The sequence below is a fragment of the Schistocerca cancellata genome, chromosome 6 (assembly GCF_023864275.1).
Source record: "Schistocerca cancellata isolate TAMUIC-IGC-003103 chromosome 6, iqSchCanc2.1, whole genome shotgun sequence".
In the NCBI taxonomy this organism is placed as follows: Eukaryota; Metazoa; Arthropoda; class Insecta; order Orthoptera; family Acrididae; genus Schistocerca; species Schistocerca cancellata.
The window spans coordinates 385,065,679-385,137,767 of NC_064631.1; positions in this window are offsets into that span (position 1 = coordinate 385,065,679).

Consider the following 72,089-nt stretch of genomic DNA (forward strand, 5'->3'; position numbering starts at 1 on the left):
CTCTTTTTCTCGGTGAGCACTTGGCTAATGTCGGTGTGAAGAATGATCAGGTCAATACCCTCCCTGAAAGTGTTGAGAAGTATATTTCTTGCTCAAAACGAATGACGCCAAAAATAACACTCCGCTTCCTTGACTCCTTACGCTTTATGCAGACTTCACTCCAGAAACTCGTTAAAACTGTCTCAGAATGATATGTGTATCATTCGATCTGCATTTCCTAATGAGGAAAAGTTCCAACTTGCGACTAGGAAAGGACTTTTCCCATACGAGTATGTTGATAGTATGGCAAAACACAAGGAAATCAAGCTTCCCGTCATATCTACATTTACCAGCACTCGCAGAGGTGATGCCGTAAATACAGCAGATTATGAGCAAGCCGTGAAAGTCTGGCACGAATTCAGCATCCCTAATGTAGGAGAGTATGCAAGACCTTACAAGGACACAGACATGCGTTTGTTTGCAGATAGTTTCGAAAAGTTCCAGAGTGTATGTATGGTCATCTGCTCTCTGGACCCCGCCCTTTATTACACGGAACCTGGGTTGTCCAGGGACACTATACTAAAAAAAAAAAACGGGGTGCAGCATTGATCTTTTGACTGATGCTGCAATGCTTCTATTTTTTGAGCGCGGGATCCGTGGGGGACTTAGTCAATGCGTTCAGAGGCATGCCAAGGCAAATACCCTATGGATGGGTGTTGTGTTTAACGCATCCCTTGATTTGAGTTGCATTATTTACTTCGATGTAAATAACTTATATGGGCACGTCATGATTCAGCCAGCGCCGGTTTGTGGGTTTCGATGGGTGCCTGAAGACGAACTGAAGGTATTAGTTGGAAAAATAATGGGTCTTGTGGCCGATTCTGATGTAGAGTATGTAGTAGAGGAAGACACAACATGTCCTACTAATTTGCATGGAGAGACAAGTGACTTGCCGTTAGGTCCAGAGCAACAAATTCCGCAACGAAGCACCATCCCTAAACTGATGGCTAATGTTGGAGATAAGCAGAGATATGTTATTGATTACTGAAATCTCCAGCAGTGCCTCAGATTAGGGATGAAGTTTGTTAGGATCAATTGGGCTATATCCTTCAAGCAATCCCCCTGCCTGAAGGGGTATATTGAACTAAATACCGAAAAGAGAGCGGGAGTGAGTAATAATTCTGAAAAAAAATTTATAATTTAATGAACAATTCCATTTTCGGGAAAACTGTGCATAATGTAAGAAATGAATGCGATATTTTGATTAGAACCGCATGGGCAGGGCTTTATCGCATCAGAAAGTGTATCGCCAGCCCAAATTTTACGTGTGCCACCATCCATGTACTAATTTTTATTTACATGGCAAACCCTATTTTCAGGGCTATATTTTAATTTGGACTAATGGATCTACGCAGATATTTGTAAAAACGACGATGATACATCATTCCATATCAATGTAATACTGCCGCCTTCTGAAGAAGACAGATTCAAATCTGTCGAAACCTAGGTAAAGATTACTTTATCCATTGCAACTGGTCGGCTGTTTTTAGTCTTATTAAAAGTATCTCTGCATTGAACTGAACTGTATCTCAAGAACAATATATATATATATTGCACATCATGAACTAGACTGTAATCTAGAGAATTGAATTGAAATGAATAAAGGAAGAAAATTCGTTACCCTACATCACTGTTCTTATTTTAAGAAACCTAATCGTTATTTTTTTGTTAAAACATAACTCTGAACATTCTGCAGCCGCATCTGCATTGCACACTCACGCATCTACAAGATGTAGAACAGTTAACACAACATTTTCAGAGCATTTACTGCAGGCGATGGGCAAGGAATGTGAAAGACTATCTATTAATAGCACAGGTAGCGCTATTCCCCAGGTGACCGCTTGCAAGGCTGTGGTAAGTGAGTCACACACAGTTTCTGTGGAATCTAGGTATGGACGGAGGCAGGTACAGCATCATGGATAAACTTACATGCTAAGGATGTAGGATTCAAAAAAAAAAGCATACAAGGACTGTTAGGGAACAAAATTCGTTTATTTCTCATCCAACTTAAAATTAATTTTACATTTTCATAAGCAGATACAGTAGCACTTTTTTGATACATGTTCTTGAGTTGATGGATAGAAGAACACTCGTAGAATTCCCGGTCCTGAATAGAAGCAAATTTAAACATTCTATGCATCCATGAGATCTTCTCCTTCCCCTTCACATAGACGATGGTGTCCATGCGATCAAATAATTTAAGCGCAGTCACCATCTCTTTAAAGGGTATGCCGGGATCATCCAAGTGAATTCCATGGTAGAAATGTTTAACGACTTTGCACTCTTCCATGTGTTAGCACACCTCAGATGCTTGAAAGACCTTGGTGATGAAATGTTTGCTGAAAATGTCCCTATCATTCCAGCATCTTGTGTGTACGCTACAAACGCAACATCTTTAAATACGAACTGACTGCGCTCACCATCATAGAATCCCTGAGCATCAGCAATGATGTTCACACCACGACACGTCATTGTGAAATGCTCTAGGTACGCTGCAGCCCCAATTCATTTATACAGCTCGCTGCACAACACTGGTGAGTGAGCAGTAGTTCATCACACGGTCATGTAGAACTAGAGCACGCGGAGCAGTGTGTTCTGGGAAATTTGTCAGTGATTCAAATTCAATTCGCACATCTATAGGTCCAGACTTAATTATCTCCTTCTGTTTCAAGCAGTCTGTTATGATGATCGGTGAAAGCTCTTTGAACTTATGTGGACTCGGTAGACACCCTCCTCCCTCTCCTTCAGCAATTTCATAGTAAGAAGCACAAAGGGTTGCGTACATGTCATATGCTAGACTGTATACATTTTGATTCCGCTGCAGCTATAGATTGTCATTTGGGTAGAATTCTGAATTGAGGTAGACTTTGGCATTAGTTAACTGGCAGTTGTCGAATATGGTGGAATCATTTGCTGTAGTACCCCTTCTATCAATCTGAAATGCTAGTATGATGAATCTAGGTGTCTCTACGTGGGTCGAGGTTTTAATAGCCCACGTTTGTCTGCTCGCAGTCGGCAATACTGGGTACTAGAAAATCTCCCACGAGCGACATGCCAGTGTCAGAAATGTGCCTGAATTCAGGACTTTAAAAGCTTCAAACGCTCCTCTTATGATAGACTGATGTGAGGCATTTTCCTTATTATCTTGTTGATCGTGATCATATTCTCCTCTTGATCTCCTTGAACGTATAGGTTATTGTCCGTCGCACTCCACAACAGAATGAGTTCCTGTTTAGCGTTCATAATGATCTGTTACATGTCCTCGCATGCAGTAAATCGCTTGTACTCTGCAACTGTTCTATCCTCTGGATCGTCTATGAACGATCCCACATTTTCTAAACTATGCAGATCTGCAGGTGATGCCGAGACATATGTTTTAAGGGTTGATGGTATGCCGACATTGCGTGTACGATCGATCTCAGACCCATTGAGTTCATAGCGTAGCTCTTGGAACAGGAATGCTAAAGCGTTACGTGTCAGCTTGGATCCCACTGTATCGCTGCTGTCGGTTTTATTGAATGAGCCCTCTGGATATATGAAACTCTTGCATGGAAGCGTGAGTGCGTCTTGGTGCTGGATGACAATCCTGATTTCATCATTCTTGTTTAATTTGGTTGAAGCGAAGGTTCATGAGAGAAATATTTATGATGTATAATTCTCTCATCTTACTTTACTGGGCTGGTTATTTTGTGTGAGGACGTCATTGCATGGCTTCAGGTCAACTGATTTAAGAAACTCGTAGTTCACACATGTTATCACTTTGCTGTTCGGTAGCGAAGTGGCATGCTGTGGATTGCGTGCACTTGCTTTATGTTGTACGCCCATCCTGCCTTAGATGTGATAGTACAATGATTATTCTGGTCCACAATACGCAGGTCCACACAGTCCAATGTCTGAACTGTCACTGGAAGATATATTGCATTGGCAGGGGTCTCAACAATCTTATATCCCTTTGCAACTGAGAGAAAGAATCCGTAAATAGTGTGAATCAGACTATCGTTGAGACAGGAGTTCGTTACAATGTTACACACGACTCAGATTTTGCTGACGGGGAGTATGTCCACAGGCTGATCTGACTTATAAAATTTACTTGGATTCTTCTTCAAAACTTGCCCTTTTGTGAAACCCAGCAGGGACCCTATTGAACCTGTCTTGTTAAAGTCAGTCGTTCTATTTACAGTCCTTATTTCAGATTTAATTGTATTGCACATAGTTCAATACCTTTACGAGACTGTTTTAAGACTTCGTTTAGGTCGTCGATATCATATGCACCCAGTTCTATTTTCACAATATCTTTTTCACCATTAATATCCCGATGCAGTTTATTGTTAGTGTCAGTGATATTTGGGATGCTATTGTACGTCTCCAGTCCAATCAATGCAATACTCCATTCACCAACACTCAAATCAATTAGCTGGAAGTAACTTGTACGCAATACGGATGATCGTATGAATGAGTGTTTAAACCTCCTCCTTATATAGCATGCTTCTTCTTCTTTGTGATCGACAAGAGAAATATAATGCATAGATGTCCTCAGAGATGTGTGTTAAAGTCCTGATAGCGTCGATAATTGTACAGCAGATGTCTTCTGTGAGTGAAGCACCGTTGTAATTCTTCTGGTGGTTACAGGTCACCAAATGAGTCGAAATAGTAGACGGTATCCGCATTTTTCATTACATATGATACCCAATGGGTGCTGGGGCCTCCAGCAACATCGAAATTCACAATACCGCATTCACCCGTTTTCCACATAGACTTCGGTAGTGTATCCCACATAAACACACCATGGAATCTTGGTATCTTGAATTTGTCTGTATTTGTGAGTGGTCGATCTGGTACCCCCGCTAATGGGCTTTTTTTATTTATTTAATAGACCAAGCCCTTTCCTGTTCAGGTTCAAGTATAGTACTTTAAATATATGACCTATGGAAATATAGTAACTGAAGGCCGCCTGAAGCCGGCGACTTACCTGCATCAGTAGCGGGAGGACGTGTCACATGGTTGAATTTTGATGCCACGTAGAGGCTCAAGTATTCAACACGTTGTAGTTGATTCGAGTCTCGGAGCAGGTTCTGGCGCACCATCACGCGAATGACCTGTAGTAACGTCAATAGTTTGCTGCAGCTGTTTGAGTACATGTTTCGTGAACGTGATTCTCAAATATCGCAGATGAGAAAATGGTGGGAGAGGAGCGAGGACTTCCGGTCCGAGATCATGTCCAATATCCAACGCCGCTGAATTGTTGACGTTAAGAAGACTGCCTGCGGCCTGCACGTATCGCTCGATCCAGGTTAGTACTATTCGAACTTCATCATCGGAACGAACCAGCAGTAGCACGTCGTCAGCGTATGCCCTACAGTGAAAGGTGACGTCTACATCTACATCCATATTCCGCAAGTCACCTGACGGTGTGTGGCGGAGAGTAGTCTGAGTACCTCTATCGGTTCTCCCTTCTATTCCAGTCTCGTATTGTTAGTGGAAAGAAAGATTGTCGGTATGCCTCTGTGTGGGCTCTAATCTCTCTGATTTTATCCTCATGGTCTCTTCGCGAGATATACGTGGGAGGAAGCAAAATACTGCTTGACTCCTCGGTAAAGGTATGTTCTTGAAACTTCAACAAAAGCCCATACCTAGTGTAAGTAGGCTGTTTAGGTTCTTATATTGGTAACGCCGCCGCCACGTAGCGCTCTGTACGAAAATCCCTGGCTGTGCTGTGTGCAGTCTGTGGCTAGTTTGCATTGTTGTCTGCCACTGTAGTGTTGAGCAGCTGGACGTGAACAGCGCGTAGCGTTGCGCAGTTGGAGGTGAGCCGCCAGCAGTGGTGGATGTGGGGAGAGAAATGGCGGAGTTTTGAAATTTGTAAAAATGGATGTCATGAACTGCTGTATATATTATGACTTTTGATGAATATTAAGGTAAATACATTGTTTGTTCTCTATTAAAATCTTTCATTTGCTAACTATGCCTACTAGTAGTTAGTGCCTTCCGTAGTTTGAATCTGTTATTTAGCTGGCAGTAGTGGCGCTCGCTGTATTGCTGTAGCTTGAGTAACGAAGATTTTTGTGAGGTAAGTGACTTGTGAAAGGTATAGGTTAATGTTAGTCAGGGCCATTCTTTTGTAGGGATTTTTGAAAGTCAGATTGCGTTGCGCAAAAAATATTGTATGTCAGTTTAAGCACAGTCTTGTATAATTTTTCTAAGGGGACATTTCACTAGTTACTGAGCGACTGAGCGTATCTCCGGCAGAGTCTTCCACTGGAGTTTATCTGTCATCTCCGTCACGCTTTCGTGATTACTAAATAATCCTGTAACGAAGCGCGCCGCTGTCCGTTGGATCTTCTCTATCTCTTCTATCAACCCTATCAAGTGCGGATCCCATATTAGTGAGCAATATTCAAGCAATGGGCGAACAAGTGTGCTGTAACATACTTCCTTCGTTTTCGAATTGCATTTCCTTAGGATTCTTCCAATGAGTCTCAGTCTGGCATCTACTTTACCGACGGTCAACTTTATGTGTTCATTCCATTTTAAATCACTCCTAATGCCTACTCCCAGATAATTTATGGAATTAACTGCTTCCAGTTGCTGACTTGCTATATTGTAGCTAAATGATAAGAGATCTTTCTTTATATGTATTCGCAGCACATTAAACTTGTCTACATTGAGATTCAATTGCCATTCCCTGCACAATGTGGCAATACACTGCAGATCCTCCTGCATTTCAGTACAATTTTCCATTTTTAAAACTTCTCGTTGTACCACAGCATCATTCAAAAAAACCTTAATGAACTTCCCATGTTATCCACAAGGTCATTTACGTATATTGTGAATAGCAACGGTCCTTCGACACTCCCCTGAGGCACACCTGAAATCAATCTTACTTCGGAAGACGTCTCTCCACTGAGAATGAGATGCTGCGTTCTGTTATCCAGGAACTCTTCAATCCATTCACACAATTGGTCTGATAGTCCATATGCTCTTACTTTGTTCATTAAACGACTGTGGGCAACTATATCGAACGCCTTGCGGAAGTCAAGAAACACGGCATCTACCGGGAAACCCGTGTCTCTGGCCCTCTGAGTCTAGTGGACGAATAGCGCGAGCTGGGTTTCACACGATCGTCTTTTTCGAAACCCATGCTGATTCCGATAGAGTACATTTCTAGTCTCCAGAAAAGTCATTATACTCGAACATAATACGTGTTCCAAAATTCTACAACTGATCGACGTTAGAGATTAGGCCTATAGTTCTGCACATCTGTTCGACGTCCCTTCTTGAAAACTCGATTGACCTGTGCCCTTTCTTTGGAACGCTACGCTCTTCTCGAGACCAACGGTACACCACTGCAAGAAGGGGGGCAACGTTCTTCGCGTACTCTGTGTAAAATCGAACTGGTGTCCCATCAGGTCCAGCGGCCTTTCCTCTTTTGAGCGATTTTAATTGTTTCTCTATCCTTTGACGTCTATTTCGATATCTACCATTTTGTCATCTGTGCAACAATCTAGAGAAGGAACTACAGTGCAGTCTTCCTCTGTGACATAGATTCGGAAAAAGACATTTAGTATTTCGGCCTTTAGTCTGTCATCCTCTGTTTCAGTACCATTTCGGTCACATAGTGTCTGGACATTTTGTTTTGATCCACCCACTGCTTTGGCATAAGACCAAAATTTCTTAGGATTTTTACTTTCGAATTCATTGAACGCCTCTCGCATAGCCCTTCTCACACTGCATCTCGATTCGCGCAATTTTTGTTTGTCTGCAAGGCTTTCGCTATATTTATGTTTGCTGTGAAGTTCCCTTTGCTTTCGCAGCAGTTTTCTAACTCGGTTATTGTACCACGGTGGCTCTTTTCCATCTCTTACGATCTTGCTTGGCACATACTCATGTGATGCATATTGTACGATGGTTTTGAAATTTGCCCACTGATCCTCAACATTATCTGTACTTGAGACAAAACTTTTGTGTTGAGCCATCAAGTACTCTGAAATCTGCTTTTTGTCACTTTTGCTAAGCAGAAAATTTATTTTCTATTTTCTGCTGAAATCATCGATGCAGTAACCACTTTCTGATCGCTGGTTCCCTGTTCTGCGTTAACTGTTTCAAGTAGTTTGGATCTGTTTGTCACCAGAAGGTCTAATATGTAATCGCCATGAGTCGATTCTCTGTTTAACTGCTCAAGGTAGTTACCAGATAATGCACTTAAAAAATTTTCAGTGAATGCTTTGTCCCTGTCACCCGTTAAGAAAGTTTGAATCTTCCAGTCTATATCCGGAAAATTAAAATCTCCACCCACAACTATAACATACTGGGGAAATCTACTCGAAATATTTTCCAAATTTTCCTAGAGGTGCTCTGCCACAACAGCAGCTGAGCCAGGGGGCCTATAGAGACATCCAATTACCATGTTTGATGCTGCTTTAACCGTGACCTTCGCCCAAATTATTTCACATTTAGGATTTCCGTCAATTTCCTTCGATACTATTGCACTTCTTATCGCTATAAAAACGCCTCCCCCTTTACTGTCCAGCCTGTCTCTGCGGTATACATTCCAACCTGAGTTTAGAATTTCATTACTGTTTACATCTGGTTATAGCTAACTTTCCGTCCCTAGTACTATGTGGGCATTGTGACCGTTTATTAATGACAGCAGTTCTGGGACCTTTCCATAGACTCTCCCGCAGTTTACTATTACCACATTAATATTGTTACTCCCTGCTACGTTTTGCCTACTACTACCTTGTCGCGTCTCAGGAGGCGTCTTGTCGGCCCTAGGGAGGGATTTCTCTAACCTAAAAAACCCACATGTGCACTCCAAACGTACTCCGTCACCCTTGTAGCCGCTTCCTGAGTGTAGTGCACGCCTGAGATATTCAGGGGGACCCTACATTTCTCCGCCCGATAGCGGAGGTCCAGAAATTTGCACCTCAGATCTCCGCAAAATCGTCTGAGTCTCTGGTATGGTATAATACTTCCACTCGGCTCCAAACCAGAGGACCGCTGTCGGTTCTGGGAACGACACTACAGATAGTTAGCTCATATTCCACCTCGCGAGCGACGCTTTCCGCCTTCACCAACTCCGTCAACTGCCTGTATGAACTGAAGGTGACCTCTGAACCCAGACGGCAGGAGTCATTGGTGCCGACATGAGCAACAATTTGCAGCCTGGTGCACTCAGTGCTCTCTATCACCGCTGACAGGGCCTCCTCCACATCTCAAATGAGACCCCCCGGCAAGTATACAGAGTGAACACTGGCCTTCTTCCCGGACCTTTCCGCTATTTTCCTAATGGGCTCCATCACCCGCCTAACGCTGGAGCTCCCAATCACTAATAAACCCCTACCCCCGTGTGCCTGCTCGGACCTTGCTGAAGGAGCGGCCACATGTCCACTCACAGGCAGAGTGGGCGATGCCACACGGCCAGCCTCCACATTGACCTTCCGCCTCGTGCGCCGCGAACGCCACTGAACTCGCCACTCCCCTTGGGGAGATGGTGGCCTAACCGCGCCCGGTACCCGCGAAGATGTCTCTTCAGTAGGGACCGTGGGTGAAGCATGTAACACCTGGGGTGTACCATGCGACGCACCAGACTTCCCACTGCCGCTACACTCCGAGGCAGCAGCCTGAAGACGGCTGACCGTGGTCATAAGCACGTTCAGCTGTCCGCGAACAGTGGCCAGTTCCTCCTACGTCCGTACACAGCAGTCACACATCCTAACCATCCTAAGAAATCAACAATTTGCTGTAGAGAGTTAAGTAATCAACTTTTAACTAGAATACTAATTCACTAAAGGTGGCTGATAGCTGACTTAACTGTGGTTACTAGACACATATTGTTGTAAACAATGAAAATTAGCAATAACTGGGTCTGGACTGTATTCAAAACAAACACGAAATCTATGGAACACTATTAATAGAACTCTAAAATTAAAGCTTCCTAAAAGCAAAAATACACGGAAGAAGGAGTGACAAGTAAGAAAAATGCAGTTAATACTTAAATTAACGTAGCTTGCTGCACAGCAGATGTGACACAGACGGCAGTCCCGCAGCGTGATGTCTCCTAGCGTGTGGTTAAGGCCCCCGGGGAGTGGCTCGAGTTCGACTGCATAAAGGTAGGAAGAAAGTGGACAACCTTGTCGTAGAGACCTCTTAATTAATACTGGTCCTACCGTCCTTCCATTGACCTGGGCGTGTGAGTTGGCTGTGGTCCAAAGACTCCAGAGGGTGCCAATGCGGGTTGGGGAAATCCCATACGGTAGTTATGGTGCACTGTATCAAAGGAACAATTGAAATCGATGGAGACGATCGCCGCTCACATACGGCACGCAGAGGCGAACGCTATTAAGTCCCTGCAGTCACCCGTGGCTATGTGGATGTTGCCTTCCTCCCCCCCCCCTCTCCCCTGCGACGTATGTTCTGGGGCGAGAATCATCAGCAAAGTTGTCTTAATACTGCCCGCCATAAGCCTGGCGAAAATCCTGTAGTCGGCGTTCAGCATTGTGAGAGGCTGATAGTCGTTAGTTGATCGCCCTCCACCTTGCTTGTGTACCGGTATGAGAAGTCCTTCTACTATCGTTGGCGGCACAACACAGTCTGGGGACATACGTTCGCGGAACATTATAACTCAACGAGACATCATGATGGCACGGAAGGTCCTGTAGAATTCGATGGGCAATCCATCAGGCCCAGGAGACTTATTGGCCGCACCTTTGTCCAGGGCGTCTTAGACTTCTTCGAATTAGACTTCCTCCTTTAGTGCATTCACTGTAGCCTCATCGATAGTACGTGTTGCCTGCTGTAACGCCACTTTAGTGGCCTCGTCATCTACTGTTCTTTCCTGGTAAAAATGACGAAAAATAACCACCACCGCCTTTACCGTCTTGTGTCCTGCGTGATTAAGCACTGGCGATGTCGGAGCATATCCACCACAACATGGTGCATAGTGGTTCAAAATGGTTCAAATGGCTCTGAGCACTATGGGACTTAACATTTGTTGTCATCAGTCCCCTAGAACTTAGAACTACTTAAACCTAACTAACCTAAGGACATCACACACATACATGCCCGAGGCAGGATTCGAAACTGCGACCGTAGCAGTCGCGCGGTTCCGGTCTGAGCGCCTAGAACCGCTAGACCACCGCGGCCGGCGGTGCATAGTGGGTTCCTCTCCGGCCGTTCGGTGGCACCTTCTCGTCGGCCAGCCAACTAGTTCGCATATATGCGTCGTAATCTGTGAGCCTTGATTCTGCATTGGTCATGTTGTCTCTCCGGTGAAGGGCGTAAGGTATCGAGGCCCCTGAGAACCACGTAGTAAAAATCTAGGGTCTGCCGATGCCACGCAGCCACATCTTTTCCGAACTGCATAAGTGTCCTGTTGATCGCCGGTTTGGCACAGAGGAGCTACCACTCCATAGTCGAGGTGTATCGGGGCTGACGGAGTTCACAGTCCGACCACGTTGCTTCAACTTGCCGACGGCAGTCCAGGTCCAGTAGGTGAGTTATATTAAGCTTCCAAAAGCCAATGATGCACAAGACTTGTTTGGGGAGGAGATGTATAGGGCAGATAGAGGCACTAAGATCGGAAAAGTCCTGAGGCCATAGTTCGGCGGCCACCAATCCTTGTATGAGGCCTTGCGACGCATATATGCGATCTAGTTGGCTGGCCGAATGATTGGTAAGATGAGTGTGGCCAGAGCTATTACCGTGGACTTTTTCCCAGGTGTCGCGCAAGTGAAGTTCTTGGATCATTGCACCCAGTTCCAGACAGGGCATGTAGTGCGTGATTTGGTCCTTGGAGTGGAATATGCAATTAAAATTGCCGGCGAAGACGCTGTTTCCATAACGTACGAGAAAAAGGGAGGCGACATCCGTGAAGTTGAATCTGGCGCGGTCGTGACGTCTGGTGGTACCCGATGGCGCGTAAACATAAATGAATCGGGTGTTGAGCGCCGTAAGTGCTATTCCTCTAGCAGAGGGACGATGCGTGACGTCGGTAACTTCAATACCATCACGCACTTATATTGCCACTGTGGTGTCTGCAAGGCCACTGGGCGTCACTTATGTTGCGTAATCATAAAAGTTCGGGAGTGCGGTCGTTTTCACTTCTTGCAGGAAAGCAAAATCATCTCCAGTGGCTCGTACTGCTTCTTTCAAAAGTTGGATCTTGACAGGAGAACTTATCATGTTGATATCATTGTCGCCAGGTGGTAAGCCTGGCGACGCATTGGTTGGGCGAGGTTATCCATGTCGATGTTGGAGAGAAGCATAACGCGGTCATCCTAGTGCTGCTTATGCTGCGTGATCCGGCTGCGCCGCAGCTGGCCCCTGATCAGGGTCTTGTGTCTCGACGTCCTCTGCCCACGAAGCGGGCGCGGATGTCTGTTCATGTCCCACAGCCTCGGAATGTTTGATAGGAAGGAACCGGGCGACTTCGCTGCCTGCACTGGTATCTTACTGATGCTCACTGTTTTTCAAGGGGCTGGTAGTCGAACGCTGCGTGTTGCTCCGTCTGTTCTGCAAGATTGTAGTCCGTGGAAACGGCCTCAGCCTCGCGGTTGACTTCTTCAGCGGTCAGTTGTTCTTGCCCGGCCGAATGGGAACTGCCATGTTCCAACACCTGTCCCGACACGGTCCTATGACGGCGCTTTCGGCATTTCCGTGATCGCTGTTTCCGTACGTGGCCTTCATCGTCAGAAGACGGCACTGACACGCGCCTCGTCGGGACAAATGTTTCGGTCTATACGATAAGTGAATTAATTGCCATCTTGCTGTCGTCAGTGTCTGTCGTGTACGTTAGCTCCAGCGTCATCATTTTCAACCACTGACCAGGCCGGTTGATCATCAAGGTTTCTGTCCGTGGAAGGTGATTGCTGTACTGCTAAATCCGTCAGCTGTGCCAGTTTTGTTGAGAACGTCGTGAGCGCCGCCGGGAAGACACGCAGAGAATAGTCTTCGTCGGTGGAGGTGCAACTTGCGTCAGTGGGAGTTGTGCGATCCGACGCTAGATGCACTCGGACAGAAGGTGATCTTCCTTGCCGCACCCGGAACACGATTTCGGCTGGCCGAAAATAAATACACTACTGGCCTTTAAAATTGCTACACCACGAAGATGACGGGCTACAGACAGGAAATTTAACCAACACGAAGAAGATTCTGTGATATGCGATTAGCTTTTCAGAGCATTCAAACAAGATTGGCGCCAGTGGCGACACTTACAACGTGCTGACATGAGAGAAGTTTCTAACCGATTTCTCATAGACAAACAGCAGTTGACCGGCGTTGCCTGGTCAAACGTTGTTGTGATGCCTCATGTAAGGAGGAGATATGGGTACCATCACGTTTCCGACTTTGATAAAGGTCGGATTGTAGCCTATCGCGATTGCGGTTTATCGTATCGCGACATTGCTGCTCGCGTTGGTCGATATCCAATGACTGTTAGCAGAATATGGAATCGGTCGGTTCAGGAGGGTAATACGGAACGCCGTGCTGGATCCCAACGGCCTCGTATCACTAGCAGTCGAGATGACAGGTATCTTATCCGCTTGGCTGTAACGGATCGTGCAGCCACATCTCGATCCATGGTCAACAGATAGGGACGTTTGAAAGATAACAACCATTTGCACGAACAGTTCGACGACGTTTTCAGCAGCATGGACTATCAGCTCGGAGACCATGGCTGCGGTTACCCTTGACGCTGCATCACAGACAGGAGCGCCTGCGGTGGTGTACTCAACGACGAAACTGGGTGCACAAATGGCAAAACTAATTTTTTTCGGATGAATCCACGTTCTGTTTACAGCATTATGATGGTCTCATCCGTGTTTGGCGACACACCGGTGAAAGCACATTGGAAGCGTGTATTCGTCATCGCCATACTGGCGTATGGGAGGAGGAGATTAGTGTTTAACGTCCCGTCGACAACGAGGTCATTAGAGACGGAGCACAAGCTCGGATTACGGAAGGATGGGGAAGGAAATCGGCCGTGCCCTTTGAAAGGAACCATCCCGGCATTTGCCTGAAGTGATCTAGGCCATACTGGCGTATCACCCAGCTTGATGGTATGGGGTGCCACGTCTCGGTCACCTCTTGTTCGCATTGACGGCACTTTGAACAGTGGACGTCACATTTCAGATGTGTTACGACCCGTGACTCTACCTATCATTCGATCCCTGCTAACCCTACATTTCAGCAGGATACTGCACGACCGCATGTTGCAGGTCCTGTACGGGCCTTTCTCTATACAGAGAATGTTCAACTGTCGCGAAGCCAGCACATTCTCCAGATCGCTCACCAATAGAAAACGTCTGGTCTATGATGGCCGAGCAACTGGCTCGTCACAATACGGCAGTCACTACTCTTGATGAACTGTGGTACCGTGTTGATGCTGCATGGGCAGCTGTACCTGAACACGCCATCCAAGCTCTGTTTCCCGCAATGCACAAGCATATCAAGGAGGCCATTATTACGGCCAGAGGTGGCTGCTTTGGGTATTGATTTCTCAGGATGTGAAAACGTAATCACATGTCAGTTCTAATGTAATATATTCGTCCAATGAATACTTGTTTACAATCTGCATTTCTTCTTGGTGTAGCAATAATAATGGCGAGTAGTGTAACTATAGCCCGGCACCCGCTTACCTATAGGTACAACGGTACGTGTCGTTGGAGGTCAATGCGCACCTGGCGTACACCACTGAACACTGGTTACGTCTTAAGCTAGGTCCATTACTCAGCCACATGTTCATGTACCATGCCGCAAGGACGGAGCCCCGCCACAACGAATAGTGTAACTATGGCCCGGCACACTCCTACCTGTAGGTAGGACTGTACATGTTGCTGGAGAACAACGCGCAGTTGGCGTACTCCACTCAGCGCTGGATACATCTTAGCTGGGCACATTTTTCAGCCACATGTTCATGTACCATGCCGCACGGGCGGAGCGAGGCCACAACGAGTAGTGTATGTATGGCCCAGCACCCTCCTACGTGTAGGTAGTATGGTACACGTCGTTGGAGGTCAATGCGCACTTGGCGTACTTCACTGAGCACTGGACACATCTAAAGCTGGGTCCATTTTTCAGCCACATGTTCATGTACCGTGCCGCAATGGCAGAGCGCCGCTACAACGAGTAGTGTAACTATGGCCTGGCACCCTCCTACCTGTAGGTAGGACTGTACGTGTCGCTGGAGAACAATGCGCACTTGGCGTACTCCACTCAGAACACGATATATCTTCAGCTGGATCCATCGTTCAGCCACATGTTCATGTGTCATGCCAAAAGGGCGGAGCGCCGCCACAACAAGTAGTGCAACTACGGCCCAGCAGCCTCCTACCTGTAGGTAGGATGGTACGTGTCGTTGGAGATCAATGCGCACTTGCCGTACTCCACTGAGCACTGGATAGATCATAAGCTGCCGTCAATGACGGCATCTGATATCTTGGCTTCGTCTTTTAAAAATCGTTCGACTTCGAGCGCCTTTGTCCTGGTAAAGTCGTTCCGAATGGAGAATTTCAAGGTTGATCTGCATTGGTTTCCCATGGTCTTGTACCGCTTCTGCGTCATGTAGTGTTGGTTGTAGGAAGTAAACAAGACGCGCGGGCCCGCGCTGCTGGTGGAAAGCACACACTGCACGTCTGCTTCGCTGGGCTGCGAGAGCCTGACTGACCTAGACCACAGGTGCTTACAAACGCCATTTACAAACAGGAACAAATGAAGCTTGGGAAATATATACACAGAAATGAAATAAAACAAAAGAATTAATAAAAAAATACCATAATGATTACTGCGCATTATTCACTGCTAATGTTGAACATGACATTCGCGGCACACAGATTATAGTGCTTAAGCATGTGAATCATATGATTAAAACAGAAAAAGATACTGCAAACATTAATCTAATAACGGAAAAATCAGTGTATACACAATTACAGATATTTATAGTATGACGAAGGTGGTGAAGAAAGTTGTTCTATAAAAATTGTTAAGAAATCTGCAGATCAAGTCGATATAAAAGAATAAAAAGAAGGCTTAAATGCAATAAAAATGGAACCATTACTAGCATAGATGGCGTTAATACTGAGTTAATCAAATATGAAGAAACTTTTGCTTCCTCCATTCTTTAAACATGGTTTTGAGGAACTGTTTTCTACCTGAAGAATGGATCATAGCTAAAGTAATTCCTGTATTTCAAAAAGGCAACAAGAAATACATAGGAAGTTACAGAGGATTAAGTTTAGTAAAAGTAGGATATTAAATTTATTTGGAAAATTGTTAATCAGAGGCTACAAACTACCACTGATGCTGTAACCTCAGAATAAAAATCAGTCTTCAGAAAGGGACGTTTGTGCAATGATAAAATATTTATAATAATACAAATTACTGAAAAAATCTGGAATTTGTCTTAGAAAAACCTTTAGCATTTATTTATTTGGCGAAAGCGCTTCGTGAGGAAAGAGACCCCTTTTATGGAAAACATTACAAATACAATGTTTTTTCTGAACATCATATCAACACGATGAAAAGCCTACGTGTAAATATGAAAAATGGTTATGAGTTAAATTTCAGAACTGTCATATGATATTTTAATAAATCAAGGTGCTCGAGAAGAGTGCCGCCTATCACCTACTCTATTTAATTTTTATATATTGGCAAACTAGCTATGAACTAGAAAGATGAAATACACTTAGGAATTGAAACAGGATCTATCATACGATTAAATGCTCTGGTATCTACCGATAATCATATTGACAATTTACAGACAGCAGTATGTAGTCAAAGCCAAAACGCAATATATTACAGCTTAACTATACCTGCAAATAAGACAAAGATAATGCCTTTGGAAAGAAAGAATCCAGTCACATCGAAAATAATAATAAATGAGAAAATATTACAACAAATATCCCACTTCAATTATCTAGTACGAGATATCAGTTGTTACTATAGTAAAACCATTGAGAAAAAGGTTAGTACATGTCCAGCTATCTGTGGGACAAGTGGAAGAACTTTGCAAAGCAGACTAAGAAAAGAAACTCAAATGAGATTCTATAAATTTGTAGCTGTACCTCCTCTGTATATGGTTCCGAATCCCGGACAGTAACAGAAAAGAAATATAACGAATACTGGCAGCACAGATGAAATTCATGAGATACAGAAGGCTATAATACACTCCTGGAAATTGAAATAAGAACACCGTGAATTCATTGTCCCAGGAAGGGGAAACTTTATTGACACATTCCTGGGGTCAGATACATCACATGATCACACTGACAGAACCACAGCCACATAGACACAGGCAACAGAGCATGCACAATGTCGCCACTAGTACAGTGCATATCCACCTTTCGCAGCAATGCAGGCTGCTATTCTCCCATGGAGACGATCGTAGAGATGCGGGATGTAGTCCTGTGGAACGGCTTGCCATGCCATTTCCACCTGGCGCCTCAGTTGGACCAGCGTTCGTGCTGGACGTGCAGACCGCGTGAGACGACGCTTCATCCAGTCCCAAACATGCTCAATGGGGGACAGATCCGGAGATCTTGCTGGCCAGGGTAGTTGACTTACACCTTCTAGAGCACGTTGGGTGGCACGGGATACATGCGGACGTGCATTGTCCTGTTGGAACAGCAAGTTCCCTTGCCGGTCTAGGAATGGTAGAACGATGGGTTCGATGACGGTTTGGATGTACCGTGCACTATTCAGTGTCCCCTCGACGATCACCAGTGGTGTACGGCCAGTGTAGGAGATCGCTCCCCACACCATGATGCCGGGTGTTGGCCCTGTGTGCCTCGGTCGTATGCAGTCCTGATTGTGGCGCTCACCTGCACGGCGCCAAACACGCATACGACCATCATTGGCACCAAGGCAGAAGCGATTCTCATCGCTGAAGACGACACGTCTCCATTCGTCCCTCCATTCACGCCTGTCGCGACACCACTGGAGGCGGGCTGCACGATGTTGGGGCGTGAGCGGAAGACGGCCTAACGGTGTGCGGGACCGTAGCCCAGCTTCATGGAGACGGTTGCGAATGGTCCTCGCCGATACCCCAGGAGCAACAGTGTCCCTAATTTGCTGGGAAGTGGCGGTGCGGTCCCCTACGGCACTGCGTAGGATCCTACGGTCTTGGCGTGCATCCGTGCGTCGCTGCGGTCCGGTCCCAGGTCGACGGGCACGTGCACCTTCCGCCGACCACTGGCGACAACATCGATGTACTGTGGAGACCTCACGCCCCACGTGTTGAGCAATTCGGCGGTACGTCCACCCGGCCTCCCGCATGCCCACTATACGCCCTCGCTCAAAGTCCGTCAACTGCACATACGGTTCACGTCCACGCTGTCGCGGCATGCTACCAGTGTTAAAGACTGCGATGGAGCTCCGTATGCCACGGCAAACTGGCTGACACTAACGGCGGCGGTGCACAAATGCTGCGCAGCTAGCGCCATTCGCTGTGCCGTGCGTGTGACCATTGCTTGTACAGCCCTCTCGCAGTGTCCGGAGCAAGTATGGTGGGTCTGACACACCGGTGTCAATGTGTTCTTTTTTCCATTTCCAGGAGTGTAAAATACATATAATAAGGAATCAATTAATAAGGTCAGATTTAAAGTCTTTCAGTTAAAGACAAGAGACAAGATAACAGTGTGAAATCGAATGATCAAGTTGATAGAATGACAGAAAACAGATTGCCAAAAGAGATAATGAATTATCGATTAACTGGGTAGAGAGAACCAGGTGGACCTCCCAACGGATTGATGACAGAAACCGGAGCAGGTGATTACAACGCCTGATCCTTGGAAAGAGATGCTGATGATGATGGTGAAAATAATGACAATACTTTTCTGAATTGCTTTGCCCGAAACCACCTCGGTCTCGAATCCAATGCGAATAATATGTTACCAGTTTTAAGCTTTTTTCCACTTGAGTCTGTTTCTCAAAGTTTAAACAACTTCGCTATTTCCAATACGCTATTTATAAGACAAATATTTGGAACTTAAACGAGAAAGTGACGAATGGTAAATACACTCACAAAGCCGCCCTACGGTCACCTGGTCGGACAGTGTTGACGTACAGGGGATAGGCAAAATAGTGTTAACGCCTGTACTTACTTGGGCGTGGTTTATTAATAAGGGGTTGGATTCCCACTTGCCCGTAATACAGCTGCGATTATTCTTTGAATCCTGGCATATAACGATTGCACAGTCTCCAGTGGAACGTCATGCCACTCTTTGATCAGAACCTCTTCTAACTCCTGTAGTCACGCGGGAGGCGGAAATCTGCTTCGGAGTTTGTGCTCCAATACTGCCCACAAGGGTTCGATAATGTTCAAGTCCGGGGCCTTTACTACCCAGGGAAGACGCTGCAGTTCAGTTGCACGCTCCTCATACCACTGTCCTGGGTGTGTGAATTGGTGCATTATTGTCCTGAAATATGGCATCATTGTTGGGGTTCATCATTTTAATCATTGGGTGCACCTGATCACCTACAACGTTCACATAATTGTTGGCTGTAACTCGTCGTTTGAGAGTAGTGATGGGACCAGCAAACTAGCATGATATGGCTGCCCAAACAACCACACTTCCACCTCATTGTTAAACCGTTGGATAATGATGATGTTTGCTTTATGGGGTGCTCTACTGCGCGGTTATCAGCGCCCCTACAAATTCCTAACCTTTGCTCAGACCAAACACGTCACTTTCATGAATGATGATGAAATTAGGAGGACAACACAAACACCCAGTCATCTCGAGGAAGGTGAAAATCTCTGACCCCGCCGGGAATCTAACCCGGGACCTCGTGCTCGGGAAGCGAGAACGCGACCGCGAGACCACGAGCTACGGACTTAACCGTTGCAATGAAACAATCAGGATTGTAGGCTTCTTTCGGAGTTCTGCAGACGTAAAGCCGTTCCGATGTAGGAAATAACAAAACCGTTGACTCATCGGATCGTATGACGTATTTACACTGATCAGCCGTTTGGGATTTATGCTCCTGAAAACATGTTTTATGTTTCTTTGCGTTGGTTGTGGTCACAAATGGTTTCGGTATAGGTCCATGAAAATTGGCCTTATAGAGTTACCGGCGGACATTGCCGATAGATACGAGGTCTCAAAGGTGGCTATTGAGCTTTGCAGTCGCTTTAGCCGCCGTAGTTTTGTGTTGTTTTGACACAATTCCTGTTGGCGTACGACGATCTCTGTCATCTAGTTTTGATTTGCGCCCACTATTACATTTTCATGATCATGTCTTTCCACGTTTTGTGTAGGCTGTCATGACTGTTGAAACAGTTGCTCTTGAAACATACAATAAGTTTACTGCCTTGGTTACTGATGTTCCAGATAATAGGGTCTCTGCTATCTGCGCTGTTTGGGACTTTGTTAGGCCTTTCACTGCACGTCGACCTCGGCCTCTGAAAGCAAATACGAAGTGTGCACTGCTCGTAAACAATGTGCCCTGATGGCTAGTCCGTACTGAACCCACACAGTCCAGTGCGACACGTGCCTTACCTGCGTTGCTGACCGTGAAACACAACCATCCCATTACTACTACTGTTCAAATTATTTTGCCTATCCACTGTATGTTAGAGCGTAATGTGTGGCCAGTAGTCAGTAGCCGGTGGCCGCAGTACGACGAGCAATTCTTGAGCGTATTCTGTTCTGATCTTCACGCAGCCGTTTTGTGAAATTCTTTGTCAAAGTTTCTGCTGTTACTGGTGGATTAGATGCCGCGAATTATCTATGGGATTCCGTCAGACTGATAATTTTGACAAGCAGCCAAAATGTAGTTTAAAGATTAGGTGAATATGTACAATCGACCTCGTACCTTTGCGTCTACATTTCGAGACATTTACCACTAGACCGTGAACTAATACAGCACTGTTACAGCTCGAGAACGACAACACTACCTCAGGACACTTCCGCACCCTTCATTGTCGCCAAACCGTGCACATACTCGTAGACAGAATTAGGAAAGAAAGTTGTTTTCATTAGCGGCCTTAAGTGAACGACACGGACTTACTGAGGCGGCAGGTCGGCATCTATAGTTCATGTATAAGAGTGAACATCGCCAAGAGTTCGTTGTAAGCACCAGGGGTTCGCTCTTTTACTTCACAAAGCACTGTCCTTATTGTAAAATGCAACGCGTCACAGAATATACACTCCTGGAAATGGAAAAAAGAACACATTGACACCGGTGTGTCAGACCCACCATACTTGCTCCGGACACTGCGAGAGGGCTGTACAAGCAATGATCACACGCACGGCACAGCGGACACACCAGGAACCGCGGTGTTGGCCGTCGAATGGCGCTAGCTGCGCAGCATTTGTGCACCGCCGCCGTCAGTGTCAGCCAGTTTGCCGTGGCATACGGAGCTCCATCGCAGTCTTTAACACTGGTAGCATGCCGCGACAGCGTGGACGTGAACCGTATGTGCAGTTGACGGACTTTGAGCGAGGGCGTATAGTGGGCATGCGGGAGGCCGGGTGGACGTACCGCCGAATTGCTCAACACGTGGGGCGTGAGGTCTCCACAGTACATCGATGTTGTCGCCAGTGGACGGCGGAAGGTGCACGTGCCCGTCGACCTGGGACCGGACCGCAGCGACGCACGGATGCACGCCAAGACCGTAGGATCCTACGCAGTGCCGTAGGGGACCGCACCGCCACTTCCCAGCAAATTAGGGACACTGTTGCTCCTGGGGTATCGGCGAGGACCATTCGCAACTGTCTCCATGAAGCTGGGCTACGGTCCCGCACACCGTTAGGCCGTCTTCCGCTCACGCCCCAACATCGTGCAGCCCGCCTCCAGTGGTGTCGCGACAGGCGTGAATGGAGGGACGAATGGAGACGTGTCGTCTTCAGCGATGAGAGTCGCTTCTGCCTTGGTGCCAATGATGGTCGTATGCGTGTTTGGCGCCGTGCAGGTGAGCGCCACAATCAGGACTGCATACGACCGAGGCACACAGGGCCAACACCCGGCATCATGGTGTGGGGAGCGATCTCCTACACTGGCCGTACACCACTGGTGATCGTCGAGGGGACACTGAATAGTGCACGGTACATCCAAACCGTCATCGAACCCATCGTTCTACCATTCCTAGACCGGCAAGGGAACTTGCTGTTCCAACAGGACAATGCACGTCCGCATGTATCCCGTGCCACCCAACGTGCTCTAGAAGGTGTAAGTCAACTACCCTGGCCAGCAAGATCTCCGGATCTGTCCCCCATTGAGCATGTTTGGGATTGGATGAAGCGTCGTCTCACGCGGTCTGCACGTCCAGCACGAACGCTGGTCCAACTGAGGCGCCAGGTGGAAATGGCATGGCAAGCCGTTCCACAGGACTACATCCCGCATCTCTACGATCGTCTCCATGGGAGAATAGCAGCCTGCATTGCTGCGAAAGGTGGATATACACTGTATTAGTGCCGACATTGTGCATGCTCTGTTGCCTGTGTCTATGTGCCTGTAGTTCTGTCAGTGTGATCATGTGATGTATCTGACCCCAGGAATGTGTCAATAAAGTTTCCCCTTCCTGGGACAATGAATTCACGGTGTTCTTATTTCAATTTCCAGGAGTGTATTTTACGTGCTGTGACCAATCTGAGACGTAGCAATATCGTCTGCAGGGTTCTGGATCAAAATGTAACATTCTGATATTGCGTGCATCCATCTAATACTTAAATCAGGTTAAGCAACATTTGCTAAAATTAGCACACTGACATACATGACGCCATCCCATAGATAATGGTTGCTGAGCTAGGTTACAACAATGTGTAGAAGAGGCACTTCTCTCTGGCAAGCAGTCAGAGCTTTACATGTGTCTCACACATTGTTTTAGAAACTTCTACTCGGTTTTTTTCTTTTTGAGGCATGAGTCATTTTACTGGTTTGATGCGGCCCGTAACGACTTCCAATCCTGTGAAAAACTTTTCACATCGGAGAGCAATTAGAACCTATGTCCTCAATTATTTGAAAGAAGTATTCCAGTCTCTGTCTTCCTCCAAAGTTTTCATCCTATACAGCTCCCTCTAGTAACATGGTAGTTATTCCCTAGTGTATTAACGGATATTCTGTCATCCTGTCCCTTCTTTTTGTCAGTGTTTTCTATATATTCCTTTCCTCTTCGATTCTGCGGAGAACTTCCTTATTCCTTACCTTATCAGTCCAGCTAATTTTCAACCATCTCCTGTAGCACCACGCCTCGATGGCTTAGATTCTCTTCTGTTCCGGTTTTCTCACAGTCCATGTCTCACGCCCATACAATACTGTGCTCCAAACGTACTTGTCTTCCTCATATCAACGCCTATGTTTGATACTAGGAGACCTCTTGACCAGGATTGCAATTTTTTCCGGTGATAGTCTGATTTTTATGTCCTCCTTGCTGCGTCCTCAGTGGTTGTGTTGCTGCATAGGTAGCAGAATTCCCTAAATTCTTCTTCTTCGTGATCCCCAACACTGACGTTATGTTTCTCGCTTTTCTCATTTATGCTAATTCTCGTTACTTTCGTCTTTCTTTAACTGACTCTCAGTGCTTATTGTATACTCATTAGACTATTTATTCCATTCAACAGATCCTGCAATTCTTCTTAGTTTTCACTGAAAATGACAGTCTCATCAGCGAATCTTACCACTGATATTCCTTCACCCTCGTTTTTAATCCTTGGTTTTCATCATTGCTTTCTCGATGTACAGCTGGAACAGTAGGGCTGAAGGACTGCACCCCTTACTTACAACCTTTCTAATTCGAGCATTTTCTTCTTCGTCTTCCATTCTTACCGTTCTCTCATAGTTTTTGTACATGTTGTATATTACCTGTCTTTCCAAATATGTTATCCCTAATCTTCTCAGGACTTCGAACATCTTGCAACATATTACCCAGTCGTTGTCGAGCGCTTTCTCCAGGTCGACAGATCCTATGAGCGTGTCTTGGTTTTTCTTCAGCCTTGATTCCATCATCAATCGCTGCGTCAGAACTGTCTCTCTAGTGGCTTTTTCCTAAAGCCAAACTGATCGTCTTCTAATAGATCCTTAGTTTTATTTTCCGTTCTTCTGTATAATATTCTTGTCAGTAACTTGAATGAATGAACTGTTATGGCGATTGTGCGGTAATTCTCCCACTTGTCGGTTCTTGCAACCTTGGTAACTGTGTGGATAATGTTTTCCCAAAATCTGATGGTATATTGTAAGTCTCATAAATTCTATCACCAACGTGAATAATCGTTTTGTTCCCAGTTCCACCCACGATTTTAGAAAATCTGATGGAATGTTATCCACTCCTTCTGCCTTATTTCATTCTAAGTCCTCTAAAGCTCTTCTAAATTCTGATTTTAATACTGCAACTCCTATCTCTTCCATATCGACGATGTTTTCTTTTTGTATCACGTCATCCGTTAAGCCCTCCTCTCAGTGTACGCTTTCTGTCTCTCCGCTCTCTCCTCTGCATTTAACTGTTAAATTGCCATTGCACTCTTGATGTTACCGCCCCTGATTTTTATTTCACCGCAGGTTGTTTCGACTTTTCTATATGCTGAATCAATCCTTCCGACAATCATCACTTTTTCAATTTGTTGACATTTTTCTCGTTACCATTTTGTATTAGCTTCCCTGCACTTCGAATTTACTTCATTCCTACGTGACTTGTACCTCTGTATTCCGGAATTTCCCTGAGCGTTTATTTACTTCCTCCTATTGTCAACTGAAGCATTTCTACTGTTACAAAAGGGTTTCTTCACAGTTACCTTCCTTGTGCATACGTTTTTCTCTTGCACTTCTCTAACTGCCCTTTTTAGAGATGTCCTCTCCTCTTCAAATTGAACTGTCCACTGATCTGTTCAGTATCGAATTATCTATAGCTTCAGAGAGCTTCAGGAATCTCGCTTAATTCCTTAGTAATTCCGTATCCCACTTCTGTGTGCGTTGACACTTCATGAGTATTCTCTTAAACTGCAACCTAATCTTCACCATTATCAAATTGTGGTCTGAGTCTATATCTGTCCTTTGGTTCGCCTTACAATCCAGTATATGATTTCGGGAACTCTGCCTGACCATGATGTAATCTAACAGAAATCTACCTGTATCTTTCGGCCATTTATAAGTATACCTCCTCTCCTCGAGATTCTTGAACAGAGTATTCATTGTTACCATCTGAAATTTGACGCAGAATTCAATTAGTCTTTCTCCTCTCTCATTCCTATTACCATGCTCATAATTTCTCATAGCCCTTTCTTCTACTCCCTCCCTTACAACCGTATTCCTATCTTCCATGACTATTAGATTTACAGCCCCCTTTACGTACTGAGTTACCCGTTCGGTATTCTCATATAGTTTATGTTTTCCTCTTCTTCTTGCGACGTCGACATGTATGGCTCTGAGCACTATGCGACGTCGGCATGTATACCTGAAGTATAGTTGTGGTTGTTGGTTTTCTGTCGATTCTGATGACAATAAATCTATTACTGAACTACTGTCAATAACTCACTCTTTGCCCTTCCTTCCTATTCATAAAGAATCCTACTCCCCGTATAGTATTTTCTGCTGCTGTGGATATTACCCTATACTCTGACCATAAATCCTTATCTTCCATCCACTTCAATTCACTAACGCCCACTATATATAGACTGACCGTCAGCTTGTCAGATTTTCTAGCTGCCCTACCACTTCTGACATCCCACGCCCCACCTCGTAGTAGGTTACCCTGCGTTGGTTGTTCGATCCTCTTCTAATGGACAGCTCCCCGTTAGTAATCACCTCCAGAATATTCGGATAGGGGCTGGCCCGCAATCTTTTACCAATGGAGAGACCGAGCGAGGTGGCGCAGTGGTTAGCACACTGGACTCGCATTCGGGAGGACGACGGTTCAATCCCGTCTCCGGCCATCCTGATTTAGGTTTTCCGTGATTTCCCTAAATCGTTTCAGGCAAATGCCGGGATGGTTCCTTTGAAAGGGCACGGCCGATTTCCTTCCCAATCCTTCCCTAACCCGAGCATGCGCTCCGTCTCTCATGACCTCGTTGTCGACGGGACGTTAAACACTAACCACCACCACCACCAATGGAGAGAACATCATGACTTTTTTTCAGATATAGACCACATGACCAGTGGATGCAAATCGTGTACCTCTAATGCAGTGGTTTTCATTGCCTTATGCATCCTCGTGCCTTTTAGGAGCAATATTACACCCCGAAGGTAAGAGAGATCTTCAACTTCTGTCTGCTCCACTGCCCTCTTTGGCAGGGTCGGTGGCAGACTGGGGTGACTTCTTATGCCAGAAGTCTTCGGTCAGCAGTCAGCACTGGTGATGATTATTATTCAAAATTGAAGCAATAGCGAGGTTCAAACACCCGGGACCGAGAACTTCTGATTACTAATCAAGGACGCTAACCCAGATCATAGGTGCCTTGAAGTTAGGAGTATTGCAACTCATGATCAATGTAATTTCATGACAAACGGAGCTGTGTGCGTTCATGTGTGTGTGGCGTGCATGTGCGGTTGCGTGTGTGTGTGTGTGTGTGTGTGTGTGTGTGTGTGTGTGTGTGTGTGTGTGTGTGTGTGTGTGTGTGTGCGTGTGTATTTGTGTGTGTGTATGAATAAAAATGATATTTCTTTTGTGGCCCCCTAATTTCAAAGTAACCATCCAATCGTATATTAGCAGCGGAGATAATGCACTTGTCAGTACTGTAATAGTATTACGGCGGCTGGTACTCCTTGTCCGAGTACTTTGATATACACTGATGCGACAAAAGAGATGGGATAGGTAGCGGTAGCATAGAGTACACAAATTGTAGGAGGCAGAGCATCGGCAGAGCTGCCATTTTTACACAGTTGAGTCATGTGAAAAGTTTCCGCCGTGATTGTGGCCGATGACGGGAATTAACAGACTTTGAATGCGGAATGGTAGTTGGAGCTAGACGTACGCGACATTCCATATCGGAAAACGTCAGGGAATTCAGTATTCCGAGATCCATACTGTCAAGAGTGTGCCGAGCATATCAAATTTCGGGAATTACCACTCACCACGGACAACCCAGGTGCCGAAGGCCTTCACTTAACGACTGAGAGCAGTGGTTCAAAATGGTTCAAATAGCTCTGAGTACTATGGGACTTAATCATCAGTCCCCTAGAACTTAGAACTACTTAAACCTAACTAACCTAAGGACATCACACACATCCATGCCCGAGGCAGGATTCGAACCTGCGACCGTAGCGGGCGCGTGGTTCCAGAATGTAGCGCCTAGAACCGCTCGGCCACTCTGGCGACAGAGCAGTGGTACTAAAGTAGAGTTGTTAGTGCATACAGATAAGGGACACTGCGTGAAATAACCACAGAAATCAATGTAGAATGTACGCCGAAATTTATCCGTTAGGACGTTAGGACCGTGTGGCGAAATTTGTCGTTAAGGGGTAATGGCAGGAGGTAACAGACGCGAGTGCCTTTGCTAACACTACAACATCGCCTGCAGCAACTCTCATAGCCTCGTGACAATTTCCATTGGGCTCTAGACGACAGTAAAGCCGTGGCCTGGTCAGATGAAACCTGATTTCAGTTGGTAAGAGCTGATCGTAGAGTTCGAGTGAGACACAGACCTCACGAAGATATACACCCCGATTCTCAGCAATGTACATGAAAGCCGCTGGTGGTTACATAACGGCGGGGCCTGTGTTTAAATGGATCATTGACTAGATATTGTTATGTTCAGCTACTTGGAGACCATTTGTACGTATTCATGGGCTTCATGTTCCGCAATAAAGAAATGGGTTTTTTATGGAGGACATTGCGTTATGTCACTGTGCCAAAATTGTTGTCGAGTCTTGTGAAGGATATTCTGGACAATTTGAGTGTATGATTTGGCCACCCAGATCACCCCACATTAATCCCAACGAACACTTACGGGACGTAATGGAGAGGTTAGTCATGCTCAAAATGTTGCACTGGTGACACTTTTACTATTATGGTCAGGTATAGAGACAGCATGGCTCAATATTTCTGCAGGGGGCTTCCAACGACTTGTTGAGACCGTGCTACGTCGAGTCATTGCACTATACTTGGAGAAAGAATGTCCGACACGATATTTTGAATTATTCTATGACTTCTGTCAGCTCAGCGTAGATCTCGCGTCGTTCCCTAAATTACGCACGTACGCCACATTGTTGCCGCCTTCGTTAGACTACTATGTTAGGAGATCTATGTCCGACAGTAGGCATCTCCATTCAGATATCAGTCACCACCTACTCTCCATCTTCTAAAGCGGTTAGCTTTATATACTCGTACTATGTCAAACTATGATGCATTGGGGTGGAGGAAGCTCAGTTTTCTTTTGGTAGAGTATTTAGCATGGCACTCTTAACATACATCATTACCCCATATTCCACAAGCAACACATAAAAACGAGGGGTGTACAGTAGTAGAAGCATCAAAAAGTCAATAACTTAAATTCAGTTGTTATATTTGTTAATCATAAATGAAACATTCCGAACCGTACTAATGTATTTCACACTTACTCTGAAACATCGAGGAAGTAGTAGGAAATAGTACCCAAATTTCTCTGGACTGCCAAAACCATGCGGGTTCACTTTGAATCTAAAACATGGCAGCTCAACTACAGCAAAGAATACAAGGCGGGTCCCGAAAGAGTTAATGCAACAATTTAAGGAATCAAGTCTTAGAATGTACAACCTAGAAGGACGCTATGAAAGGTGATGTGATTCGTTTCTAAACAAGATTTTAGTGTGATATTAAACCGGTTCACAATTTTGAGCCAAAGTCCAAAAGAGAAAGCATGGAAGAATGATCTGTGGGAAAGTGGCTCAAACAACAAGACAAAGACTCCTACGCATCAGATATAAAAAGCTAGTTTATAGTTGGGAGAATATTAATATTGGTGCGGATTACCCTGAGAATCAGTGTGATTCTCGTTTTGTAAAGATGTACAATATTTTTTCCACATCAGTATGTCCCTTTAATTATGTAACGTATGTATTAAGCGATCCAGATGATTTTAATCAGAAAACATAGGTTCGTAGATTCGTGTCAAGTCAGTTCAATCTTCATTGAGCACCAGCGTTAAGACTGAATTCATGTGGCACGGCACTCTGATGATGGACTATACCTGAAATGAGTAAACAAAAATTGCGATTAAAATTACATCAGATTCATGTCTGTGGTAAGCATGTTAAATCTAGTGTTGGAGTCATCTTTATGACAACTTTTTATTTGCCAGGATCGCGAGGAGGGATACATCGGCTTCTAGTTCCAACCTGTAAAATAGCCATCTTCACGTTACGTAATGTAAAGCAGTGTCTACATTGACTACTGAAGCACAACGCTTTGTCGCAATGATATTTATAATTCCAAGCTCTAGAATTCAAAGCTAAAGTTTTTAACTTTGAAATTGTAAACACGATTGTGACAAAGCTTCTTCATACACATCGCCTTCTGTTATAAGATCTTAAGATGGCCGTTTAACTGATCGAAAGTAGTAATCGATGTATTCTTCCTTGCGATCTTGGAAAATAAAAAGTTCTCCTAAAGAAGACTATAAAACTGTATTTAAGGTTTGCCTCCTGCAACACGGATGATGCCAAATAATTTTAATATGTTGAATCTCTAGATATTTCCAAAACAAATCTTACCTTCTGCTAACAACTGAAATAAGGGACACCGTTCAGGTGTTACGTTTTACAGTAAGTCTAATTTTCAGTTTATTGTAATATTTTCTTCGCTGTTTTGAATTTTACTTACCAGTAGTTATTTTAATGAGCAGTCATTTCATTAGAATACTTTTTTACTATTTGGAATTTTACTGTCCGGTAGTTTGAATCAATAGGTGTTCATTTACCATGGGGTAGTGCAGTTTAAAAAACAATGCCAGAAGATACTATTACGTTAATGACCTATCCACACGGATGTCAAAACTAATGTCTGCAAATCAAGGACAAACAAATGAAACCCCTTGGTGGATTACAGTTCTATCTGCATTTTACATAATTAGACAAATTACATGTGATGATTGTATTGCTGCAGTAAGATGACAGCAGATATTTATCATCATTAATTCTTGCGTACCAATGTGCTTACAGTAACAAACATGTTGATGTTTGCTTTTTGCTATTAGTTAATTCTCTCTGAGCATTTCCATTATTATAATACAGTTCTTCATATTCCTTTCTGTCTGTGGCTTACTTGCAAAGCACTGACTCCTCCTTACACGGTGTCTTCATTTGTAAAACTACCAAAACCCAAAATGTTGGCCGATTTCGATGTTTTACAATCCTACAAAAGGGGCTAAACTATCCTTACCATAGGAACGGCTAATTCCAAAAACTTTATATAAGAGCTTGAGAGGTGGCATGAGCCCCCTCTCATATTTCTATTTTACTCTGAGTAATTCGATTTACCTCTCTAATTGCATGCGGTGAAAAGTCGCTATTCCTTCACATGTGGACTTCCAACACAGTGTCTCTCGTCACCCGAATGGTCTGGTGACAGGCAGGTTCTGCTGATCTTGAGAGGGTTAAGCCGACGGGTGTGAGGGAGTTGAGTGGATGCTTTCCAGACGCCGAGATTGTCATAAGAGCGGCGGCGACACGCCCACAGGGGCCTGACGGAGCGGCTGGGCTAGAGGTTCCATTACTTCGCAGAAATTCACTGGAAACAGTTTCTGGCAGGCTATCAGCAAGGCGTGGGGATGACTTGTGTTCCCAGGCAGTCTTGGTGGGCAAATTTCCGCGTTTTCTGCAAAATCATACCTGTGATTGGCTTGCTCAGGGAGTAGCTCCGTGACGTAGTAATATTGGTGCAGATATTGGCGCCAAGTATCTCCATTGGTGGAATAGTACTGCGTCGGTAATAGAGGGGAATTTTCCACCGGTTTTCACGTTGCTGATTGGAATGTTTAACCACGACCACTGTCGTGGTGGCGGGAATGTTCTGTGTTCGGCTTGTACGGGTGCTCTTGAGAGGGTCGGCTCTCGCCTTTCGGTCAGGGTAGGTTACAAGACTGAGCTCTCGCTGCTCTGGACAGCCTGCCTTCCGTTGGCGGTCTAATATACTTTCATTTAATTGTAACTGTATGACGCAGCTGCTGAAGTTTCGACTTCAACGTAACTTTCCGAGTACAGGTGGCAATTGAGCGTTCTGTGTACAACCGGCCTATGTTGTCCATCTTGAGCACTTTTGGCTAAAGTCGACTGTAACAGAGTTACTGTGTGACTTCGCTTGTTAAAATCCATCACTGTACCGTCAGTGATTGTGTGGCGAGCCTTCTTCGTCTCCCTCAGAAATGCGTTTGTATTGATAGGAAGTCTTTAGTCTGGAACAACCAGACCGGGATAATTTGTTTCAGGCTATACTCGTGACATTATCATCAGCATGACTGGACGCCAAAGCAACCAGCCATCGCTTGCGGTACGCCCGATCGTGTTATTGCAGTTAAGAAGAGAGCTAGGTAACGTATGTCAGCAGCCCTGGCAGATTTGGGAAATTTGCTCTGTGATAATCAGAGCTCAGCTGAGTGCGCCTGTTCCCGTCTTTTCTTACATGGTTCTGTCTTGGGTGTTCATTGTCTGAGTCCTCACTACTATAACAGCAATTAATGTTGGGTTGGCTGGGTGTTTCTCTTAAGATTTGAGTTGCAAGGAATTGGCTCCACATACCACTTGGTCATAAACGTGATGAGCTAGATTACGGACAACTTCACCTTCACAGCATTAAATTGCAAAGAAGACATCGAAAATGTTGTGGGGAAGGCTAACCAAAGGGTGCGTTTTATTAGCAGAACACTTGGAAAATACAACAGACCTACTAAGGAGACTGCCTACACTATGCTTGTCCATCCTCTTTTAGAATACTGCTGCGCGGTGTGGGATCCTTACCAGATATGACAGAATGAGAACAACGAAAAATTTCAAACAAAGGCAGCACGTTTCGTAATATCGCGAAATATGGGAGAGAGTGTCACAGGATTTGGGCTGGAAATCATTAAAAGAAAGGCGTTTTTCGTTGCGACGGAATCTTCTCACGAAATTCCAATCACCAACTTTCTCCTCCGAATGCGAAAATATTTAGTTGAACCGACCTTCATAGGGCGGAATGATCACCACGATAAAATAAGGGAAATTAGAGCTCGTACGGAAAGATATAGGTGTTAATTCTTTCCCCGCACTATACGATATTGGATTAATAGTGAATTGTGAAGGTGGTTCAATGAACGCTCTGCCAGCCACTTAAATGTGACTTGCTGAGTATCCATGTAGATGTAGATGGAGATGTAAGTGACCACAACTTGTGGACAAAAGTCAGTATGATAGCACATTGGATAACTGAAAGGCACTGTTTAACTTTCAGTTTATAAGATCAATTGACGCTCCCGCTCTGAGTATCAAAATAATGTCAAAAGTGTTTCCTCTGTTATAGATAGTGATATATATACAAATGATATATATATATACAAATAAGGAAAAAACGAAAATAAAAATAAAAGTACGAATGCGACGGCCACAAACATGCATACGCGTAAACTCGAGGATGGCCACGACACGCACCTACCGGCGTGGATGATGTGGAATAAGGTAGCCACAATAGGTTTAGAAGTAGATGTCTTGCAATTAGTCAGCAAACCTCGAATTATACCGAGGGTGCTAGTAGTAATGTTAAATGGAAGTTATTCATTTGGAATTTGAGCTAATTCTCTTTATTTTATGTTCTTTTATTGATTCTTATTTTTCAAAAGAAATGTTCAAATGTATGTGAAATCTTATGGGACTTAACTGCTAAGGTCATCAGTCCCTAAGGCTACTCACTACTTGACCTAAATTATCCTGTGGACAAACACACACACACATGCCCGAGGGAGGACTCGAACCTCCGCCGGGACCAGCCGCATAGCCCATTCTTATTTTTCAAACGTTTTTTTTTTCTACATTAATATTATCAATGGCTGCTGTTAAGATAGTTTACTACTACATGTATAATATAAAAACATTGAATGTCACCATGATTAACGAATATGCACAAGCTGTTTAAAATTTCAGGTAACAAGTCTAAACTTCGTAGCAATAAATTCAATTGAACTGAATTCCTGATTACCCAAATGAAGAACCTACAGTTCCACCTCGGTTCCAAATTCACATTAAATATCACCAGTAACATTTATTATAGTAGAGTTTTATTTTAGATAAAGAACCAAACACCATGTAACGCCACAGGGCACATATTCTATCTTTCATTTCAGCTTGAGATGCTGAATATACTGGCTTTGGTTTCACGGAATTTGATCTCTTCATAAGGACATACTACCATCAATTGGTTGTTAGCTCAGGGCTCCAAGGTCCTCAAGTTCTCCACGTGGGGCTCGTCAGGGTTTGAATGCTGGTTTGGCAGAAAACTTTTCATAACGTCTTTTCAGGTTTTAGCGTGAGTACACCCAACTGTACATGGTAATTTGTTTTTATTTTTAACGTCTCTTTTTTCTTTGTTAATAACGAGATGTGACGGTTTCGACTCCCATGGAGATACAGGTCTTTTCGTCAGGTCATTTCAAATTCAGTTAACGTGTCTTTGTAGGTGCTTACGTAACAATCAGATTGGGTGCTGCGTTCGAATCGCCCTATGAAGTTTGTTACTTGTAAATATACATATTTAACGTGTTTCATCTTTAGTTAACAGAACAATAGTTTCTGAATAGTTGTCCCGATCCAACACAAATATTTTCGTCATGTAATTTAAAGTTCAGATTCACTAACATCTTATTAGCTAAAATGTATTGTATCACATGTCTTTACAGTTAGTCAGCTAGGACGGTCAGTGCTGAGGTCGAATCTTGGTCGTGGACTCGAATATTGTGCTTAGTTAATATTGGCTCTAGTACCATATCCATTGTGGAATCACCAGTGATAAGTTGTTGATTTTTAGGTTTCGATGGATACTTGACACTGTTATCATGGTTTCTGTAACTGGTTAGTTCATTATTTAGTTTACGAAAGACACTCGTCTAGTGAAGAATGATTAGTTGGTGGTTGGAAAAACTCCTAGAGAACAAGAATACTTTGTGTAATCAAAAAGATCTGGGAGTCCCGATATTCTTGAAAATACCTTATTCCATAAAGAAGTGTAGTTTTGAGTAAGGATTACGGCGTAATTGAAATGTTAGAGTTGCGGGCATTATTTGTCTGAGATACTAATGAGATAAGTAAATGTTTAGAAATTACACTCTAATATATCTGAGTTAACAAGTGTTAAGGACTGTCTCAGGTGCTCCCTGATAATTTTAGTGTCGTGATATCAATTTAAACCCAGAGCTGTTGCCATATATAGCAGTATTTTGTAGTGACCAGTTGTGATAATTATTATATATATTCCAGAGACTGTACCGAAACGAGATTAGAGGATCTGCGGACACTTACGTCATGTGCGCTGCATGTAAATCAGACAATACGCAAATAGGTCGTTCGGATACTTTTAAGCATGAGAGTACGTAGCCTAGTAAAATCAAATTAAAAAGTACCAAGATAAACAAAAAGTGACAACGACGTATAAACCGATCAAGTTGCACCTCCTCAAGACAGAAATACCAGGGTGGGAATCACGTCAGTGAACTATTGATCAGTTGCGAGTTTCTGTCAGCTTTTCTGTTATTACCTTCCTTCAGGCATGCACGACACTTTCCCACATTTGATTCATTTCTGGAGTCAGTTAATCACTGTCAGATTCATAGCCTGAAGTAACTTTCAACGAAAATCACTATCTGTTGTACTCTGAGTTCCATTTATGAATGTAGTCGTCACTTTTTCCACGCCTTCTTTGGTTTTGCAAGTAATTTATCACTGTTTTCATTTTCAACTGTCCAGTACGGACGGACTACCTAATTTTCCTTAAATCCAAAGTGCTATCCCATTCTTGGAGTCCAGTGCCTAATTTATCCTATGTTTTTTACCATCTTGTATTTTTGTGTTTTAATAGTGGTCTAAAGACTTTCTCATTATTTAATCAAAAGGGTCACCAGCTACGCAACATGTTGCTTTTGTTGTCCAACATCGTTTCGTAAACCATTCGTAGCATGGAGATCACACTTTCGAATAATTGTCGAAAATATTTGTAAAAAACGTTCAAAATTGCAGGAGAAAATTTACATCTGCTTCATGAATTGTCTTGCATACATCCATCATTTACCGAAAGTAGGGCTTCTAGATTCATTGTTCCCGAAGGTAACAACATTACGCCAGTAGTTAATTGTAACTTCTATTTCACATCTTTGAGATGAGATAAGAAATATAAGATTTGCGTTATCACCTCGAGTAAGAGTTTTCAGAAGTTCCATGATGAATTGCCCGGAATGGTTCCCTTATCCATTCACAGCAACCAGAATACCACTCCACTATTTTACCGCTTCAGTCTTGAGAAAGTACTCACGAAGAAGCCAAAATGACGCAGTAGCAGAGGAGCAGAATTTTCTTTCCTTGTGTCTCCATTACTCCCGCATTTCAGTATTGGCAAGAAGCGTTCAATGTATTTGCGCTTGTGGTTACTTTCAGCTGTCCGGAACTTCACTAACAACTTCGGTGATCTAGTCTAGCTCATCACTAGATGAAAGTGTCTCACAGCCAGTCGTACTGGTGCCGGCTAGAGAAATTCAACTAGAGTGCTGTACTTGTGTCTTGTACCTAGAATGAAAGTGCGAACTGTAATATATAATAGCTTAATAAAGACAGGAGATTTTGAGAGCGCGCTAAAGCGTTCCATACCGTGTGATAACTAACGTACGGAAAAATTATCGCACAATGTTATGTCGAAAAGTAGTGATAATAACGTGAACCGATTCGTTGAACAGGGTTTGAGACTTTATGAGGCGCGTGGCCACCACGGCTTCTTGTCTCGTCTTAATTACTTTTTAACGTTGTCGCCCGTGTAGATCCAGGCCGTCAGTGGAGGGAGATTACGCTCCTCGTGACCTCGACACGTGTCAACAGGAAGGACCTAACTGGTTTGCCTGGCGGGAGCCTCCAAGGTCAATCTCTGCCAAACTAACGCATACAGTAAACAAAAATTTGGTATCTAGTAGTGGTCAGAATGAAATTTTCACGAATATTTTATTTATATTGTGATATGATTTGGCGGTATTTATTTTCTTTAATTGCCTCCCCTTGTCTGCTCAGTGTACATAGCATATGAAAACCCATCGATCAAAGATTGTCAGTATTAATGCTGCCTTCCGTTAAGGAATACTGTCAGAGAGTGCAATATAAGAAAATGTATTGCGCATAATGAAGTATATATTTGAGGGTTTGCAGTTACATGACACGCGTAGTCGAGTTTTACAAATGTAACAGTTTCTGAATATTCTTCTTCTTTACATCAAGTATTACGCAGTCTAAACTGTTAAGGCACTTACTTGTCTGTGTTATCTTTCACTGTCCTGATGATCATTTCATTTGGCCGCATATTTCAGTTAGGCTGGATATTTGTAATTGTTCTCTTACTGTTCGATTTCTATTCGTGTTTATTAAAATTTTTGTTTCCTTCTTAGGCCTAAGTATGATCTCTCTTACGTGAGTATATGTCTAGTCGTAGCTCTATAGAATACGGTGTACGTTATGTGTCTAAAATATTCTGTGAATGGTATCATAACTGAACTCAACTTGGCACATGTGTGCGTACATGACATGGGTCTTCAGAGACTTGAGGAAAATCGATACACGGCAGGCACAGCATGTGACTGGCTGTGTATACAGACTGTCACCATTTGAACGTAGTCATTGTAAGAGGAAGTGTCACAGTGCAATGGAGCAACGTGTAAACATCAAGATCTGCTACAAATTGGGGAACACTGTAACGGAAACACATGGAATGTTGGTGCAGGTATACAGGAGGGAAGCCGTGAGCAGAAAATGTGTTTACAAATGGTTTAAACGCTTCCGTGAAGGGAAGGAAACATCTGAGGATGGGTCACGTTCAGATCGGCCATCGACAAGGAGAAACCGAGGAAAGTTCGAGAAAGTGTGACAAATGATGGCACAAGTTCGGCGACGGACTCTCAGATTGATTGCGGAGGATTTGAGCTATAGCAAGGACACGATACACACCATAGTCCGATATGATTTGGGTAAGAGGAATATTTCCTTCAGATTTGTGCCGCACAAGCTCATAGACGAGTAGAAAGCAAAACGGATGGAAACTGCTGGTGATTTCATTTCCATGTGTGACCAGGATCCATTGCTTCTGAACACGGGAGATGAGACATGGTGCTAGCAGTTCGATCAATAATCAAAACGGCAATCGATGTCACGGTGTTCACCGTCTTCACCGCGACCAAAAAATAAGAAAAAAGTCTGCAAAAATCCAAGCTGAAAACTTGTTCCTGCAGGTCAAACTATTAATGCTGTGCTTTACCGGTCCGTTTTGAACCGATTGCTACAGCGTATCCGGCAGGTTCAGTCAGAGTTGAAAAGGGCTGGAAAATGAATGCTCCTCCATGACAAGGCCCCGGCATACTGCGCGATTCGGGTGCGTCAATTCCTGGCGCAGAAGATGGTAACTGTTCTCGAACACCCTGTCGTACTCCCCTGATCTGGCTGCTGCGGACCTCTTCCTGTTTCCCTGCAAGGCGGCAATGAAAGGTGAACGATGTGCGGACGTGAATGCCATCAAAGTACGTATGACAGCCTTTGCTGATAGAGGCTATACGAACGTTGTCAAAAGTGTTTTGTAGCGAGTTGTGACTACTTTGAAGAGCAATAAAGAACATTTTTTGTAGTTTTTGTTTTGTTTCTTGTCTGATAGAATTCACAGAAATTTTTAGACACACTTCGTATATCACATTCTGTGATTTATTTCTAACAGTTTCGGAGTACGGAAGATTGCAGTATGTTGTTGTTGTGGTCTTCAGTCCTGAGACTGGTTTGATGCAGCTGTCAATGCTACTCTATACTGCGCAAGCTTCTTCATCTCCCAGTACCTACTGCAACCAACATTTCTGAATCTGCTCGGTGTATTCATCTCGTGGTCTCCCTCTACGATTTTTACCTTCCATGCTGCCCTCCAATACTAAATTGGTGATCCCTTGATGCCTCAGAACATGTCCTACCAACCGATCTCTTCTTCTAGTCAAGTTGTGCCACAAACTTATCTTCTCGCCAATCCTATTCAACACCTCCTCATTGGTTATGTGATCTACCCATCTAATCTTCAGCATTCTTCTGTAACACCACATTTCGAAAGCTTCTATTCTCTTCTTGTCTAAACTATTTATCGTCCACGTTTCACTTCCATACATGGCTACACTCCATACAAATACTTTCAGAAACGACTTCCTGACATTTGAATCTATACTCGATGTTAACAAATTTCTCTTCCATAGAAACGCTTTCCTTCCCATTGCCAGTCTACATTTTATATCCTCTCTACTTCGACCATAATCAGTTATTTTGCTTCCCAAATAGCAAAACTCCTTTACTACTTTAAGTGTCTCATTTCCTGATCTAATACCCTCAGCATCACCCGACTTAATTCGACTACATTCCATTATCCTCGTTTTGCTTTTGTTGATGTTCATCTTATATCCTCCCTTCAAGACACTATCCATTCCGTTCAACTGCTCTTCCAAGTCCTGTGCTGTCTCTGACAGAATTACAATGTCATCGGCGAACCTCAAAGTTTTTATATCTTCTCCGTGGATTTTAATACAAACTCCGAATTTTTGTTTCCTTCACTGCTTGCTCAATATACAGATTGAATAACATCGGTGAGAGGCTACAACCCTGCCTCACACCCTTCCCAACCACTGCTTCCCTTTCATGCCCCTCAACTCATAACTTCCATTTGGTTTCTATACAGATTGTATATAGCCTTTCGCTCCCTGTATTTTACCCCTGCCACCTTCAGAATTTGAAAGAGGGTATTCCAGCCAACATTCTCAAAAGCTTTCTCTGAGTCTACAAATGCTGGAAACGTAGGTTTGCCTTTCCTTAATCTAGCTTCTAAGATAAGCCGTAGGGTCAGTATTGCCTCACGTGTTCCAATATTTCTACGGAATCCAAACTGATTTTCCCCAAGTTCGGTTTCTACTACCTTTTCCATTCGTCTGTAAGGAATTCGCGTTAGTATTTTGCAGCCGTGACTTATTAAACTGATAGTTCGGTAATTTTCACATCTGTCAACACCTGCTTTCTTTGGGATTGGAATTATTATATTCTTCCTGAAGTCTGAGGGTATATCCCCTGTCTCATACATCTTGCTCACCAGATGGTGGAGTTTTGTTAGGACTGGCTCTCCCAAGACCGTCAGTAGTTCTAATGGAATGTTGTCTACTCCCGGGGCCTTCTTTCGACTCAGGTCTTTCACTGCTCTGTCAAACTCTTCACACAGTATCATATCTCCCATTTCATCTTCATCTACATCCTCTTCCATTTCCATAATATTGTCCTCAAGTACATCGCCCTTGTATAGACGCTCTATATACTCCTTCCACCTTTCTGCTTTCCCTTCTTTGCTTAGAGCTGGGTTTCCATCTGAGCTCTTGAAATTCATACAAGTGGAACTCTTTTCTCCAAAGGTCTCTTTAATTTTCCTGTAGGCAGTATCTATCTTACCCCTAGTGAGATGAGCCTCTACATCCTTATATTTGTCCTCTAGCCATCCCTGCTTAGCCATTTTGCACTTCCTGTCGATCTCATTTTTGAGACGTTTGTATTCCTTTTTGCCCGCTTAATTTACTGCAGTTTTATGTTTTCTCCTTTCATCAATTAAATTCAATATTTCTTCTGTTACCCAAGGATTTCTACAAGCCCTCGTCTTTTTACCTACTTGATCCTCTGCTGCCTTCACTACTTCATACCTCAAAGCTACCCATTCTTCTTGTACTGTATTTCTTTCCCCCATTCCTGTCATTTGTTCCCTTACGCTCTCCCTGAAATTCTGTACAACCTCTGGTTCTTTCAGTTTATCCAGGTCCCATCTCCTTAAATTCCCATCTTTTTGCAGTTTCTCCAGTTTTAATCTACAGTTCATAACCAACAGATTGTGGTCAGAGTCCACATCTGCCCCTGGAAACGTCTTAGAGTTTAAAACCTGGTTCCTAAATCTCTGTCTTACCATTATATAATCTATCTGAAATCTGTCAGTATCTCCAGGCTTCTTCCAAGTATACAACCTTCTTTTATGATTCTTGAACCAAGTGTTAGCTATGATTAAGTTGTGCTCTGTGCAAAATTCTACCAGGCGGCTTTCTCTTTCATTTGTTAGCCCCAATCCATATTCACCTACTACGTTTCCTTCTCTCCCTTTTCCTACTACCGAATTCCAGTCACCCACGACTATTAAATTTTCGTCTCCCTTCACTATCTGAATAATTTCTTTTATTTCATCATACATGGCAGTATAAGATCCCGTAAATGATGAGGTCGTGATCATTCAAATAAGCCATCCCGGAATTTCCCTTAAGCGATTGAGGGAAAGAACGGTGAACCTAAATCTAGATGGCTGAACATGGGTTTGAACCGTTGTCCTCCAGACCTTTCGAATGAACCATCCCAGCTTTTGCATTAAGCATTTCACTGAAAGCACGGAAAACCTAAATGAAGATGGCTGAAAATGGATTTGAACCGTTGCACTCCTGAATAGGAGCACAGTGTCATACAATTTTGGCTATGGAACCACTTTTATTGTCCTTTTTTTCGTCTTTTTTCCTGAACATCTTCTCTGTTATTTGGAATGACAAATATCTTTAACTTTACCCTTCTTCTATTATATAACTGTTAGATAATATTTAAGTTCTTTGCTTATATGACGTAAGAGTTTTTACTTTGGCTTCTTCTAGACAATTTTCAAGTGTTTCTTTATTTTTTTATGTGCTACACTTAATGCTCTAGTACATACCTAAAGATTAGTTTAATTGTCGTCGAAGTAGTCTGCATCACGTTGTTAGCGAAGTGAGCTGAGAATAGTCCTCTTGTCCAGGAACGGTCTGGAATAAAACTTTTTTTTTCAGCTTCGCGATATTGCATCACATGAACGTTAAAAAATTCTTTTCTCTGGCTGTCAATTACTTTTCGTGACACTGTTCGAGTGACATAGATAGGTGGTGAAAGAAATAGTATGGTCACAAGATATTCGGATTCATATTCTGATAATTACCTGTCTATCCACTTACGTATTGAATATAGACGAGAGAAGCGTGTATTACAAAAAAACACAGTACACCTGTAACTTTGTGGCTTCAGGAATGCTTTAATGAGATCAGGAATAGGTACTGCTACATTGAAACGTAGACATTGCAGAGGTCTATCTGTTATTGGTTATGTATATATAGGTATTTCTGTTATCAATTGAATCTTATGAAAACGTAGTAAGTGGGACAGACAGTAACTTGCATGAGGAGAAACCATTTTATACATTGAAGAGCCAAAGAAACTGGTATAGACATGCGTATTCAAATACGAAAATATGTAAACAAGGTTATCAAGGTTTAAGTGAGTTTGAACGTTGTGCTATAATCGGCGCACGGGCGATGGGGATAGCATCTCTGAGGGATGAAGTGTGAATTTTCCCATACGACCATTTCACGAGTGTACCGTGATCAGGAATCCGGTAAAACACCAAATTCCGATATGGCTGCGGCTGGAAAAAGATCCTGCAAGAACTGGACCAACAACGACTGAAGATAATTGTCCAAAGTGACCGAAGTGCAACCCTTCCGCAGATTGCTGCAGATTTCAATGCCGGCTCCATCAACAAGTGTCAGCGTGTGAACCATTTAACGATACATCATCGATATAGGCTGTCGGAGCCGAAGGTCCATTCATGTACTCTTGATGACTGCCTGACACAAAGCTTTGCGCCTCGCCTAGGTCCGTCAGCACTGACATTGGACTGTTTATCTGGAAACATGTTGCCTGCTCGGACGAGCCACATTTCAAAATTGTATCTCATGGATGAACGTGTAGCGGTATGGAGAAAACATCATGAATCCATCGAGCCTGCTTGACAGCAGTCGACTGTTGAGGCTGGTGGAGGCTCTGTTATAGTGTCGGGCGTGTGCACATGGTATCATTGATACGTCTAGATACGACTCTGACAGATGAGACGAACGTAAGCATCCTGTATGGTCACCGGCATCCATTCATGCCAGCTGTGCATTCCGACAGACTTGGAAAATTCTAGCACCACAATGCGACACCCTCAAAGTCCAGAATTGCTACGGAGAGGCTCCAGAACACTCTTCTGAGTTTAGACAATTCCGCTGGCCACCAAACTCCGCAGACATGAACATTATTGAGCACATTTGGGATGCCTTGCAACGTGCTGCTCAGGAGAGATCTCCTCCCCCACGTTCTCTTACGGATTTATGGACAGCCCTGCAGTATTCGTGTGTCAGTTCTCGCCAGGAATACTTCATACATTAGTCGCGGTCATGCCACATCGTGTTACGGCACTTCTTCGTGCTCGTGGGGCCCTACACGATATTACGCAGGTTTACCAGTGTTTTTGGCTCTTCAGTGTATCTGCAGTGGTCTGTCTTCCAAGAGGAACAATTAAAAAAAACGAATTGGTTGTTATGAACTATTAGGAGCCATAAAGTATTCGTAAGCTGAAAGTGGTCTTCAAGCAATCTATGTTGTTGCATCTACACATGAAAATGGCATAATAGATCAAAAAGCATGTAATAACAACAGAGGGAAAATGCCATTTCTGTAGAGGACAGTTTATGCAACGCATGTCTATTGTGAGCATACTTGCGCAAACAGTACTCTCAAGCCTTCTTGTCTTGTAACTCACATCACTTCCTTACGCAGGTAACTGGCTTTCTTACAGCCGAAAATCGAGGGCAGCCACACATCACACGGCCACAAGACCAAAGTGGCAGCTGTGGTCGTGGCCCCTCAACCCTCTTTCTTATGCCTGCCACGAGAAGTGACTGAAGACCAACTGTATCCCAGCACCTATGGCTGTATTTCTGGCACATGCGCTCTGAGCAGGCCATTCACTCTGTGTGGGCATACTGAGCCAGGCGCCAGATATTTATGCATTTCTTGACTCTCTGAGTCGGCCTTGTCTCTCTGGATCCTGCACCGTTGGCATTCAGAAGAAGATACTGCACCATTGCAGAGACTGACCAACACACTTGCAATATTTCAGTCTTACTTTTAATATTTTTGAAACGTCCCCTTAGAACAATTTATATACGACTGTGCTTAAACAGACACACAATATTTTTAGCGCAACGCAATCTGACTTTCAAAAATCCCTACAAAAGAATGGCCCTGACTAACATAAACCTATACCTTTCACAAATCACTTACCTCACAAAAATCTTCATTACTCGGACTACTGCAATACAGCGAGCGCCACTACTGCCAGTTAAATAAAAGATTCAAACTACGGAAGGCACTAACTACTGATAGGGATAGTTAGCAAATGAAAGATTTTAATAGAGAACAAACAATGTATTTACCTTAATAGCGTTGAAAAATCATAATATACATAGCAGTTCATGACATCCAGTCTTACAAATTTCAAAACTCCGCCATCTCTCTCCCCACATCCACCACTGCTGGCGGCTCACCTCCAACTGCGCAACGCTACGCGCTGTTCACATCCAGCTGCCGCTGCCCAACACTACAATGGCAGACAAAAATGCAAACTAGCCACAGACTGCACACAGCACAGCCAGTGATTTTCATACAGAGCGCTACGTAACGCTGCCGATAAGAAAACATAAACAGCCTACTTACATAGCCCCCATGCTCCCCACAAAAAATTTTACAAATTGTTTTGGGCAGTGGCCAATAATGATTTGATAAAATTTTTCATAATTACAATAACAAAGAAATCAAATGCACACACTTATTGATACAATGTTGGTCAAAAGCTAAAATTTTCTCACAGTCCATAAAGACAGTCCTGATCGTTTATCACAGTAAAATTGCAGTGTTTTTTTTTTTTACTCAAAGTCTGAGCAGTAAAAGAGAATGCACACGGAAGTAATGAATTTCCATGCAGTCTTGAAGAAGTAGTGTTGTCCTTCCAACGGAAAGGCAGTGCTGACTCTTGACATGCAGACAGGTAATGGGCCACAACAGAGCAAACCCACCGCAGAGGCGGTAGGTAGGTAGGTAGGTCATCACAGAGTAGACCCACAGTAGTCCTGGTAGAGATTCGGTATTGGTGGGCCACCAGAGGTGCAGACCCATTGTAGTCCTGGTAGAGATGTGGTATTGGTGGGCCACCAGAGGTGCAGACCCACTGCTGTCCTTGTAGAAATAATGGTACTGGTGAGTCAGCAAAGGTGTAGACCCACTGTAGACCTTGTAGAAATAATGGTATTGTTGGGTCATCAAAGATGCAGACCCACTGTAGTCCTTGTAGAAACAATGGTATTGTTGGGTCATCAAAGATGCAGACCCACTGTAGTCTTTGTAGAGATGGCCAGCAGCCATCTGTTGTGACTGTGCAGGTGCACAATCACCATTGAAGAGTCTTGTGGATAATATAGCAAGTCCATAACCACCACTTGTGCACTCAAAAAGTTTTTGGAATTGTCCTTAGAACACGCAATGCTGTTATCCAGTCCCTTGCTGAATTATTAACACACGTGCAAACACTAACAGTCCCTACTTCTCACATATTGTCCATATAGTATTACCAACAGAAATGTGTGCAGTGAAATGGATCTTACAAGTTACTTAATTTGATGAACTGGTGTCAATTACAATTTTATAACATAAGAATACAATAACAAAGGTACAAAATACATCATTAAAGAACATAACAATACAGATAACATTTGTAGTACAGGCTAAGAATCGAAATAACATATACGAGGGCTGTTCAGAAAGTAAGCTCCGATTGATCGCGAAATGGGAACCACAGTGAAAATTAGAAATGTTTTAATTTTAACAGTTAGCTACACCATCCAGCTACTTCTCTACGTAGTCGCCGTTCTGACTAAGACATTTGTCGTAGCGTTGTACCAACTTTCCAATACCCTCATCATAAAAGACAGCCGCCAGTGCTTTCCGCCAATTCTCTACGCTGGCCTACAGCTCGTTTTCTGTGCCAAAATGTTGTATTCATAGCCAGCGGTTCATGTGAGCAGAAATGAAACGCAGGGGGAGTCAATTACGGGCTGTATTGTGGGTAGTCAAACATTTCCAATTGAAAACGATGCAGGAGCATCTTCATTGCCCCTTCAGAATGCGGCTGAGAATATTGCCTTGTAGAAGTAATTGCATGACAGTTATGTAATGTTGGCTGTATAGCTTCAGGCGAAATTTCTCACCAGGTCCTCGTACTTGGCGGGAGACACTATTCTCTAGCCAACTTTACGCGATCACTGTGAGCTCAGAAATGAGAGGAGTGACGTGATGCTATACTAGAGACATACTAGAGACACTGCCCAACACATCTGTGCAAAGCTTTATCGGATTATCATAGTCGTTTCCATTTCGCGATCAATCGGAGCTTACTTTCTGAACAGCCCTCGTACATCAGTGTTACAGGAATTATGACATGGGTCATACTAGAGACACTGCCCAACACATCTGTGCAAAGCTTTATCGGATTATCATAGTCGTTTCCATTTCGCGATCAATCGGAGCTTACTTTCTGAACAGCCCTCGTACATTAGTGTTACAGGAATTATGACATGAGTACATACATAAAAGATCAGAATAACTTTCGAAACATCAGCTTCACACATGAGCAACAAAACAGAACGGATAAATAATCTCTAAACATCTTTACAACGTAAATAACATATTATTAATGCAAATTATATTTGTGGATAACAGTATTCCTCATCATAGTGAATGTAGCAGAGTATTAGAAAAATTCTACAACATAAATCGTATCAGATAAACACATAAAGACAGGATGAACACAAATACACAAGGGTACACAAACATATAGCGGAATAATACAAAAGGAAAGGACAGGGTTTGTTTTACTGCAGTATTTTGCAAACAAAACTTCCTTTACTTCTTGGAGATCTCCCTTCATTCATCATTATTCCCAAAAAGTCCTATCTATACCTGCTTTCTGTATTCTATTCATATTTCTTTCAAAATAATTATTTCTTAGTGTACAATACTCATTTTGGCCCAAATCTTTTTCATATAACTTCTCAATGCATTCTTTCCCTATTGTCCATAGTCAGTTTCTTATATAGTCTACCCCTCTTAAGCTAACTTAAATCTACTAAGCTCAGATGCATAAACTAAGGGACGAGGCAATGCAGCAGCACAAAACAATTAATACAAACAAAAATGACAAAAAAATGGAAATTGGCGAAGCAAGCAGCATTATAGATATTAGCAAAGCAATTGCAATATTACAACTAATATAAGGCAATGTGCAGCAAACAATAAAAATAAATCAGTAGTAAAACTGGCTTAACAGTGTAATACAAAGTCAAATTCAGTAACATTATGCCTGGCAAACAGCAGCAGCAAATGCAATAACTTATATCTAAACATGACAAAGCTCAAGCAGAAAAAATATTACAGTAAAATTAGTCATGTTTAATACCTATGTCACGTCTTAACACTAGAGTGAGGCATCACAAAAACTTACGCTAGCAGATAAGTTACCAAATCGTAAAAAAATTATTTATGCAATTCCTGTGAAGGGAAATGACTTTTTGTGCTCCCTCATTTTTTTGGGGGTACATCCATTATAAAGTTATTTTTTACTGGACCTGTAGCCATTAAATATTATATTAGTACATCTATTAAATTTTATTTTAACCAATGCTGCAGTGCAGCTAGAAACTAGATAGTAAACGAAATGAGCAAATATATATACAAACCAACATATGAAACGTCATTGACTACGCAAATGGCGTCTCCAAAGGAAAAAAAAATCTCTCAACTAGAAAGACAATAGACATGAAATGTTTCTCATCATTTCATTTCAGTAAATATCAAAAATTAAGAACCCTGCCAGCTAAATAAAAGATTCAAACTACGGAAGGCACTAACTACTGATAGGGATAGTTAGCAAATGAAAGATTTTAATAGAGAACAAACAATGTATTTACCTTAATAGTGTTGAAAAATCATAATATACATAGCAGTTCATGACATCCAGTCTTACAAATTTCAGAACTACGCCATCTCTCTCCCCACATCCACCACTGCTGGCGGCTCACCTCCAACTGCGCAACGCTACGCGCTGTTCACATCCAGCTGCCGCTGCCCAACACTACAATGGCAGACAAAAATGCAAACTAGCCACAGACTGCACACAGCACAGCCAGTGATTTTCATACAGAGTGCTACGTAACGTTGCCAATATGATAACATAACCAACCTACTTACTCACCGACGATCTCCTTGTAAAACAGCTCACGGCAATCTCCGTGTTGTCAATGTAACTCCACTCGCCGCTCACTGATCGACGACATGATCAAGGACATGTGGCGATTTTTGTGTGTCGTCAACATCGACAAGTGCAATGAATATGGATGATACGATACTCTATGGTATTCTGCTGTTTGAATTCACTCTCATTTTGAACTCTGACTCAAACTAGTCGCTACCAAATATGTTTATGTACCAAGTGTTCCAAGAATTTAATTTAGAACTTTTGTTTTCTTCAACATCAGGCTTTGTGCCTGAAGTACTGTTTTTCGTTCAAATCAGCTGAGTTTAACTTGTTCAGATTAGGTCAAGAGTTGTTTCCAAGATGCAAAACAACGGACTCTTCGCTCAAATAAACCCGATGTTCGTTTTATTCCTAGGCCTTTATTGTTAACTAGCTGCAGCAGAGACTATAACTGGCGACAAGGAGTTTGTTTCTTTTCCAAATCAGATCTTGCGCCAGTGTTTCCTGTTCAGATAGTCAGTGACTGTGTGTCAGTTTCTCTCTCTCTCTCTGTGTTTGTTCGTTTCAGATACACTGCTTCCATTGTGCCATTATGGCGCCACCTATGGATGCTTCTGCCTGGATGCAGGTGCTGCTCTAGCAAATGTTACTCACCGACGATCTTCTTGTAAAACAGCTCACGGCAATCTCCGTGTTGTCACTGTAACTCCACTGCCCTCTCACTGATCGACGACATGATCAAGGACATGTGGCGGTTTTTGTGTGTCGTCAACATCGACAAGTGCAATGAATATGGATGATACGATACTCTATGGTATTCTGCTGTTTGAATTCACTCTATTTTTTTATCAGTTGCCTTGATTTGTTTTTGTAAATGATACTGACAATATTATACACATGTATAATGCATTATTCAAACTAAAACTTCTCCCGGATAATTATTTTGTTCAAATTGCACAAGAATTACACCTGACGTAGTGTAATAATGTTGGCTGTAAGCTGTGTTCATATCGCTAAAATTACAGATCGTACACCAGAGCTTTTATAATTTTTATCTTCGATGGATTTAATTATTCTTAGCAAATTGATCATGAAAGGGAACCACAGAATACCACCCGTACACATCACTGACGTATGATACCAAAAAATATTTTTCTCCGTGATTCGTGCGTAGTTTAATTGTGGCCACACACATCAGCAACGAAATCTTGTTCAACAATAAACACCATCAGCACTCATCTTAGAAAATGCAGTCTGATTCGATTGATTCTTTCATTTATAAATAGAGTTCAGTACCACCGGTGCACATTTGTTTCTTACACATCGGAATACTGAAAGTTTGCAGTTTCAAGTAATTTAAATTTGCCACTGTAATAAAAGTTGAGATGGCGGCCAACAAAAGATAGAGGATTTCTTTTTTAATTAAGATTTTCATTTTCCCAATAAATCATTTAAATTGATGCCACCAATAAAAAATTTATTAAACATTTTGCAAATAAGTTTAACACAAACCCATGCTATTTTCAGCTAGAAGTACAGACGAAGTTGCTATATAATCGCAACTAACAATGGCTGCGCTTCTTGCAGCTATGATAAAACAATTAATACAAAATTATAACTAAAAGAGGAAGTGAATTTTCAATAGTTAATCATAAATAGTTTTAACGTATTTGGCTCTATTTGTTTTTATCAGCAAAGGAACATAAAAGCACAATAATTTTACATTAAATATTTTTCATTTAACAGACCTCAAATCAATTCGCGTCTTGCGATGTACATCAGAAGAAGACGACAAAAGGGTAGAAAACAAAAGAAAATAATTCAAGAATATTATATTGTGACACTTTACATGTGAGTCGACAAACTAACAAACATTTAATATCATTGCATTACTGAAACTAAATATCAAGTTTATTAATGTTCGGTACATTAGCACCTCTTATTAGTCCTTTCTAAACACAAACATTTTATTGCAAATATGTTTTCTTGTCTTTATGGCAATATAGCCCCTAGTCCAGGGAACCGAGTAAGCTTCTCTACAATAGGTATTGTGCGGGAATACATTCATTTTATATTGATAATCTTTTATGATACCAGGTTGTACAACGAATACTTCATGATATTCAACCAATAATTCGGTCAATTGCTTAGCCTCAGAAGTATTAATGCAAGGTGTCTCCTTTATTTTTCTTGTATTGCTGCCACGATGTCATTCGCATTGCTGGGTACATCGTTATTTCGGTTTTGACTACATATCTGCGGCTGGTCTTGGTTCAACATTAACATCTTCTGTTTACTGACAGAAAGGTGTACCTTGTGCATGAATGGAAGGTTTGTACCGAACTCCTGATTCAACATCAAAGTTACCGGTCGCTGTTGGTGATTAAGATCACACGTCCCCCGGGCAAGATTAATTATACTTTCCTTTTCCTGAAGGAACACAAGTCCAAGTACCACTGGTATGGATAAGTTATCTATCAATTGGAACGTGCATGTCAAGCGATCATTACCTAAGGTAACTTCCGCCTGTGTCTGGAATTTTATGGTTTGTGTCTTATTTCCCAATGCTCCAATAACCTTGCAATTTCCAATGGGTAAGGTCGGTAATTTTCCTAGTTGCGAAACCTTCTTGAAAAATTGCATATTCATTACGGATACATTTGCACCTGTATCGAGCAGAATTGTAGTTGGTATCCCATTTATACTCCCTTTGAAACTTGCTTGAATTATATCCTTTTCTATCTTATCAGACATGACAGGTTCTTGATAAAGCTCATCTTCTAATTTATTTCCATCCTTATATCGAATAATGTTTATATTGTGCTTCTTCGACCTGTTGCCTTCCTTGTTGCCCTCGGTCGCCTGGCAAAGGCCTACGGGGACCGCAATTACTTTGTCGGCTTCTGTGAATTTTGTTTGGTATCAGAAGGTACCTCTGTTATATTCACATTTTGTGAATTTTCTGTTGTAGTTGGAGGTGGCTTGCTTGTATCCCAACACGGTGGATATTGGCTGTTTGACATCGGAATAGCTTGGACATAGTTTACTGGCTGACCTGTATTAAAAGAACCTTGCGACCGTTGCCAATGGTTTGGTCCTGGTTGCCGCCAATATTCGTTATCTCCACGCACATTCTTTGGCTTTTCTTTGTACGGACTGTTTGGTCTCTGGTCATTCCGTCTTTGTCGGTTATTATTGTCTCTAAGAAAATTTGAAGTTTGATTGTGATGCTCCCTTGGATTACCATTCGGCTGTTGGTATTCGTCGGCTTTCATATAATCCTTGTTATTATTATCGTTGTAACCACAGTCTTGGTTGTATTGGTTTCTATTACTGTTATTGTTGTAATTGCTGTTTCTACAAGATTTACTTTTATTTTGTTTAGGACTAGCTTCGCCCCTATTTACCTTGTTTGAATTCCATGAATTCTTTCCGTTCGGACTGCTGTATTGCTGGTGACATCAGAAGTTTTTCTGGCGTCCTCCTGCACAAGATCCAAGGAAACGATTACAGACAGAAATTCTTTTAAGTCGGTGTCTGTAACATTGAACAGTTTCTCCTTAATGTGGATTGGTAGTCTGGCTTTTAGTACTCGTAACAAATCTCTAGTGGTAACTGGCTCATCCCAGTATCTGGTCATGTTAACATATTTTTCAAAATACTTCCTTCATGAACCTGATTTCGGATTATAGACTTCGGCATTGTATACTATTTTACGAAGTCGCTCTTGAATAGACGCCGACCAAAACTGATCTAAAAACGCCTTTTCAAAGTCATGAAAGGTTTTACAAGTTTCTGCGGGCATTTAATGCCCATAATGACGCATCATTAGAGATATGTGATACTACAAACTGTCTCTTTTGTTCTTCTGACCATGATTTTGGGAGAATACTTTTGAAATTATGGATAAATACAAGAGGGTGTACGTTTCTTTTTCTTTCTTCATTGACGATCTGAAACTGCCGATGCTTGATGAGACTCTCTTCATGCACCAGAGTTGTTAGTTGCATTGAACTGATATCATTTGCAGGTGTTGCATTTGCCTTTTTTCGTTATCATGACTGTTTCTTGCTGTCACGCATTGCCGTGGCAAACTCATTTGATTACCAAAGTCTGGTTTTCTCTGCGGTACAACAAGATTCGGTGTAGAATGTTCTGTGTACGTTTGCCTGTCAGCATCAGTGCTGTTATTGCTGCATACTGACAGATTTTGTGGTTTACGATTTTCAGGATACATCGCTCTGGCTATCTCGGTTTTGACTTGCCTATGAATTTCGGAAGGAATATCTTACTGCAATGTGTCGACAGCTGTGGCTAGAGCTTTGAATCTATTTTCAAGTTTATCGACATCAGTTTGAAGGCTGTTAACCTGAACTGGAATTTTCACTAATGGTTCGATCGGGGATTTCACTGCATCGATCTCTAGTTTCACATGATTAGTAATTGCACTATCCCGTTCGTTTAAAGTTTGATTGATCTGTCGGACAATTTCCCCATCTCTTTTAAGAAATATGTTGTTGATATTTTCAACTAATTTCCTTTTCCTTTCTAGGTCTTTAATTTCTTGTTCCTGTCTCTCTCTAGCCCTTTCTTCCCTCTGCTGGATAGTAAATTTTTCGAATAATGCTGTTAACATATCCTGCAAGGGCATAGCTTGTGCGTTGTGCACTTGTGCCCCTGTACTGGTACAAATAGTGTCTCTATTTTCTAACTGATTGACTGGTGGAGTGCCAGTTTGCTTCGGCAGCTCTTCAGTCTCACTACCTGTCGGAACATCAACTACAAAATTGTCATCGGTAATTAAATTCTCTAATGACTGAGTAGGAGTGTGAACAGATTGTTGTACAGTGGATCTGATATCATTTCTGCCTCCGTATCCTCACTAGCTTTAACCAGTTTCATGGGCCTAACCATTTTATACACAATATAACACAACGAGTCTATATATATCACTGACACATATACATCAACACAAAATAATCTTATAAAAAGATGGATCCCTGTTCCTACTTTTGCACTCCTCTGAGGTGGCCAGCAGTGCTCTATTTGATTCGTCTGTCGCACCAGCTCTAGTATTTGTAGTAACAGCAACTCGGTAGACAGGTGTCAATGTTCGTGAAAAACAATACATACAAATAATTAATAAGTTGTAGTGGCAATTTATACCTGTAATAGATTACAAATGTTTGTGTTATTATTTCATTTAAATGAACAAATGTGCAAAGGTGGTCCCTGTTTGGGCGCCAGTGTGGCGGTTTTTGTGTATCGTCAACATAGACAAGTGCAATAATTGTGGATGATACTATTCTCTAAGGTATTCTGCTGTTAGAATTCACTCTATTTTTTTAACAGTTGCCCTGATTTGTTTTTGTAAATGATACTGAATATTATACACATCTACAATGCATTATTCAAACTGCAACTTCTCCCGGATAATCATTTTGTTCAAATTGCACAAGAATTCCACCTGATGTAGTGTAATAATGTTGACTGTAAGCTGTGTTCATATCACTAAAATTACAGGTCGTACACCAGAGCTTTTATAATTTTTATCTTCGATGGATTTAATTATTCTTAGCAAATTGATCATGAAAGGGAACCACAGAATACCACCCGAACACAACAGTGACGTATGATACCAAAAAATATTTTTCTCCGTGATTCGTGCGTAGTTTAATTTTGGCCACACACATCAGCAATGAAATCTTGTTCAACAATAAACACCATCAGCACTGTTCTTAGAAAATGCAGTCTGATTCGATTAATTCTTTCTTTTATAAATAGAGTTCAGTACCACTGGTGCACATTTATTTCTGACACATCGGAAAAACCTCTCAACTAAAAAGACAATAGACATGAAATGTTTCTCATCATTTCATTTCAGTAAATATCATAAATTAAGAACTCTGCAAGCAAAATAAAAGATTCAAACTACAGAAGGCACTAACTACTGATAGGGATAGTTAGCAAATGAAAGATTTTAATAGAGAACAAACAATGTATTTACCTTAATAGTGTTGAAAAATCATAATATACATAGCAGTTCATGACATCCAGTCTTACAAATTTCAAAACTCCGCCATCTCTCTCCCCACATCCACCACTGCTGTCGCCTCACCTCCAACTGCGCAACGCTATGCGCTGTTCACATCCAGCTGCCGCTGCCCAACACTACAGTGGCAGACAACAATGCAAACTAGCTACCGACTGCACACAGCACAGCCAGTGATTTTCATACAGAGCGCTACGTAACGTTGCCAATAAGAAAAAATAGACAGCCTACTTACATTTCCTCATTTTGAACTCTGACTCAAACTAGTCGCAACCAAATATGTTTATGTACTAAGTGTTCCAAGAATTTAATTTAGAACTTTTGTTTTCTTCAACATCAGGCTTTGTGCCTGAAGTACTGTTTTTCGTTCAAATCAGCTGAGTTTAACTTGTTCAGATTAGGTCAAGAGTTGTTTCCAAAATGCAAAACAACGGACTCTTCATTCAAATAAACCCGATGTTCGTTTTATTCCTAGGCCTTTATTGTTAACTAGCTGCAGCAGAGACTATAACTGGCGACAAGGAGTTTGTTTCTTTTCCAAATCAGATCTTGCGCCAGTGTTTCCTGTTCAGATAGTCAGTGACTGTGTGTCAGTTTCTCTCTCTCTCTCTGTGTTTGTTCGTTTCAGATACACTGCTTCCATTGTGCCATTATGGCGCCACCTATGGATGCTTCTGCCTGGATGCAGGTGCTGCTCTAGCAAATGTTACTCACCGACGATCTTCTTGTAAAACAGCTCACGGCAATCTCCGTGTTGTCACTGTAACTCCACTGCCCTCTCACTGATCGACGACATGATCAAGGACATGTGGCGGTTTTTGTGTGTCGTCAACATCGACAAGTGCAATGAATATGGATGATACGATACTCTATGGTATTCTGCTGTTTGAATTCACTCTATTTTTTTATCAGTTGCCTTGATTTGTTTTTGTAAATGATACTGACAATATTATACACATGTATAATGCATTATTCAAACTAAAACTTCTCCCGGATAATTATTTTGTTCAAATTGCACAAGAATTACACCTGACGTAGTGTAATAATGTTGGCTGTAAGCTGTGTTCATATCGCTAAAATTACAGATCGTACACCAGAGCTTTTATAATTTTTATCTTCGATGGATTTAATTATTCTTAGCAAATTGATCATGAAAGGGGACCACAGAATACCACCCGTACACATCACTGACGTATGATACCAAAAAATATTTTTCTCCGTGATTCGTGCGTAGTTTAATTGTGGCCACACACATCAGCAACGAAATCTTGTTCAACAATAAACACCATCAGCACTCATCTTAGAAAATGCAGTCTGATTCGATTGATTCTTTCATTTATAAATAGAGTTCAGTACCACCGGTGCACATTTGTTTCTTACACATCGGAATACTGAAAGTTTGCAGTTTCAAGTAATTTAAATTTTCCGCAGTAATAAAAGTTAAGAAGGCGGCCAACAAAAGATAGAGGATTTCTTTTTTAATTAAGATTTTCATTTTCCCAATAAATCATTTAAATTGATGCCACCAATAAAAAAAATTATTAAACTTTTTGCAAATAAGTTTAACACAAACCCATGCTATTTTCAGCTAGAAGTACAGACGAAGTTGCTATATAATCGCAACTAACAATGGCTGCGCTTCTTGCAGCTATGATAAAACAATTAATACAAAATTATAACTAAAAGAGAAAGTGAATTTTCAATATTTAATCATAAATAGTTTTAATGTATTTTTCTCTATTTGCTTTTATCAGCAAATATACATAAAAGTACAATAATTTTACATTAAATGTTTTTCAATTAACAGACCTCAAATCGATTCGCATCTTGCGATGTACATCAGAAGAAGACGACAAAAGGGTACAAAACAAAAGAAAAGATTGACATGGATTAACAAAGAATGTGAGACAAATACTGTCTCTGTTTTACATAATTACGATCTTTTTAAGAAATAATTACATATTTGAATGAATATTATCCACACGTTCATATTCCACTCGTAATGAAAAAAATATATATCGTGGATGTTATAGACAGTATCTCCACAATTCTCGCAATGTGACAAGAAGATCAAACCATGGTCCAACACTTGCTGTCACATGGAATATCGGATGATACCCAGTAGCATGCATTTTTGCTGGTATATGTGGGCCACAAGAGTTACCACTTCCTTTCCAACTTCACCTGAAGATGGAATCTCAGACCCTCCCATATGATCAAATCAAGTATAGCCTGTAGCAGAACTTCGATTTTCAGATAATACAGCAGCAGTTTACTATTAGCATTTTAGTATTGTGAACTGCCAGATGAATGCGACTTTGAATGTATTACACCCCTCCGTAAAGTGTCCCACAATTGTAAGTTCAGATTTAGTAATGTATGGTGCAAACAATCTTATGAGGCCTCCTTGATAGTGAAGCACCCCCCCCCCCCTCCCTCCATGCAGGCTAATATTACTCCCCAACTGGACACTTAGAGGGAGAGTACCTCCTCGTCAACATAAATCATGCAACCGATATTTTATGAGACTTCAACGTAACCAGTGCCCTTACCACGAGGCCAAATGTTGTGGAAAATTTAAAGACCATGACAAAGTATACTAGGCATTGCTCTGAATGTCAGTAGGCCTCACCCAGTCGATTCCCTTGGAACCAGAGGGGCATGAGGATGCAGATGTTGAGCTGACGGCACTTGCATCCAGACAATTCACCACCGTATAGGAGAGGCACTGGCAATCACAGTGCGTATGAACGACATCACCATATAGCTGCAGATATATATGGGCTCCTCAGCCACTATCATTGATTGGACTTCGTAACACTGGGTTGGCTCCCCTCCTCCCCCCCCCTCCCCCGCCTCCCATAAGGTATTATTGTTGCACCCTTCTCTGCAGTTAGTCAGTGGGTTTTTATGGCCCACATCCAATACCATTCAACCTCTTGTAGGTGAATATCTTGCTAGTGGCAATCGTAATCACAGGGCGAGAGGTCTGGACTGTATGGATTAGTGGTCGAAAACCTCCCATTTGAATTTATGCAGGAGAGCAGCGACTGTGTTGGCCGTATGAGGCTTTGCACTGCTTGCAGCAGAGTGATCCCACGGGTGAGAGTGGTCGTTTTGATTTGATCGCTTGGCGAAGGGTGGTCAAGGTCTGCGAGTAGCGCTGGGCGTTCAGTGTTGTCCCATGCTGCAGGAAGTGAAGCAGAAGGGGGCCATTTTGGTCAAAGAAGAACGTCAGCACAATCTTTCCTGCACTGGTGAGGAAGGCCTTACCTTTTTTTGGTGGTGATGTCCCTGGATGCTTCCACTGGAGACTTTGTAGTTTTGATTCTGGTTCAGAGTGATGTCACCATGACCCATTTCCTGCCACCACTCGTGCCAGGAACGCATTCAACGCATTCTCTTCATAGGGCTGCAGATGAGCAAGACAGTGGGCCATTCGACATGCTTCCTGGTGTGGTTGAAGACTGTCGGGCAACCATTTGGCACTCACTTTGCGCATGCAACAGCTGGACGATGTCATCAGTAATGCAGTGTGGTGCTCCAGACCATGCATCATCAGCTAATGACACCCGTCCTTCCTTGAAGCACTTGTGCCATGCCTCGACCTTTTGCAAGGGACTTGCAGTGTTTGCCGTACACTTGTGACATTCGTCGATGAATGTCCGTTCCTCCTACTCTTTCCACTGTCAGAAAACGAAAACCTCTTTGCTCTTCTGTTGACGCCTCCATGTCACTGTTTGCAATGTGACTGACAGCTTTGAACGATTGATGCATGCAGCTGCTAGCTCTGTATAGTCACGTGACATGCATACATGCCCTCTTGCGATCACGTGACGTGTACACATGCCCTCTAGCGACGGGCTGTGAACTTCTACGTCCTGGTCCGAACCACACTTCGTTGCACACGCCACGATATTACCCTCCTGTCACCAGTTTTCGTATTCCAGACTCTGGCTCGTTTCTTTCAGAACACCCCTTGTACAGTCCCAAATTTATTTAAGGTGAGGAATGTCCCATTTGCTTTCCAGACAAGCTGTGACCAGAGCTCCATTTCCTCCAGGATGACGCCATTCCTTCTCAATATCCAATTGTCAGTGAGCATCACGAATCTGCTGCATATTCAAGTCTACCACAAATGTCCAATCAGTTAACCCAGCTCTCTGGTGGTAGGTATTTGTTATGATTGATCTTAGAGATACTTACCTTCAGATTCTGCTGGATGCAGAATCTTACTGTTTCTTGGTCATCAACACTTCATCCAATCTCTTTCAATAAAATAGGCTGTCTCTCTTTCAGTGTTATTTGGAGCACTTTACTTGCCAGTTCGAGTGCAGTGAGTCACTTGGACGACATCATGCCAGCCAGCAAGAATAACCATGATCTGCCCAATCACCTCTGTGCCCGCTTTACCGTTTTGCGGCAAACAGACCTAAAGTGTAGTAAAGCAAAATTTGTTTTTTCGAACCTCCAGTTGAATGCCCGGGAAACATTTTGTCTGGCTTGTGTATCCATGGGGCTAAACATTGCTGCCGTGCCCCCACTAACACCAGTCATCTGAAGTCGATACTGGATCAGTTCAACTATTACTGAAAGTTCATTCTCAATGCTACAAACTTTGTTGAACCCTTACCCTCATGAATTACCTCCATAGCCTCCTCCAGAAAACGGTCTGCTGATCTCGACCCAAGTGTGTGAGGCAGCATTTCACGAGTTGGAGCAGGCCCTCCTATGACCCACATGCCATGCGGAATACCATCCCAACAAGCCTCCCCACCTGGCTGTGCATGCCTCTGATTACAGGGTGTTGGTGATTCTATACACATCATCAATGGAGTTTACCATTCCTGTGTCTTTGTGTGCAAGACGTTGTCTGCGGCACACAGAAATACTAGTCGAATTGACGAAGAAACGAGACAATAATTTTTGTTCACAAGAAATTTCGTAATTACGTATATGGTAGCCATTTTACCCATCAATAGCCCCTAAATCATCAGTTCAAGTAGTGCTTGTTATTCCTATGAAGTCAGAGCACTGCGTTCAGATATGGCCCTGTTGTTGTTCAGCTACAACTATGAAATTCAGTTCTGGTCTACAAGAACACCCTAATGCAGATATTCTCTCACACTTGCATATGGGACAGGACCCGCCCTTTGATACTATTCCTGAACACTACTTCTACCTGGATGCCACTGCCAAGGCAGAGTTGATATGCTACGCCAAGAACTTAATCCAAAATGTTTGTCTTCTCCAACACCAGGCCTTTTACCTCAAGTACTGAGTTTCTTTCAAACTAGAAGAATTTATTTTGGTCATGTCTCTTTCGAGACTTGTTTACACGAAGAAAAATTTTATTCCCTTAATTCAGACATATCTGGTGTTCATTGTGTACCTGGGCATGTACTTTTTGGTCACGAATAGTGGATGCTTTATGAAGTGAGTGAATGGATGTTTAGCAGTAGCTGTGATGGCGTCAGCGTATTGTGCTGGTACCGGCTTATACTGTCGGGAAGTAAGGCTTTATTAGGAACTGACTACCTAAACAGGTCTATAAGAGCAGCTTTGTTATACGAATTTGTGGTTAAAGGCTGGATTGCCGATTGCTTGTGGATGTGACAGGAATTAAAAACTAAGTGAAGGCTGTCGACGAGAGGTCACTAGATCTGACTCATCAGACTCTCTGTCGAATACACAGAAGAACAGAGCTGCCTTATGAGTATTAATGAGTCGGAGGTCACTGGTAAAACGATGCCGTCCATATACGTATAAACAGGCACAGATCGCACCAATACTTATATCGGATGCAGACGCATTTGGTGAGTCTTTTTGGAGACCTGACAACATTGTAGGAGTCAACGCTGATTCAGGAGCATCAGTTGTGTCAAACTTACCTTAGTCATATTTTTCATGAGTTCCAGCAGGACGTGGTTAGCATAGCACGGAATGGAATTTCTTTCCACACCGTCACTTAGTAAAACAATGTACGTAACAGAACAGATACGTGGCTGGCACGAGTAATTCGTGGCTAACAATATGAAGTATAGCTTTCTTAATGCGTAGACGTAAGAAACGAAATAAGAGTATGGTTTCCCTCAAGGACACGTGCTACTTACCATTCAAAACTTATATAAATAACCTGGAAAACTAGTTTTCTAGCCCATTGCGGCTGTCTCCAAGATGCTTACGTCGTTAGAAAATTTTTACGTAATGCAGGAAGATTTGAAATACAGGAAGCTGCTACCAAAGCCAGTTAAAGCATTTTAAGGCCCATTAAAAGATGAAAAAATCTGATGTTGTACTTTATAGAGAGTAATACTAGCACTACAGTCTGTTACAATCGGCCTGTATGTAGGAGAATCTGTTCTGAGCGATTTGCGTACAATCATACGAATCCAAAAATTGGGAAAGTTAGTGTCTGACTGAGATACACTCCTGGAAATGGAAAAAAGAACACATTGACACCGGTGTGTCAGACCCACCATACTTGCTCCGGACACTGCGAGAGGGCTGTACAAGCAATGATCACACGCACGGCACAGCGGACACACCAGGAACCGCGGTGTTGGCCGTCGAATGGCGCTAGCTGCGCAGCATTTGTGCACCGCCGCCGTCAGTGTCAGCCAGTTTGCCGTGGCATACGGAGCTCCATCGCAGTCTTTAACACTGGTAGCATGCCGCGACAGCGTGGACGTGAACCGTATGTGCAGTTGACGGATTTTGAGCGAGGGCGTAAAGTGGGCATGCGGGAGGCCGGGTGGACGTACCGCCGAATTGCTCAACACGTGGGGCGTGAGGTCTCCACAGTACATCGATGTTGTCGCCAGTGGTCGGCGGAAGGTGCACGTGCCCGTCGACCTGGGACCGGACCGCAGCGACGCACGGATGCACGCCAAGACCGTAGGATCCTACGCAGTGCCGTAGGGGACCGCACCGCCACTTCCCAGCAAATTAGGAACACTGTTGCTCCTGGGGTATCAGCGAGGACCATTCGCAACCGTCTCCATGAAGCTGGGCTACGGTCCCGCACACCGTTAGGCCGTCTTCCGCTCACGCCCCAACATCGTGCAGCCCGCCTCCAGTGGTGTCGCGACAGGCGTGAATGGAGGGACGAATGGAGACGTGTCGTCTTCAGCGATGAGAGTCGCTTCTGCCTTGGTGCCAATGATGGTCGTATGCGTGTTTGGCGCCGTGCAGGTGAGCGCCACAATCAGGACTGCATACGACCGAGGCACACAGGGCCAACACCCGGCATCATGGTGTGGGGAGCGATCTCCTACACTGGCCGTACACCACTGGTGATCGTCGAGGGGACACTGAATAGTGCACGGTACATCCAAACCGTCATCGAACCCATCGTTCTACCATTCCTAGACCGGCAAGGGAACTTGCTGTTCCAACAGGACAATGCACGTCCGCATGTATCCCGTGCCACCCAACGTGCTCTAGAAGGTGTAAGTCAACTACCCTGGCCAGCAAGATCTCCGGATCTGTCCCCCATTGAGCATGTTTGGGACTGGATGAAGCGTCGTCTCACGCGGTCTGCACGTCCAGCACGAACGCTGGTCCAACTGAGGCGCCAGGTGGAAATGGCATGGCAAGCCGTTCCACAGGACTACATCCAGCATCTCTACGATCGTCTCCATGGGAGAACAGCAGCCTGCATTGCTGCGAAAGGTGGATATACACTGTACTAGTGCCGACATTGTGCATGCTCTGTTGCTTGTGTCTATGTGCCTGTGGTTCTGTCAGTGTGATCATGTGATGTATCTGACCCCAGGAATATGTCAATAAAGTTTCCCCTTCCTGGGACAATGAATTCAGGGTGTTCTTATTTCAATTTCCAGGAGTGTATATAGAAAGGTTTCATTCAATGTATGATTCGCACACGAAGATCTTATACAAATCCTTATCAGTTCTTGAATACAGTCTCTCAAGCACGAGAGTAGCCAGCTTTGACTGTCGAAAGATACAGAAAAAATTCAAAGAGGAACTACACAGTTTGTGGCGGAATGCGTGGGCATTTTAAAAACAGTTAGCAAATGGGAGTGGCAGTTGTTCATTGGAGTACGTCTACGTCTCAATTTCCGGGAGCCTCTTATTCCCACACAAGTAGCGTATGAGATTGAGGACTTATGTGTCAAGTATAAACGCAGGGGTAAAATTGGGAAAATTCGGACGTGTACAAAAGTGAGTGGCGACAGTTTCCTCGCGAGCCAGCCGCGGACTGAACAGGAAGGAAGCGATCGTGGTACACCACATGCGAGAGCGTGCTGAAAAATAATGCCTCCGAATTTTTTTGTGGAAACACATAGATTTTTAAATAATGCAAACGTTACCGACATCCTACATCTTTATACTTCATATCTACATATGATAGGTGAAAAAAGTTATGGGATACCTTCTAATGTCGTGTCTGACTTCCTATTGCTCGACGTAGTGCACCATTTCACCGTTGCATAGACTCAACAAGTCGTTCGAAGTCCCCTTCAGAAATAAGTCTCCACCACACTCGAACTCTAATATCAGCCTTACCAATTGAAATCGAGACTCATCTGATCAGGCCACCGTTTTCCAGTCGTCTCGGTTCCAACCGAGATGGTCAACTGCCCAGGAAAAGCGCTGCTGGTGGTGTCGTACTGTTGGAAAACGCAGTCGCATGGGTCGTGTACTTCGTCACATTGTCCTAACGGATAATTTTGTCATATGTTCCAAATTAACTTCTGCGGTTATTTAGGCAGTGTTGCTTCCATGCTGGAATTGACAACTCTTCACGATCGCCGCTGCTCTTAGTCACTAAGTGAAAGCCAGCGGCCACTACGTCGTCCGCAGTGAGGAGTAATGCCCGAAATCTCAGACTATTGAATTCCTTAACGATTTCCGAAGTGTAATGTTCCATGCCTATAGCTGCAACTGCGATTCTGCGTTTAAAGTCCGCTGATTCCCATCATGCGGCCACAAGCAGGTCGGTAACCTTCTGACATATATCACTTGGGTACAAATGACAGCACCGCCAGTGCACTGCCGTTTTATTCCTTGGGTACGCGATAATACTGCCATCTGTATACCGTATGTGCATATCACTGTCTCGGTTCTTATCGCCTCAGCATATCTTCAGCCATCAGCCGCTAGAGGGCTCCGAATTGTAGCGTGTGACTTAGCGGTATGTAACGTAACTATGCCGGTGAGTGAATTGGGAGCACTCTTCTTCTGCTTGATTATGCCGGAATACGTGCGAGTGCTACGAAATCTGCAACAATCCGATGCCTTGAGTTCACTGTCATCGATCATACTCAAAATCAACCCAATTTTGGCCCAATCCGACAACCTTGTGTTTCCAAAACTTAAAGAACATCTTAGAGGACGTCACTTCGATACTGATGAAACGATGCAAGCAGGGGTGTGGTTGTGGCACCGTCAACATAGTCAAACACTTAACAGCGACGATGAAAGCAAACTGGTCTTTCGGTGGGAGAAATTTGTTCGTTTCCATGGTGACTAACTTGATTAATGAAGATTAAAGATGTATAATTTATTTAAAAAGCTTTAAGAATTATCACTTAAATAATTCGGAGGCGTTACTTTTCAACAAGATTCCGTATATTTTGCGACATACCTATTGGGCGCTCTCGGTGAGTGGATGGAGTTGTATTGATGCTAATATCTACAATTAAACAAGTTAACGCTTGGGTAGAAAAGCAGTAAACTGTAAACCATCACAAGTATTTTATCAAAATATTAGATGAAAGTAGGAAAAAGGCAATTATTTTCAATTAGATCTTGAATGTGATGTACGTTATTTGTCGTACGTTACAAGTGAAGAGATTATGAGAGTCCCACCATGGTGACACTAGAAATCATTTTCTTTTCAAACATTGTACTTGGATTGCAGGATCTGCCACTGATGCAAAAATTAGCTTTTCATTCTTTGAATGTTTGAAAAATCTATTCTGCTTCAAGGTAATGCTTCATTATACTTGAAAGAAATTAAGAAATAAAACTTGAGTGTACTTCAGCTATGTGTGAACTACTACTGGTCAACAAGACGCATATAACATTACAACAGTTGCAGCTTACAGACAACCTGTCACTGGACTTCGAGAAACATTCTATTGAGAATACGCAACAAAGCCCAAAAATCAACAAGAAGAACTTAGTTCACTCTGTGAAACGCCTCATGAGTCTTCCACGACATCCGTATACCATTTTTGGAATGGACATTCATTCGCTCCACATGTTCCCACTCAAATACTTGGATGTTACAGCATGCCAAGTGTTCTGTTTCCTTCCACGCTGTAGCCTCAACCAGTTCTCCCCACGACAAATCCACACTATCTGATTACAGACCCAGATCCATCACAGCATCTGTTTATTTCTCAAACAAAACTACCTATTTTCAGACCTAAACTGCCCGTGCTATGCTTCACCACAAGAGAGTGTGTAATTACCTCATTATGCATCCTCGACCATGACACCTAATTAGTCACTCTCGTTTGTCATGTAACAGAACATGCAGATTTTATCAGTGACATCATATTAGCAAATTCGTCCCACAACAAACTCGGTGCTGCCAAAACGGCGCTGCTACAACAGCTCTCCATGTCGTCTGAGAAGCAGCTAAAGCAGGCTATTCACCACAAACGATTCGATGATAGAACACCGTCACAGCTTTGACGACGAGTCTGATCTACGCTGGATGGACGTTTACGCCTGTTGCCACCTTGCGGATATTCTGGATCGTTAAACTCTTGCCACAACTACAACTGACAGTGATGTAATACGCTGAACCATTAGAGATATTTGGCACTAGCAAACAGGAAGTTTATGTTACCAGAGGCTAGACGCGATATAAATCCCAAAGTCACAACATCAACACCACATATTACCACCTGGTTGCATCCTTCCCATTTCAGACCTCCCGAGGGGAGCTGAGAGCAGCTAACAGCGATGTCACCACACCAACTGACCAGCAGGATGCACTCAGTACCTCTCTCACAGTGACCAGCACTACACCAAACGCTGCACCTGCATCAAAGCCACAACACTGCTAATACTATGCCCAGTTTGGCACAGCTGCATGTTACTGTTGGCCACCCAGCGAGTTGCCAAACTTCAAACATGAGTTGCCATAGGCGCACCAGCTCACATGAGGACACTAAGCCACCAACAGCCACAGTGAATGAATCACTTTGCCTCCTTGTCCACACATCAGAGACATCAATTTTTTATAGTCAACAACAATGCAAGAAAGCACTTTTTAATGGACTCTGAATCTGAAAGTAGCTCCATACCACTGGAGTATACATCACCACCAGTGCTACAACTACACACAGTTAATGATACCCATATCACCACTCATGGATCTATCACATGCACCCAACAACTGTCATCTCAGCATCAGCAGTGGCCATTTGATCACCAGCGTAACTGAACTGGCAATTGGAACTCATTTCCTCCGTCACACTCGACTCTCTCCAGACATTCAACATTCATCACTTCTCCATCATAATGTGGGACACTGTATGCAAGGACGGCCCGCCTGAGCGCACCTTCCTTCCATGACAAATCACACTGTCACACAGTCTATCTGAGTAGAGGGACGAAGACTCTGCTCACACTGGAACCATATGCGACACATTGGCTCCAATATGACTGCCACCAACCATCCATGCACTCGTTGCCAGGAACATAACTCTTCTCCAAAACATCAAGCAACACTTGCTCTAGCATACAAGAACTTCATGACAATTTCAAACAACGCCACTTTGACTAATATAAGGAAATCCATGAGACCTCACTGTCTTCAACTGGCAACATCTCACTGCCCATGTCCTCAGCTGCAATACGACCAACAACGCTGAATATAAACAGCAACGACAACTTTAATCCCATGCACTCATCCTCGACAAAGGTTCCTCGTATGTAGACCTCACCCTCTCCCCATTCCTATGCTATCCATCATGAAGGAACAAGTGTGCGCAATATGTAATGGCACAGTGCATTGTAAGATAACAACCATTAGGCCCTCATATATATTTAACACCATCTGGGCCCAGATAACTTATGAACTACTAATGTGGTCATTGATGAAACTTTACAAGAGGTTATTGTCCTGCCAACAGACTGCCCATTTGCATCAACAGTCAAAGTAGTACCGAAAGAAGACTGAACTTAATTCCTCTGTGGTGAATATAGGATCTGCAATGCTCTTACAGTTCTTGATACATACCGAGTACCCAACATACAAGACTTATCACATTTACTATGAAGTACAACCGTACTCATTGTGATTGACTGCGAAGTGGCTGTCCTTCAAATTCTCATGCAGAAAGGGGACTTCACGGAAACAGTAGGCTCTTCAAATACTTTTTCATGTCATATGTGCTCAAAAATGCCATCCAGATGTGGCAGTGTTTCATCGATTGAATTCCTTTCCTTATTAATTACTGCTTTCTAGATGATATCTTCATTTTTTGGTGCACCCAGAGACCACAACCAATACCACAACAAGTTCTCGCCGCTCTTAGAAATGCTAGCAGAGTGGTCAATGAAGTCAAATCTTAATTGCAGAAATCAGAGGTTACCATCCTTGGCCACATAGCTAGAGCAGCTGTCATCACGCTAACGCCACACAGAGCCAACATTATAAGGTAGCTTCCACTACTTCAAGATAACCACAAACTCCAGTGCTTTTTCAGAATTCTCAACTTTTACTGTCGACAAATACCACAAGCAGTAGCTTTAGAGGTACATCTAACTGACCTCCTACCAGGTTCTAACAAACACAAGAAAGATTGTGTGAACTACTGAAATGAAGGTTGCATTCGACCTCACAAACGACCAGATTGTCTCATCCCATTTCAGACGCCCAACTATCTTTATTTCTACTTACGGACACTTACACCCTCTCAATCGGAATGGCCACCTTTTGACTGAGAACTCTTTATGGTTTATGAAGCAGTGAAATACTTCCATAAAGATATCGAAAGTTGGCACGTTGTAGTACTTACACACCACAAGCTATTCGTTGACGCCATACTACACCTATCAAAAGATGTTAAACCCCAGCGCTAATGAGACCTGGGCCTTATGGCCCAATGTATGGTGGACGTACATCACATATCATGAACAGATAGTTTCAAAAATGTTTCCAATGACTCTGAGCACTATGCGACTTAACTTCTGAGGTCATAAGTCGCCTAGAACGTAGAACTAATTAAACCTAACTAACCAAAGGACATCACACACATCCATGCCCAACGTAGGATTCGAACCTGCGACCGTAGCGGTCGCTCGGTTCCAGACTGTAGCGCCTAGAAGCGCACGGCCACTCCGGCCGGCCAGATAGTTTCATCACACACTACTTATCATGAGTCAGTATCATCTCTCTCCACTTCAACTGCAGGAAGGTAACTATTTATAAATGCAATGAAGCGAGTATTGCCAAACTGATGCACGATGAAACTACTGGGCTACGTAGCAAGCAAAACATCATCCCAGTGACTAATGCACCACTCCTCTCCGAGGTCTCTCTTAATATAATTTGGCTGCATAACGCGACGAGAAGTTCTCGATGAATTCCATGGTCTCATCCATTCAGGCATGAGACCTACAGCCTGCTCATAACGAAACTCTTCATGTAAAGTCAGACTGCTACACCTGGGCACAGGCATGCACACCGTGCCAACACAGTAACGCCGACAGACACAAGCAACCTCTGTTAGGCCAGGTCAAAATCCCAAACGCTCACTTCCACCACATAGACCTTGTAGGTCCTCTCCTGGGGTCAGAAAAGTACAAATACCTCGTAAAAATGCTAGACATATCTCATGGTGGGTAGAAAAGGTACCACTCACAAACATCATGGTGGAGACTAACGCCCATGGTCTCATGGAGACTCGGATTGCATAATGTGGTACATCAGATATGATTATCACAAACCAAGACTGTCAATTTCAATCAACACTCTGCACCTCTCTGTGTAATTTCTGTATAACTTCAAGTGTAAAACACCACATCACTTCAACCTCAAAGCAACAGATAACTCGAGCAGTGGCACGAGACCCTGAAACCAGCCCATATTTGCCACAGCAGAATGTGGACTGAAACACTATCTTGGGTAGTTCGTTGCATCGAAACAGCCTTCAGAGAAGATCTTCAGACAGCCCTTGCTGAAATACTACACAGCGAATCGCTAGTCCTTGCCTCTGACTTCGTTCTATCAATGCAAGGCCATGGGCAGTTCAATGAGTAAAAATCATGTTCGACATATCCACACACCACTCTCCCACTACATGACATCATGAGTATTTGTACATAAAGCGCTCACAAATTGTGAACATGCCTTGCTACCGGACAACATGATCTGGTCAGCACTATGGCCTCCATACACAGATCCCTTCAAAGTCATTAAAAGATACATGCAAATGTTCGACATTCTGATTAACGGCAATACAATAACTATCTCGATGAACCACCTGAAGCCAGCCTGGTTTCTCAATGTGGACATCGACCATGGCAGCAAGACCAATAACGACAATACTACCTGATACACAGATGGTAACTCAGTCCTCCACATCCCATCACCGTTCATCAGGGCCTCAGTGACTTCATTGAAAACCACATCACCATCAAGCCTGCCAAAAACGATTTTTGTTTCACAGCTTGCAGCACGCTTTCATGTGGAGCCACACACATTAGTCACCTTGACCACACGTATGTCCTCCCCGTGACACTGACTACACTTCCATATCACCTCAACTCCACACATATGGCGTCCTCACCGTCACCTGTCTGAGGTTTCCCCACCACCTCACGCCAAGAGGGCCCCCAACCTATATGTCCTCTCTGTCGTCTTCCACCCCCTCCCCTTGTCGCACCACTGGCGTCCAGGTACGGGTGCACTATGTGCCTAACACACCATTTTCTTTCCTATCAGTTCTACACCATCAGCATGATACACAGCACGACTCCTAGGAATGATCCAGGTATGTAGCGCAGTCAGCTACCTAGCATACAGCTCACCACGCACCCCTGTGCATGCCAGTCCACTCAGGCGACAGGGGCAGCCCATGATCTCCTTCAACTGTCCCCACGACCAGGGGGAGGAGGAGGACCTGTGTGGGGACATCGACAATAACATATATCGTTGTGAGCAAAGTGAGTTTCATGTTTGTCATGTCTGAACGTTGAGGTGTTATTGTAACTCGTTATATAAATAGATCTTTGGTACAACCGACCATTCCATCTATGTTATGAGATCGTTCCCCATCAGCTTATAGGAAACATTCCTTCAATCTCATGTTCTGGCGGACGAGTATGTGGAGCATTTCGTAGGTTGGTTGTAAATAAGCCGCAAGAAGTCAGTGGTAGGAATCAGTCGTGACTTCCAAAGTGCTACCAGCTGTCCAGCAATGAATGGCGTTTAGCTTCTCGTGAGCAACATATTTTTGTAGTCAGTGCTGAGCAACTCTAAGGTTGTGTAAAGAGCGATGCTACTAAGAGCTGATGACTGAAAACTAATGATTTGGAGTGATGAATCACGTTATCCACAGTAGAAATCGGATGAAAGGGTTTGGGTTTTGGGCTTCCTTGAGAACATTATTTGTCATCATGTGTCAGGCCAAGATTGAAGCACGGTGTTACAACATGTGGGTGTATTTCGTGGTTAGGCATTGGCCCCCCAGTTACGCTTAAGGAAACGATAAACGCTGAAGGGTAAAACAAATTTTATAGCATTGTGTACTTTATGCAGTAGAGGAACACTTCGCAACAATAATTGTATGTACCAGTACGGTAAGGCATCCTAGCATAAAGCTGGATATGTGGGACAATGGTAGGAGGGTAGTAACGTTGCTGGAAGCGAACTGGTGTGCCAGATTCCCGGTCTGAACGTGATAGACAACCTTTGAGAAGCGTTCTTACATCCCCTCGCTCCACACACTAGCGGCCAAGGTTACTACCCTCTCTCGTTTCATCCTTGAGGGAGAAAAGGATGCCATTTCTCCACTTACATTCAGAGAATTTGTTGTTAGTGCTCGCGATAGAGTTCAAGCAATCACAGATGCAGCGTTGGACACACCCCACATTACTCTCCAGATGCTTATGATCAGTCGATGTATATAGAGGAGTAGTGAGAATCCAAATCAGTTCTCAGCTGAGAATACATAAGAGAACGAGACACATCTAAATCACATTGAAATGATGTGGGACTGGGTTTCTCCCCTATATTCAAATCACAAAATTATTCTTATAGTCCTTTATTCCCACAAACATGTTATTGTCATCATCATGAGTCCTCATTTTATTGAAATCTGTAAATACAGGTCGTCGTACGATAAAATTTGCAAGTGAAAATCACACCAAAATTAACTTTTTGATACATTTAATTCCTTATCTTAATTAGCAGTTGCTTAGGCTTTGTAGGTCCTTCAGTGATTGGTCACCTAGCCTGACATATACATCAACACGAATTTCCTGTGGAAATGGTTGGGACGTTGATAAAGTCACTATTTTCTTTTCGTTGCGTGAAGATATTTAGTAACATTGTTTTGTGTTTACTTGCATTTTCGATGTCCTGGTAACCTCGTACATGTTCCTCAAGAGAAGGAGAAGACGTAAAACTCTCCACATGCAATGTATTGTCATTACCGCAACACGATATCGAACTGTTTTCCTACTTAGTTTGCTGTGTGCTCTTTTAAATTCTTTTTCTCTCTCACTCTGTCTCTCTGTTTATTTGTGTGTTAGCGTGTGCGAGCGTTTGCGCGCGCGCGCGCGCGCGCGCGTGTGTGTGTGTGTGTGTGTGTGTGTGTGTGTGTGCGTGTGTGTATATGAGTTTATTCATCTTCTATATTTTTTAAAATTTCTTTTACCTGTTTTCTTGTCTTCTACGGAAACTTTTTGTGATGTCTTCCAAACAATGAGGTCTCATGTCAGAATTGACACTCTGTGACGGAACCACAATTATGGACAGTCGCTGCCAGACGCAGCAACGAATGAGAGACTTCAGCTGCACACTCCTTCATGACGTTCCAAACGCCACTGTTGCCGGAAGATTATTTACGACAGTTTGCAGCGCCGCTTTACCCACTCTCTAATCATCGCCTAGGACAAAAGTTTCCTCTTACTTCAGTTCCAGGAGCGAGAGTTGTATTAGAAGCTAGAACTGTCTATCGAAGTTAACAGGCAATTGTATATTGAGGGAAGAGTTCCCACGGAGTAGAATATGTGTATCTAACGGTCTGTGTGTACTGTTACTCATGTGATAATGAGCGAATTTTTCTTTTCTCCGAAATGTTTGCGAGTCATGTAACTGATGAGGTAACTGGGCACCAGACCGCTATTCACTTAGTCGGATGTGAGAAACAACCCTAAACCACACCCGGGTTGCCCGGCACTCCCACCCTCGTAGAGAATCTGCATGGCGGATTCTGTCGGGGACGGCGCACCTCCCTGTCGCAGAAGCAGCGCTTTAACATGCATTGGCTACCATTACTGTGTCTTTTACTTGCTACTATTTTACCTTTTTCAAGGTTTGTAACACATGTTATATCGCTGCCTTCCATATATAATATTAATCAGCAACGATATGGATACTTTTTCAAACTCTTTGCTAAGTCACAGGATCGGCACCAAGTCTTTGCAGAGGCCGTTGGTCATCAGACAATGGTCTATCCCTGTTCGAGAAGGTCAGCCATTCCATTCAAGGCAGCCCATGCCTGAGGGCAAGGGGTGTCCACCAACTCCCCAAAGCTCTTTTTTGTGTTTATTTTTATTTATTTATTTTTTTTGAAGAAAATTTTTAAATGTTGCTATTACGAAGGTTTTTAGCAGCATCGGAAATGAAACATTCTTATGGCTACCTACAAGTCGTCATTCCTCTTCCAAATTACAAAAAATTCATACTTCACGATATAGCACCCCACCCCCTCCCTGCAGACTATTGTACGGGCGCCCTTGACTACATTCCTTGCACAGCAAGTAGAGTGTTCAGACGTGCCTGGTTCGGGGAGGTTATTGGAGAAAGCATAGTGTTCTGATAAAATCACAGTAACGAGATTGGAGTGCCATTGTCGTTCAGTTGTACGATGCAATTTTCCTTCGGAAGGAACAGCCACTGCGGTGACTACAGCCGTTACGAAATTCGTGAAATGTATTCGCAAATTCGAATAAAGACACCCATCAGCTGCATAGTGGAAAGACGACGATGAGAATTTTTGTCGGACAGGGACTCATATCCGGATTTCTCACTTGTCACGAGTGGTCGCCTTACAATTAGGCTATTCGAGCACGACTCACGGTCAGATCCGAACTTCCAGTGTCGGCAACTATGTGTCTACAACATGCACTTCTACTTTAATTATGTGCATTCCCTTGTGCATTCCCAAATGCGTATCTTCGCAGCGTACAAGACGCTTAGTAAGATCAATCCAATTTACATTCCAGTACTTAATTACAACTTACGCTTTGAGATTAGTCGGGTTGTTCATTAGTACCGTTCGGCGATTTGTGTTCTTCCGCGTATTATACGCATTGCAGTAGGAGCAAAGAGCTTGGAAATCAAATTAATTCTGGAAAATCTTTAATTTCGTAACGTTAAATATTCAAAGGGTACAGGGTTACATTTGTGAATGACTTTGGATTTCGTTTGGCGTAACAGAATCTTGGATTTGCAATGATTAATAGTATATATACGAGGGCTGT